The sequence below is a fragment of the Dermochelys coriacea genome, chromosome 1, assembly GCF_009764565.3.
Source record: "Dermochelys coriacea isolate rDerCor1 chromosome 1, rDerCor1.pri.v4, whole genome shotgun sequence".
In the NCBI taxonomy this organism is placed as follows: Eukaryota; Metazoa; Chordata; order Testudines; family Dermochelyidae; genus Dermochelys; species Dermochelys coriacea.
Genome location: NC_050068.2, coordinates 199,606,413 through 199,670,721, shown reverse-complemented (window position 1 = coordinate 199,670,721; position 64,309 = coordinate 199,606,413). Strand labels below are relative to the sequence as shown.

General features: G+C 44.6%; 1 long non-coding RNA gene across 1 annotated transcript; it reads right to left on the bottom strand.

Moving 5' to 3' along the window:
• Positions 1-18,075: 18,075 nt before the first annotated feature.
• Positions 18,076-48,392, bottom strand: LOC119848099. The gene is made up of 2 exons (XR_005290185.1): positions 48,324-48,392; positions 18,076-18,916 (listed from the first exon to the last, which is right to left on the bottom strand). It is a non-coding gene; the product is annotated as an uncharacterized LOC119848099 (long non-coding RNA).
• Between the last annotated feature and the right edge of the window lie 15,917 nt (positions 48,393-64,309).

Here is a 64,309-nt window from a genome sequence, read left to right as displayed (position 1 = left end):
GGATGCTTAGACCATGCCTCATGAAAATGGTTTTGACACGCTTTACCGATTGCCAGCCTTTTATGGAAAGAAAAACTGGAATAAGGAAAAAAAAATCTGTCCAGTGACGTCCTCTGGTTCGTGGTAGTAGATGAAAGGCGGGGGGGGGGCGGGTCAGGGAGAGATTGGTCAGTTTTGTATAATTCCAGAGCTGCATTATGTTCTCTGCATGCAGCTGTGCTGTTTGCAATGCTCACGTCTGTTTGTGTTTCTCCTGAGGTGACAGAAGCATGAATGATGGTAGCAAGGTCCACAGCCAAAAGGAAAGGATGCCAAGCACAGATGGTAAACCACAGTCTTGGCAACTGCTAGTACCGGGATATCTAGGAGCAGTGAGGGATCTAATAAGACTCCTTGGTGGCAAGCCTCAGTAAGAAACTGCAGGCACCCTCCCTCAGTCAAGGGGGCTAATATAATTTCTGCCAATTCTTCTGGACTTATCCAGATTCTCAATGGAAAGAGAAGAGCTAGAATGTGAAATGCACTCATGGGCAGTCTGCAGTGAATACTCTGCTTTAATCTGTTTAAGAAAAGCTATTATTCTCTCTTGAACATGTTGGTTATGAGGCTTATATTTTTTGTACTCTTATCTTTCTCACATTTGTTTTGCTGTACATCTCACTGGACTGCCTGACAAGAATTTTCAAGTAGATTCCTGATGGGGTTCTTTCTAGAACATGCCAGATCTGCAATAACAGATCAGACCATTGGCCAACCAAGTCTGGTATCTTGTCCCTGGAATAGGGCAATGCATAATCCTTCAGAGGAAGAATACCCATAGTGCACATGGACAACGCAATGCTGGACATCAAGTAGAAAATTCCTCCCTCGCCCTTATGTTTATCAGCTGACATCCCCTGTACCTGTCTCTCCTTATGGTTTTCAGGCTTTGCTCATACACCTTATCAATTCTATGGAGTGTTTGGTGACCCCTATAAGGTATCACCTTTGGGTTTGGGGAGTGCCCCAGGCCAGTACTTTGTCCACCACCTCCCCACCCATTTCTGTCACTCAGTAGAGAACAGAAGTTGATTTTCATTGTCTCGGAGAATGTGCTGTAGTGAATTGTTCATTCAAAGAGGCCAAGACCCAAACATGTCATTAATCAAATGAAATTCAGATAAAAAATATCAAGAACTCAAAAATAAAAAAAAGACAAATGATACCAGAAAATACACCTATGTTTAAGACTCCCTAAGCTCATCCAGCCAGGCCCACGCCCTTGAAGGTAGAGAAACAAAATCAGAAAATAGGATGGCTTTATTTCTCGAGTTCTGGGTCTCTCTTGGAGTGTCAGAAATTTGCAGCAACCAGCTGAAGGTTTAATGAGTTGCCAGAAGCCACTCCAGGTGCAGTGCAGGTTTGTCAACTATACTCTGCATGCCACTTTGACGTAGTCAGATGTGACCTTGCTCAGTACTATACCAGGGATTCCTTATTGTAATATTTGGACAATAACGTTTGCTCTTATCACATACAGCATCTTTGCTCTGGTCCAATATATAGTGTATGTTTCATTTTCATCCAAGACTCCATTTTTTTTCCTGGGTAAAGAATTTTAGTTCCTGTCCCCATAGGCTGACACAGGTTCTCCCCCTCTTTTTCTTTTTGGTTGTTGCCAATTCCTATCATATAGTCTTTCTTTACATAAACTTTACATACACTCAGAATGAGGGACTAACATTTTGTTCCATGTTTGTACAGTATCCAGTACAATGGAGACCTCCTCCATGACTGGGGCTTCTTTGTGCTATGGTAAGGCAAGTAATAAATAATAATATAATTTATATATCTCTTCTCATCCCCAAGTAAAAGTAACATCTTTGCACCCCAAGAACGGCTGTCTTCCCATGCCCGTAGGATTCTTTTAAATGGTATTTGAACTTGCACTCACCAGTCTCTGTGTCAACAAGGCAATTTGTCAGTATCTCTCTTCTGATCATAATTTAAAAAAATAATAGTTTCAATACATGTAGAATTCCCTGTAACACCTAGGATTCAAACACAAATAGGATTTCTAAAAAGGATTTCTTCCTTTTTAATGTTTTTAATAAAGTAAATACTAATGGAAACTGCGTGATCATGGGAGACTTTAACTTCCCAGATATAGACTGGAGGACCAGTGCTAGTAATAATAATAGGGCTCAGATTTTCCTAGATGCGATAGCTGATGGATTCCTTCATCAAGTAGTTGCTGAACCGACTAGAGGGGATGCCATTTTAGATTTAATTTTGGTGAGTAGCGAGGACCTCATAGAAGAAATGGTTGTAGGGGACAATCTTGGCTCAAGTGATCATGAGCTAATTCAGTTCAAATTAAATGGAAGGATTAACAAAAATAAATTGGCAACTAGAGTTTTTGATTTCAAAAGGGCTTATTTTCAAAAATTAAGGAAATTAGTTAGGGAAGTGGATTGGACTGAAGAAATTAAGGATCTAAAGGTAGAGGAGGCCTGGGATTACTTTATATCAAAGCTGCAGAAGCTATCAGAAGCCTGTATCCCAAGAAAGGGGAAAAAATTCATAGGAAGGAGTTGTAGACCAAGCTGGATGAGCAAGCATCTTAGAGAGGTGATTAAGAAGAAGCAGAAAGCATACAGGGAGTGGAAGATGGGAGGGATCAGCAAGGAAAACTACCTAATTGAGGTCAGAACATGTAGGGATAAAGTGAGACAGGCTAAAAGTCAAGTAGAGTTGGACCTTGCAAAGGGAATTAAAACCAATAGTAAAAGGTTCTATAGCCATATAAATAAGAAGAAAACTAAGAAAGAAGAAGTGGGGCCGCTAAACACTGAGGATGGAGTGGAGGTTAAAGATAATCTAGGCATGGCCCAATATCTAAACAAATACTTTGCCTCAGTCTTTAATAAGGCTAAAGAGGATCTTAGGGATAATGGTAGCATGACAAATGGGAATGAGGATATGGAGGTAGATATTACCATATCTGAGGTAGAAGCGAAACTCAAACAGCTTAATGGGACTAAATCGGGGGGCCCAGATAATCTTCATCCAAGAATATTAAAGGAATTGGCACATGAAATTGCAAGCCCATTAGCAAGAATTTTTAATGAATCTGTAAACTCAGGAGTAGTACCGAATGATTGGAGAATTGCTAATATAGTTCCTATTTTTAAGAAAGGAAAAAAAAATGCTCCGGGTAAATACAGGCCAGTTAGTTTGACATCTGTAGTATGCAAGGTCCTGGAAAAAATTTTGAAGGAGAAATTAGTTAAGGACATGGAAGTCAATGGTAAATGGGACAAAATACAACATGGTTTTACAAAAGGTAGATCGTGCCAAACCAACCTAATCTCCTTTTTTGAAAAAGTAACAGATTTTTTAGATAAAGGAAATGCAGTGGATCTAATTTACCTAGATTTCAGTAAGGCATTTGATACCGTGCCACATGGGGAATTATTAGTTAAATTGGAGAAGATGGGGATCAATATGAACATCAAAAGGTGGATAAGGAATTGGTTAAAGGGGAAACTGCAACGCGTCCTACTGAAAGGCGAACTGTCAGGTTGGAGGGAGGTTACCAGTGGAGTTCCTCAGGGATCGGTTTTGGGACCAATCTTATTTAATCTTTTTATTACTGACCTTGGTACAAAAAGTGGGAGTGTGCTAATAAAGTTTGCAGATGATACAAAGCTGGGAGGTATTGCCAATTCAGAGAAGGATCGGGATATTATAAAGGAGGATCTGGATGACCTTGTAAACTGGAGTAATAGTAATAGGATGAAATTTAATAGTGAGAAGTGTAAGGTTATGCATTTAGGGATTAATAACAAGAATTTTAGTTATAAGTTGGGGACGCATCAATTAGAAGTAACGGAAGAGGAGAAGGGCCTTGGAGTATTGGTTGATCATAGGATGACTATGAGCTGCCAATGTGATATGGCTGTGAAAAAAGCTAATGCGGTTTTGGGATGCATCAGGAGAGGCATTTCCAGTAGGGATAAGGAGGTTTTAGTACCGTTATACAAGGCACTGGTGAGACCTCACCTAGAATACTGTGTGCAGTTCTGGTCTCCCATGTTTAAAAAGGATGAATTCAAACTGGAGCAGATACAGAGAAGGGCTACTAGGATGATCCGAGGAATGGAAAACTTGTCTTATAAAGGAGACTCAAGGAGCTTGGCTTGTTTAGCCTAACTAAAAGAAGGTTGAGGGGAGATATGATTGCTCTCTATAAATATATCAGAGGGATAAATACAGGAGAGGGAGAGGAAGAGGAATTATTTAAGCTCAGCACCAATGTGGACACAAGAACAAATGGGTATAAACTGGCCACCAGGAAGTTTAGACTTGAAATCAGACGAAGGTTTTTAACCATCAGAGGAGTAAAGTTTTGGAATATCCTTCCAAGGGAAGCAGTGGGGGCAAAAGATCTATCTGGTTTTAAGATTCTACTTGATAAGTTTATGGAGGAGATGGTATGATGGGATAATGGGATTTTGGTAAGTAATTGATCTTTAAATATTCAGGGTAAATAGGCCTAATCCCCTGAGATGGGATATTAGATGGATGGGATCTGAGTTACCCAGGAAAGAATTTTCTGTAGTATCTGGCTGGTGAATCTTGCCCATATGCTTAGGGTTTAGCTGATCACCATATTTGGGGTCGGGAAGGAATTTTCCTCCAGGGCAGATTGGAGAGGCCCTGGAGGTTTTTCGCCTTCCTCTGTAGCATGGGGCATGGTTGACTTGAGGGAGGCTTCTCTGCTCCTTGAAGTCTTTAAACCATGATTTAAGGACTTCAATAGCTCAGACATAGGTGAGGTTTTTTGTAGGAGTGGGTGGGTGAGATTCTGTGGCCTGCACTGTGCAGGAGGTCGGACTAGATGATCAGAATGGTCCCTTCTGACCTTAGTATCTATGAATCTATGAAACATAGAGTAATATCTGGTCTGCTACAAGGTATAATGCTCAGAATTTCTTGGCAATAACATGTGGCTATATATAGTACATGAAGTAATAAACAGCTGCCATTTCATTCAAGTAAACAACAAGGTGAGGCATGGCTTGTTTTGATCAGAGTATTGTGACTGGATACATGGTCTCTGTCAGATCTCTGCTGAGATTTGTGATAGGGATAATCAGTTTTTTCTCATTGCAACTTACAGATAGGATCTTTTTAGTATATAAAAAATCTACATGAGTGAAATTCACTATTGTACAGAGGCCTATGCTACCCTTAAACCCAATTTCAACTTTCAAAATAGGGTTTAAGTGCTGCACAGGCTTTGTAAAGGGATGAATTTCATCTTTGATAAGAATGAGCAAATCAGATTTACGAATAATATGAAGATATGAAGGAACACAAACAATTTGGTGCCCTTAGAATGTTGCAATAAGTGAAAGCGCTATTAAACAGATTGCACTTGATTTTCAGAGGGGCTGAGTCCCCCAGAGTGCTATTGAAATCAACGAGAGCTCCTCTGGAAGTCAGGCCCTTAGCAGTTTATTTTCCTCTGGATTAGCCACACCACAGGCTCATTGGGTTGGGGTGGGAATGGAAGGAATAATATAAGAACCTACAGCACAGATGGGCATAGGAATCACAGAACAATGAATATAATTGAAATAAATGAATGAACACTAGATAGGGCACTGGGTGCAATCATGTTTCATTTACTTTCTCATTCACAAAGTGGGTGTAGATTCTCTGCTGTGGATCATTGCTGAAGGTTATCACTAATAAACAGCTTACAGGCTTCTTCCCCTCTTTTGAAATGTGGTGTAATGTAGCAGCTGGTATGATGAACATGACTGCCCTCTACTGAAGAGAATCAAAGCAGTTGAAGACTCAAGAGTTTGTGATGGTACCAGGGACTGCAAAAGGATCTAAGTACATTTAAGGCAATTCAGCTTTAGCTCAAATGACTGAGCTCTGTCCTTTGGAAAGAGAAGGTCCTTGTGCCCATGCGTGAGTGGTGTCTGCAGATGCATGACTATGGATTTCCTACAAAAGTACCAGGCTGCCCAGCTGTCCCCTCTTGTGTTTAAAACAGGAGGTCTTGGGTTGATTGTGGCTAAAAAATGGAACATGAAAAAAAGAAGATGGGGAACTTCAGTCCAAGGAATGTGCAAAATGATGTTGTGAGTGGACACTACCTGTTTCTGGAACAGGGTAACTCTAAACATCATCAGATGTGGTATTGCATCTAACAGGAGTGTTTTGGTTAGTTTCTGGGTGCAACAGTAAACGAAAGAATTGGGCCAGTTCCTCAGCTGGTATAAATCAGTGTAGCTCAACTAAAGTCGGGAGAGTTAAATTGATTTCCCCCAACTGAGGATCTAGTCCTACACCTCTTTTCTCTCACACGGCGCTGATTAAATATAGCAGCGATTCTCAATCTTTTCCATATCTTGACCTCATAGAATCATAGAAATGTAGGACTGGAAGGGACCTTAATAGATCATCTAGTCCAGTCCTCTGCACTGAGGCAAGACTAAGTATCATCTAGACCAGTAGTGGGCAACCTGTGGCCCATCAGGGTAATCGACTGGCGGGCCACCAGACAGTTTGTTTACATTTGCACGGCTGCCCGCAGCTCCTAGTGGCTGCGGTTCACCGCTCCCAGCCAATGGGAGCTGCGGGGAGTGGTGGCCAGCATGTCCCTGTGGCCCGTGCTGTTTCCTGCAGCTCCCATTGGCTGGGAACGGCGAACCGTGGTCACTGGGAGCTGCAGGCGGCCGTGCAAATGTAAACAAACTGTCTGGCAGCCCACCAGTGGATTACCCTGTTGGGTAGCATGCGGCCTCCAATGATGGAGATTTCACAACTTCCCCAGGTAATTTGTAAAGTGCTTAATTATCCTTATAATTAGGAAGTTTTTCCTAATAGCTAACCTAAATTTCTCTTGCTGCAAATTAAGCTCATTACTTCTTGTCTTGTCCTCAGCGTATTAGGAGAACAATTTATCACCCTCATTTTTATAACAACCTTTTACGTACAGTACTTGAAAACTGTTATCATGTCCCTACGCTATCAATCTTCTCTTCTCCAGACTAAACAAACCAATTTTTTTCAATCTTTCCCCATAAGTCATGTTTTCTTGACCTTTAATAATTTTTGTTCAGTTTGTTCACATCTTTCCCAAAGTATGCTGCCCAGAACTGCACACAGTATTCCTGTTGAGGCCTTATCAGTACTAAGTAGAGTGGAACAATTACTTCTCATGTCTTGTTTATAATATTCCTGCTAATATATCCCAGAATTATGTTTGCTTTTTTTGCACCAATATTACATTGTTGACTCATATTTAGTTTGTGATCCACTGTAACCCCCATGTCCTTTTCTGCAGTACTCCTTCCTAGGCAGTCATTTCCCATTTCATATTTGTGCAATTAATTATTCCTTCCTAAGTGTACTATTTTGCATTTTTCCTTATTGAATTTCATCCTATGTGTTTCATACCATTTCTCCAGTGTGTCAAGATAACTTTGAATTCTAATTCTTTCCTCTAGAATGTTTGCAACCCCTTCCAGCTTGGTATCATCCATAGACTTTATAAGTGTACTCTCAACACCATTATCCAAATCATTTAGGAAGATATTGAATAGAACCGGACCCAAGACAGATCCCTGTGGGACCCCACTCCATATGCCCTTCCAGCATGACGGTAAACATTGATAATTACTCTCTAAGTATGTTTTTCCAATCAATTGTGTACCCTCCTTATAATAGGTTCATCTCTAGGATACATTTCCCTAGTTTGCTTATGAGAAGGTCATGTAAGACAATACCAAAAGCCTTACTAAATTTGAAATATATCATATCTACTGTTTCCCCCCATCCACAAGGCTTGTTACTCTGTCAAAAAAGGACATTAGCTGGTTTGACATGAATTGTTCTTGACAAATCCTTGTTGGACAATTACTTATCACCTTATTATCTTCTAGGTCGGGGTGGCCAACCTGTGGTTCCGGAGCCACATGTGGCTCTTCAGAAGTTAATATGCGGCTCCTTGTATAAGCACCGACTCTGGGTCTGGAGCTACAGGTGCTAGCTTTCCAATGTGCCGGGGGGTGGTCAGTGCTCAACCCCTGGCTCTGCCACAGGCCCTGCCCCCACCCCCTCCCCTGAGCTTGCCAGGCCCTTGCTCCTCCCCCCCAGAGCCTCCAGCACGCCAAGAAGCAGCTGATCGGGAGGTGCGGGGAGGGAGGGGGAGGCGCTGATCAGCAGAGCTGCTGGTGGGTGGGAGGCGCTGGGAATGGGGTGGGAGAGCTGATGTGGGGCTGCTGACATGTTACTGTGGCTCTTTGGCAATGTACTTTGGTAAATTCTGGCTCCTTCTCAGGCTCAGGTTGGCCACCCCTGTAAGGTGCTTACAAATGGATTTTGATTATTTGCTCCACTATCTTTCCAGATACCAAAGTTAAGCTCACTGGTCTATAATTCCATGGGTTTCCTTACTCCTGTTTTTATAGTCATGAACTATATTTGCCTTTTTCCAGTCCTCTGGGATCTTTGCCATCGTCCACAAGTTCTCAAAGATAATTGCTAATGACACAGAGATCATTTTCAACCAGTTTCTTTAGTATTCTGGGATGTATGTCATCAACTCCTGATGATTCTAAGACATCTAAAACTTGTTTAAGTAATTCTAAACTTGTTCTATCCTTATTTTAGCCTCAGATCCTACCCTATTTACCTTGATTTTCACTATGTTAGTCATCCAATCACTGCTAACCTTTTTGATGAAAACTGATACAAAAAGGCATTTAACATTTCAGCCATTGCTGCATTTTCTGTTATTGTCTCTCCCTCCTCATTGAGTAATGGGACTACTCCATCCTTGGTCTTTCTCTTGTTTTTAATGTATTTGTAAAATTTTTTCTTTAACCCTTTATGTCCCTAGCTAGTTTAATCTTAATTTTGTGCCTTGGCCTTTTAACGTTGTCGCTACATGGTTGTCTTGTTTTTCTGTATTCATCTTTCATAATTTGACCTAGTTTCCACTTTTTGCGTGACTCTTTTTTGAGTTTCAGATTGTTGAAGATCTCCTGGTTAAGCCAGGGTGATCTCTTACCATACTTCCTATCTTTCCTCTGTGTTGGGATAGTTGTTCCTGTGAGTTTAATAAAGTTTCTTTAAAAAACTGCCAACTCTCCTGAAACCCCTTCCCCATGCTACAAGAGTAAAAGGTTTGGGGATCCCTTTTCTGTAATGAAAGAGAGGGTAGTCCCAACCCTTCAAACCTGGTTGTGGCCTCCAGGTTGAGAGCCCGTAGACTACAGAATATCTTGTCCAATACCAGAATGATGGGGAGAGGGTGTTAAATAAACTCAATGTAGTTTTGATTCCAGGACTTAAAAGGCACTGAAAGAAATGAAAATAGAGCAGCCTATTCATTAGACACACAATTCCTCCAATCAGATGGAGTGGAATTAAATTATCTGTCACTGGACAGAGAAGATTTAATTATGGGGGTACCACCTGGACATCTGACCTATTTACTTCCTTCTGCATAGCTGGTATGCTCCAGCTAGATGGTACTTATGGTTAGAAAGGGGAATCTGAAGCAGCCTCGTTGGGATGAAGGCATTCTGAGGATTTGCCTGATGTTGAAGTGAGGAACTGTGAAGAAATGCCACATTTCTGAAGTTCAGAAGAGTGGGTTGGCTCAAGAGAATGGCAATGGGCTATGAAGCCTCTCTTTCATCTGTGGGAAGCTTATCTAGCAACAGAGGAATTGCCATACTAGAACAAACCTGAGTTCCATCTAGTCCAGTATCCTGTCTCCAACAGTGGCCAATACCAGATGCTTCAGAGGAAGGTGCAAGATGCCCCACAGTATGCAGATGTGGGATAATCTGCCCTCATGATGTTCTTATCCTGACCCCTAATAGTTAGAGATTGCCTTAAAACCTGGAGCATGGGGCTTTTTACTTGTTTGCATTAACAATTAAAACTCTGGATAATCTTGTTATCCATATAAATTTCCAATTCCTCTTTGAATCTTGCTAAATCCATGGCCTCAAAAAATCCCGCGGCAGTGAGTTCTACAGTCTAATTGAGCACCAAGTGAAAAAGGATTTCCTCTTATCAGTTTTGAATTTCCTGTCTTTCAGTTTTGTTGAATGTTCCTTTGTTGTGAAACAGGGAGAACAGAAACTCCCAGGCAACCTTATCTAGACTTTTCATTATTTTATTTGCTCTTATCATGTCCCCTGTTATTTCCTTTCTAAAATAAAGTCCAAATCTTTTCAATCTCTCTTCATGAAAGCTTTTCCATCATCCTAATCTACTTGTTACCCTTCTCTAAATCCCTTCTATTTCTGCAATATCCTTTTTGAGATGCACACAGTATATATGGTGAGGCTACACCACTGATTTACATAATGGTATTATAAGAATTTCTGCATTATTCTCCACCTGCTTCCTTATGCATTCTAAATGGAACCCTTAATTGCGCTGTCCACAGTGATAGCCAGGTCCCTTTCCTCAGCTGCTAGAGCTAATTTAGACCCATATAAGGTGAATGAATAGTTCAAATGTTCCTCTTCAATGTCCATTACTGTGCATTGTAAGACCCTTGTGGCAGGGGCTCTCTCTTTGTTCTGTGTTTCTACAGTACCTGGTCTATCACTTGGGCTCCTGGATGCTACGATAATGCAAATAATAAATAATGATAATTTATTGAAATTCCTCTGCCATCATGTTGCCCATTCCTCTAGCTTGGTTAAGTCCTTCTGAAGTTCCTTGCAGTCTTCTCTGGATTTGACTAACATTAATAACTTTGAGTTATCTACACATTTTGCCACTGATTCCTGGATCTTGGCCTTAGCTTGTGTTTGTCTTCTGACCTTGGCTCTGACTCGTGGCACCTGATTCCTGGTTCCAGCTCAGTCTCACTCAATGGACTTGGAAACTTGGCTCCTGGTTTGGGCTCTGACCACTAGGCCTGCTCACCTCTGTTCCAACCATTAGGCCAGCCTTCTTGACCATGAGGCAAGACTGCCCACAGCCTGGTCATGAACACTAAGTTCACTAGAATTGCCTCTCCAGCCCAACAGAGTGATCAGGCTGCACCATGAATCACAAGTCAGTAGAGCAACCTCATGCCATTCATGGGCACGAACATCTCCCTCAGCAACTCTGATTGTACCAAGTAAGTATTGGTGGTGTTGTTTCAGTTTTACAGATGAGGAAACTAAGGTGCAGAGAGGTAAAGTGACTTGCCTAATGCCACACAAGTCAGTGGCAGATTTGAGGACGGAATCCAGGCTTTTTAATGATCCCCCGCTTTAACCACTACATAGCCCAGCCTCTTCTGTATCACTGCCCACATTATCTGGGACACCGCCAAGTAAGTGCAGTAAATTCCCAGTAATTAGAGCCTCTACTCTTTGACGTAGGTTCCTCTCCTTGAGCTGCAAGGAGCTGAGAGTGTAACGTAAACCTGCAGTGCGAAGTTACTTAAAGGTCAATGTTTACCATTGTGCTAGGCAAGCCAGAAACTTGATTAGCAGTTGCCTGATCAAGGGAGTGCTCTGTGTGGGTGAAAAGTTGAAGGGCAAACACACCAGAGCATTTTCAGAAAAGTAAGCTCCTGAAAACCTTTGCGTGTTCTAGTCAAACACTGGCAGTGCAGCCTGGAGACAATCTTCCATTAAGACAGTACTACCAAGCTTAATTAACTTACTTCGTTCATTTTACTGGAAGAAAAGTGTCAGTGAATGAAGTGATACCATGTATATCTTTTCTCAGAGTTCTTGCACTTTCCTCACCAATGAGGGACCCTTCAAAGACAGGCTTAGTCTGATTTTGCTGCTTCTGCCCTGGTGAAAAGGAAGGCAGCCTGTCAGCATGCAGCATTTATTAAGTGAATACTTTTCAGAGTAGCAGCCGTGTTAGTCTGTATTCGCAAAAAGAAAAGGAGTACCCGTGGCACCTTAGAGACTAACAAATTTATTAGAGCATAAGCTTTCGTGAGCTACAGCTCACTTCATCGGATGCATCCGATGAAGTGAGCTGTAGCTCACGAAAGCTTATGCTCTAATAAATTTGTTAGTCTCTAAGGTGCCACGGGTACTCCTTTTCTTTAAGTGAATACTGTGTGTGTAGGTTTTTACACTGTATAATACAGTGACTGTAAGTACACCCTAATTACATTGCAGTTGCATTCTAATTACGCTGTGATGACACTGTTCCATATCCCAAATATCCCCTAATTCATGTACTTGGAATTGAAACTATATGACTGAGACCTGGTCTACACTTGAAAATTAGGTCAGTTTAACTATGTTGCTCAGGGGTGTGAAAAATCCACACCCCCTGAGTGGTGTTGTTATGCTGACCTACGTCCCCAGTGTAGACAGTGCTAGGTCAAAGGAGGAATTCTTCTGTTGACCTAGCTACCTCCTCTTGGGGAGGTGGGTTACCTAAGCTGACAGGAGAACCCTCTCTCCACATTGGTGTAGGTAGTATCTACACTGAAGCGTGACAGCAACACAGCTGTGCCACTGTTGAGTTTTAAATGGAGACAAGACCTGAAATACTTAAATCACTGTATTGTAACTACCCTCATGTTAAACTTCCTGAAAAGTTTTATGATTAAAAATCAAACTACTTGCACCTAATCCAAGAGTTTGGTAATTAATATATGTATTTTTGGAATCCAGGTACATTCAAATACACTGCAGTTTACACTAATTATTTTGTAGCTTTATTTTCGGATACATGCAACCTCCACAAAAAGTGCATGATAACTTTGTTGTAATCACAGCGTAATTAAATTATCTGTTTTCTGAAAAGATGTATTAAGTACAAACCTAAGGAATAATAAAGTAATTCAGTCATGTGGTGGCATGAATTAGTGGTCGGTGGGATCATGCTATAATTACAGTATACCTACAAAGTGAAAACAGCCATCACACAGAGCATAACAGATCTTTATAAATTTGCTTTTCTCAGTCCTTTTTTCTTTCTTTCTGCTTTCCTCTTTAGTATCTCAGGAAAACCTTAGTTATTGGCGAAATTTTTCATGAAAAGTGAGTATTACAACCTTCTGGGTACAGTCCAATAAGCAGAGAAACTGTTCCTTAACTCCAATCCCTTTGTGTCCTTCCATCACAGGCCCAAAGTAATTCTGTAGTGGTCAGCTCCTGCATGTTTGTGCAATGTAGTGCCACACAGCTGCAACTTCATCATGTACTGATGCTACATCACAAAGCAATGGATGGGACAAAGAATGGAGAATTGAGTCAACCTTTGGGAGGCAGTTGAGAACTTTAAGAAGAGCCAGAAAACTGTCTCATGTTGTTCATATAAAAATTGACCTCAAATTCACCAGTATGTCCTCACAACCCTCTGGCAATTGGGAATCTATTGACTTCCAGACTTCCAAACTTATTTCAAGAGCTGATGCTGAAAAAAGTGTTCAAATATTGGAAAATTATGTGGGGAGGGAGAATTTACACTACTGCACAGCCTCCAGATTGTTGACTGAGTCTCCCAAAATAAACTACAGGACCTATTTATTAGTTCTACTTCCTTTAGTGACCCAGTTACCATATAAAATGCTTTGTGGGAAGCAAGCAAAGATAAACAAAAACAGAAAAGTGATGGGAAGATTTCATAAGTGGACCAAGTTTAGCTTCACCCTACAGGTTATCACCATAAGCATTCCTGAAGGAACTGTGTCTTATGAACTTTCTGCTTAGGGTTTATTAAGCATGTAACTTAATTGAAAGTTAAGCCATGAGAGATTGCAGATGCAATACCTTTCTAGCTGTAAGGAAACGAGCCCAAGTCAGTATGTGAATGGAAACAAATTAGGGTAACAGCAGTTTGTTAGGCACATCCATCTAGCTGCTTGTATGACCCCTAACAGCTTAATATTTGAGCATCTAACAGTCATTTATGTATTTATGCTCATCAGACCCCTGTGAGGTGGAATAGTGCTGTTCCCACATTGCAGAGGGAAACTGAAGTACCTAGAGATCATGTAACTTACCCAAGGTTACATAGAAAGCCTCTGGTAGACCTAGGAACTGAAGCTGGATCCCTGAGTCCCAGGCTAGTACCTTAAGCACAAGATCTTTCTTCCCCTTTCATATTTCACTTAAGTTCCTAAGCACAAATTTGAGCATACAGATATGGATCTGAGTGCACTAATTTATATGCCTGGATTTGAGAACACAGTACAGCTATTGTTGTGTTCAGCCAAGTTTCTTAAGTGTAAAACCCCTGGTCTAAATGAGCGGAGGCAGTTGGCAGAGTGATCGCAAAGAAAGGTCTTTGATTCTGGACCTCACTTCCCCCTTGGTCTGCAGGATCCTGGGTTTGATGACCATCAGGATGTGCAGCAAGGCTAACCTGATTTCTCAGGGGCAGGAGTGTTAAACAGGCCTGGAGGAGAAGGAGACTGAGTCATTGGAGGTGGTGTGTATAATTATGGCTTTGTGTACAGATTGTTGGATAGGTGCTTTTATCACAATGAGTAAATTCTTTAGCTAGCAATTTATCTTGATGACATGTGCTTCTTATTTTGTGGACTTCCACATTGCTAGTGTGAGCAAGACAGATAGGTTCCATGATCACGAATACTTAGCATTTTTCACCTATAGGTCTGCAATTACTATACATAGCAGGTATCATTAAACCCCTTTTATATAAAGAGAAACTGAGGCACTGACCGATGATAACAGCCAAACACAAAAGAGTCAGAACTAGAACCTAGGTTTACAGATTCCTTCTCCACTGCCCAGTCCACTGAATCATGCCACCTTTATTATATAGCACAAATACAATAGGACATAGTCATCTGTTTCCAGAACTGCAACGTATATTACTAAATAAAATTTGTTGATATTACATAGGGTGGAAGAGGGATTTCAGATAAATCTGGTTGTATTATTAAAAGTTGACTGCAACTCTGGTAAAGTAATCTGAGTTTAGGGAAGACTAGATAGGCTGGGTTTTTAATGAATTTATGTAATTGTAGGTTTAATGAAAGGTAAAAATACAGAGACTGATGGCTGAAACTCTCCATTTATCCACTACCCAGGCAAAGGGGATTGGAAATCAGCCAGGTAAAGTTCCCTTTCATAATACCAGCAAACACAGGGTGCACTGGGTAACCTATGAGCTACAGGGTCTTCTACATTCCAGCCATTAATATAGCAGGATTCAACTCCTATGATTTTCTTCCTCTTCCACTTTGTATCCCCCTCCCCCTTTGAGTCTACACAGTTGAGGCCACCAACTACACAGGATTTCCCCTCTGTACCTTTCAGTGTGGCTCATTAATTGGCTAGAAGGGAGTGCTATTTAGCAAGATGAGATACAGTCTTTTCCCTTTCCCACCCTACAGAAGCTGGAGTACAACTGCTCCTTGCTGGTGCCGCTGACAAGGAGACTTTCAATGGACTGAGGCAAGTGGAAGCCATTTCAAGGTAATTGAGCAAAGGGGAACTAAGGTGGGTTACAAACTCTACACTAGCAAGATAACAGGTTCTCCCTTACAGAGCTATGTTAAAAAACAAACAAAAAATCCCCCAGGTGTTTCAACCCCTAGAGATTCATGAGAATCCAGGCTGAACTCAAGTTTGCCTGAAATGCCAGAATACCTGAGTAAAAATGTTGACAGACTTGACCCAGTTTTTAGCTAGGCAAGTTCAGTGGGGTGACTTTCAACCAAATGAGCTCCCTCCCCCACATGGGCATGGTGTAGCAGCTGTATGTCTAGGTGTCTTTTTTTTTTTGCAGCTGGCTTGTATAAACCATATATCTAGTGTAAGTAGTTCAGAGGCCTGGCCTACACAGTTTTTGTACTAGTATGACTATTTCACTTCAGAGGGAATGTGTGTGTGCGTCTTGTTTACACTCATTGGAAGAGCTATACCGGTATAAGGCACCTTCATATTCCTATTGCTGCATCCAGGTTAGGGAGGTTGTACGGCTTTAACTATACCGGTACAGCTAAAGCTGTACAACTTTTGTTTATGGATAAATCCTAAGTATCTACCACCTTGAACTCTACTTAGCACAGTTGTGGGAACTTGACATGTTAAAGTATTGGAGAGTCTCTCAAAACTCACCCACCTGAAACATAAGCATAATATGCAGGGCTGTGTTTTTGTCCCAGCTCATAAAGCAGGCAGAGTCCAACCCAGCAGCTGCCAGACCGCAAAGTCTATTGTCTTTTGCTTCCCTGTCATAGAATTGACCTTGAAAATGTACTTACTGCAATTGCTCTGTGTCTTCACTTTTTCTTGTCAGTGACTATTGAAAAGCTCACTCTGTTCTGCCTGTGTTACTGATGTTCCTGAGCTGTTGTCTATATCACACTAACTACCTCTGACTGTCTGGCAAAAATGTAATACAACATCTCAAAAACAAGAATAAAAAGACTAATTCTAAAGAGCACCCTCTAATGCAAAGGATCCCAAACTTTGTCCTATCTTGACCCCCTTTCTGATTGCCCAAATCACACTTATCTATAATGGGCAATAGTAATATGCTGGGCCAAATTCAAAGGAGCTGACTGTACATGGAGTATATTTTGCTTTTTTTCAGAGCAGAGGGAGAATACTCTGCTCAGACTCCCATTGACTTAAATGAGAGCTATTTTGTATCCTGAGGTTGGAGAATCAGGCCCCAGTAGCTCAAATGCCTCTGGACCGGTGAATATATTGTAGCCCTCAAGAAAATTGGGTCCGTTATGTCCTACCTGAAAACTGGTCTTATAAGAATGAATGTACTCACTAGTTTGCAGGCATTGTCTCTTATGTATGTATTTATTGTGTTTGAAAGCGGTGTCCTGGGGATTGATGTCCATGGGTTTATATGGTAACCCCCACACGCTGTAAACTCCCTGCCCATTTTGACATGAAAAGGTCCTATCAGTGTAGAGGGAATAATGAGAAAGGATTGAGCTACAAAAAATCAGCTCCAGATTTTGAATGTACCAGAATTCAATTATGCTTGGAGCTGGGGAATTTGGTTTTGCCCATTTTGAAGGGAGTAAATTTTTCAAAAGCACCTACATGACTTAGGAGCCTACCTCCCATTGAAAGTAAAAGGGATGTAGGATCCCAAGTTATTTACTTGCTTTAGATAATTTTGACCCTTGGGCCATCTGTGATAGTAAGATCCAGATTCCAATTTCAAACACCCCAAAGCCTGGGGCTGTTCATATCATGGGTCTTCGACTTCTAATTTGGTTTGGCTTCAACCCTAGAAATAATGTAGTTCGAGTCAAAGGCCAGAAGGAACCACTAGATCATCTCATCTGACTTCCTGTATATCACAGATCACTAAACACCACCCAGCCACCTCCACACCAAGTCCAACCACCAGAATTAGACAAAAGGATCACAGCCCTCAGGAGAGTAAATCATTGTGTGCCACAAGGAAAGGATAGGAAGGACCAAGGTGCATCAAATTTGGGAACTGTAGCTCCCTGCTCTATATTATATGTCAAGAGTCTGATTATGATCTCAGACTGGTTTTATGCCTGTATAAATCCATTGGTTTCTATTAAGTTATTCCTGATTTACCCCCCATGAGAGGATTATCAGACTCCCAGAGTGTTACTTTATCTGTGAGATCAGTGCATGAAAACTTGGCAGTACTGACAATATATCACGCATGATGACACTAGGTCTCATGCCCCAGCCTGTGCCTCCTACGCATGAGAGACAAGTCTTGAAAGGAAAGACTCAAAGAAACTCCAGCTTCAGCCTACATTACATATCAACTTGAAACCTCTGGTGTTTTGTTCAGGTTGCCAAATAAACAGAACTGCTGATCAAAAATCCTCTTGTCAGTGTCTAATAACAGGCTTCAGAGGCCTATATTTTCCGTAGCTGTTGCTCTTCAAAAAATTTAATGCTTTATTTTGACTTAACTAAAGGTTTGGGTGGGTGGGTAGGTGGACTGAAAATCCATATGGGCCACTTTAATTACTTAATTAATTACACTACTGCTTCAAGTTACCACAGCATCCTCTGGTTATCTCCCTTCCCTCTCCGCCCCCAGTAATGACAGAACATTAAAAATGAATTAGTTCTTTCAGTTGAATTAGTTATAAACCATTTTTATTCCATGTCTCTTTCCAGCAATCCACAGTTCATGGGTCTTTGCTGCCTGGTGATTGAATTGTTTGACTAAGTTAATAATGAAGTTGTTAGAAACGAATAGGGCTAGATTTTCAAAAGAGCTCAGCATGTGATGGCTAGTCATAGTTTGACTGACTTTAAATATGTTTTCCACTCCAATGCCTGCATGGAGTCACGCAACTTTGCTCTGTGATCTTGTTTGATCTCACCTGCTAAGCAGATTTACTCTTGATCAGCCCTTGGATTGGACTCAAGGAAAAGCCACTCCTGGATGTGGTGTAGGTGTTGGAGTACTGAGGCAGGGCTGAACCAGTGTCCCTAGGATGGTGCTGGGGTGGTGCTGTGCATAGGTGCTGGAACAAGGAGTGCTGGGAGTGCGGCCGCACCCTCTGGCTCGAAGTAGTTTCCATTATACACAGGGTTCACAGTTTGGTTCAATTGCTCTTAGCACCTCCACTATACAAATTGTTCCAGCAGCCTTCGAGCTGTGTTCTTGAAGTTCCCCTCTGTGCGATTATTAAAAATCCCAAGGCATTTTTTTTCACAAGGGTGTTACCCATATGTCCTGGCTAAAATACATATGGCTAATTACATCTTACCTATATAAATCTCTCTTAGCAGCTTCTGTCTGATATAGAAGTCTTCATTTCTTATCTGGAACTATTTCATAGCGGTGTTGTGCACTGTTAAGCAGCTGCTGCTTTCCAACCTCGAAGTAGCTACATTTCAGCATTGGGGGAAAGTTAGTTTTTTACAGTCCAGGAATCTCCAAATTCCTCCAGTCCTGCAGAGTGTTTCCTGCCCTGCAAGAAAAATCCCATTTAATAATATTGAGTTCCTGTAAAAAAAAAAAAAAAAAAAAAAAAACACTCCCCCCTCCCCCAAACCCAATAAAAAAACCTAACAAAACCCTTTGCTTTCCTGCAGGGCAGGTGGAACTTTTAAGACTCAGGAATTCTACATACAATATTTGGGAATCCTGTGGGACAAAAGATGCTGTGTTTATTTATTTATATATATAATCACACACACAAATCTATTGCTAACAAGGCTCTCAGACATTTAGATACAATCTACTTAGGAATAACTAAAACCAAAACAGAGTCCAGTTTGTCTTTCTCACATGTAACATGCTATCAATGCCCCACTCCTATGTTCCAGCAGCTCTAGCCAGTTATTCATTGCTGTCCATTTCTTTATACAGGCAGACCGTTTGCTACCTTGTCTCTTTCCTGGGCCTTCTCTCTCCTCCCACAGCATTGCTGTTACTGCCTGCCTATCCCTGCCTCACTAAACTACTTCCTCCATCTTTGAGTCAGGCCTGATGACTATGCGGCTCCCTGATCATTCGGATGCTGAGTCATCTTCTTGGTTTCCTAGTTCACTCTTGCCTCATTGGTGCAGTTTCCTGTTCTCCACTGGTGATTCTTTCACCGAGGCTGGGGACAATATGAAGGAAATGGTCACTAGCTATATTATTATGCTTCCTTCTATACAAGCCTGTTCTGGAGCGTAATGAAGTTCACAGTCCATGATTGTCTAGTCCAGAGCAGTACTTGGGGAGATCCACAGTTTATGCTAGCTAGTCTGGGAGGGAGTTAGAGAGCAATGGGAGAGCTGCTCAGATCTCAGTCAGTACTAAGCAGGTTCAAAACAGTTACCTTAGGATTCAGCACAGTGGAGTCCTGTCATTTCTGTCCACTGCCAGTGAGAACATCACACCAAAGAAACCATCAATCAACCAGCTCATGAAGCAAATAGGCAAATAGATACACTGAGTTACAAGCAGCATAGGGAGGGGGAGGAGAACCTGTAGCTGCCTGTTTCTGAGGGAGATGTTTCACCCCTTGGGCTGAGGGAGAAGGACAGCTGTATGTGCCGGTGTGGCTTTGAGCATGTGGCTATATATGAGTGTGTGTGCAGATGCCTGTTTGTTCAAGTGGATAAATGTGTTTGTGGTACATGGGAGTGCCTGTATGCATAAGCACGTTTGCACATGACCCATGTCTATGTGAATGTTTGCGTGTGGGTGTGTTTCTGTGGGCAAGTACCTCTGACTTCTATTTCAGTTCTGTTTCAGTGAATAAATCTTCCCTCTGCGGGCTAACGTGTTAGGGCTGCTTTTTTGAGCTGACCAGGCCTGAGGCCTATGTTTTTGGTGCTAACGAATTCCAATTCCCCATGCTGACTGGCAACCGTTATCCGATGGCCATGGCTTCTCTAAGTAGGAAGCCATGAAGTATTACAAACTGGTGCCCAACCTGTGCAACAGAACACCAAATGAGACAAAAAGACCTTGCAAAGGGAATTAAAACCAATAGTAAAAGGTTCTATAGCCATATAAATAAGAAGAAAACTAAGAAGGAAGAAGTGGGGCCGCTTAACACTGAGGATGGAGCGGAGGTTAAAGATAATCTAGGCATGGCCCAATATCTAAACAAATACTTTGCCTCAGTCTTTAATAAGGCTAAAGAGGATCTTGGGGATAATGGTAGCATGACAAATGGGAAGGAGGATATAGAGGTAGATATTACCATATCAGAGGTAGAAGCGAAACTGAAACAGCTTAATGGGACTAAATCGGGGGGCCCAGATAATCTTCATCCAAGAATATTAAAGGAATTGGCACCTGAAATTGCAAGCCCATTAGCAATAATTTTTAATGAATCTGTAAACTCAGGAATAGTACCGATGATTGGAGAATTGCTAATATAGTTCCTATTTTTAAGAAAGGAAAAAAAAAGTGATCCGGGTAACTACAGGCCAGTTAGTTTGACATCTGTAGTATGCAAGGTCCTGGAAAAAATTTTGAAGGAGAAATTAGTTAAGGACATTGAAGTCAATGGTAAATGGGACAAAATACAACATGGTTTTACAAAAGGTAGATCGTGCCAAACCAATCTAATCTCCTTTTTTGAAAAAGTAACAGATTTTTTAGATAAAGGAAATGCAGTGGATCTAATTTACCTAGATTTCAGTAAGGCATTTGATACCGTGCCACATGGGGAATTATTAGTTAAATTGGAGAAGATGGAGATCAATATGAACATCAGAAGGTGGATAAGGAATTGGTTAAAGGGGAGACTGCAACGGGTCCTACTGAAAGGCGAACTGTCAGGCTGGAGGGAGGTTACTAGTGAAGTTCCTCAGGGATCAGTTTTGGGACCAATCTTATTTAATCTTTTTATTACTGACCTCAGCACAAAAAGTGGGAGTGTGCTAATAAAGTTTGCAGATGATACAAAGCTGGGAGGTATTGCCAATTCAGAGAAGGATCGGGATATTATAAAGGAGGATCTGGATGACCTTGTAAACTGGAGTAATAGTAATAGGATGAAATTTAATAGTGAGAAGTGTAAGGTTATGCATTTAGGGATTAATAACAAGAATTTTAGTTATATGTTGGGGACGCATCAATTAGAAGTAACGGAAGAGGAGAAGGACCTTGGAGTATTGGTTGATCATAGGATGACTATGAGCTGCCAATGTGATATGGCTGTGAAAAAAGCTAATGCGGTTTTGGGATGCATCAGGAGAGGCATTTCCAGTAGGGATAAGGAGGTTTTAGTACCGTTATACAAGGCACTGGTGAGACCTCACCTAGAATACTGTGTGCAGTTCTGGTCTCCCATGTTTAAAAAGGATGAATTCAAACTGGAGCAGGTACAGAGAAGGGCTACTAGGATGATCCGAGGAATGGAAAACTTGTCTTATGAAAGGAGACTTAAGGAGCTGGGCTTGTTTAGCCTAACTAAAAGAAGGTTGAGGGGAGATATGATTGCTCTCTATAAATATATCAGAGGGATAAATATAGGAGAGGGAGAAGAATTATTTAAGCTCAGCACCAATGTGGACACAAGAACAAATGGGTATAAACTGGCCACCAGGAAGTTTAGACTAGAAATCAGACGAAGGTTTTTAACCATCAGAGGAGTGAAGTTTTGGAATAACCTTCCAAGGGAAGCAGTGGGGGCAAAAGATCTATCTGGTTTTAAGATTCTACTCGATAAGTTTATGGAGGAGATGGTATGATGGGATAATGGGATTTTGGTAAATAATTGATCTTAAATATTCAGGGTAAATAGGCCAAATCCCCTGAGATGGGATATTAGATGGATGGGATCTGATTTACTATAGAAAACTCTTTCCTGGGTATCTGGCTGGTGAATCTTGCCCATGTGCTCAGGGTTTGGCTGATTGCCATGTTTGGGGTCGGGAGGGAGTTTTCCTCCAGGGCAGATTGGAGAGGCCCTGGAGGTTTTTTTGCCTTCCTTTGTAGCATGGGGCATGGTTGACTGGAGGGAGGCTTCTCTGCTCCCTCGAAGTTTTGAACCATGATTTGAGGACTTCAATAGCTCAGACATGGGTGAGGTTTTTCATAGGAGTGGGTGGGTGACATTCTGTGGCCTGCGCTGTGCAGGAGGTCAGACTAGATGATCAGAGTGGTCCCTTCTGACCTTAGTATCTATGAATCTATGAATCTATAAAAGTGGCTGCTTCCTTAACTGCGTGTTGCGAGGAAGAAGGTGAGGGGGAAGGGAGTTGTGTGCAGGGCCATCCTTAGGCATACACAGCATACATGGCTGCGTAGAGCACCCGAAAATGTGGGGCATCATTCCCCTCACTGGCCGTGGCTGGAATCCTCTCTTCTCCGGCCCCCTCCCCTGTGCTGGGCCGGTGGGCTTCTCCTCACCCCGAACCCCACCACTTCCCTCACTTGCTCCTCAGCTAGCCAGCGGAGGGCTCCAGCCTCCGGCTCTGCTGCCCCAGCCCCAGGAAGCCCAGAGTGGCAAGACTGGTCACTGGCAGCCTAGCGGCCCAGCCCACTGCTGCCTGGAGCAGAGTCCCTGCCTGCCTGCGCCGCTTGCTCTCTGGTGGGGGCAGGGCTGGGGCCAGGACAGGAGAAGCAAAACTTCCATGAGTCAGCGTGTGTGTGTGTGTGTGTGGGGGGGGGAGTAGCTGGGTCGAGGGGACTTAATGACAGTGCGTTCACACTTCTCTTGCACACACACGCGCGCGCGCTCTCACACCTACATAATCTGCCTCTCATGAGTCAGTTCCCCAATACAGATTGTCACACAGTCCCCCAACACACAGTCATATACACATACACACACACTGGCTCTCTCTCTGGCTCTCTCACACGCACTGGCGCTCTCTCATACACACGCGCACACACATTATAGTTGTTGTTATTGCTGCTTGGTTCTTCCTGTCAAAATGCTCATGGTGAGCCAGGAGTGGCAAGGGGCTGCAGGGTCTGGCAAGATGCAGCCCCCACGTAACAGCACAAAGCCTGCCTTGAGCCACTGCCACAGCATCTGCTGCGTACAAAGCACGGTGTGTGTCAACAATGGGGAGGGGTTCTCCGTGCAGGGCTGGTGGCTGTGCCTCCTCAACAGACTGGGGTCAGTAGCACTGGCTGGGGACCGCCTTCAATGGAGCATAGGGGCAGTAGCTTAATAATACTGCGTAGGGCCCCATAAATCCTAAGGATGGCCCTGGTTGTGTGGGTCATCATATTTTTCTGTTCTTCTGTGTAATTTTCTAATGCTTACATAAATCATAAACGTCACGCAGACCCCAAAGTAAAAGCACCAAGATTCACCTGCCCGCAGGAGGCAGAGTCTGTTATTTCAAGGCCTGAAAGTTGCTTTACTTTCCCCACAGGAGGCAGAGAGAGGGAGGGAAATGGCCTTCTAGTTGTTAAATCTCAGTGAAGTATTTTTTTTTCCCCCCTTCGTAAACCTCCTAGTGACCAAGTCACTGAGAATCTTGCTGCCATGTCATCGTGGGCTGCATGCTGACTAGATCTCATAGGTGAAGTAGGGTTGGCTTGTTAGTACATGGAGAGAAACCTCCAAGAAAAACCAGGGTGCTGCAGGAAGTAATGCTGGTGACACTCCTGCATCTGAGTCAGTAGTGAAGAAATGCATTAGCACAGTGCTGGAGGGGAGCTGTGCTTTATTGAAGATACTATCTTTTGAATGAGATAAAACCATGGTACTGATTATAATTATATAGTCATAAAACGTAAGGCCAGAAGGGACTGCCAGATCATCTAGTCTGTCCAGCTGTTTAACACAGGCCATCAACACCACTCAGGACCCCCAAGCTAAACCCAACAACTGACATTAGACTAAGATATTACAGCTCTCAGAAGACTAAACCATGATCTGCTGCAGGCAGAGAAGAGGGACCAACATGATTTTTTTAAAATATGGTAAACGAAAGAGACAAAGCTAGAACTCAAGCTGTGTGGAAACTTTTTTTTCTTTTGGTCTGTAGTTTTATTTTTCTTTAACAATACCTCCTGTTTAAGACAGACTGTGCTTCCACATATCACACTGATCACTAGCAGTTAGTAAACTTCTACCTTTACAAAAAATTTCATGAGATTTCTTATTCCTGCTGTTGTGATTAAATTCCAAGTCAAATAGTTCCTCCTATAGCATCAGGTGGATACAATGTCTTACTTCATTCCCTGTCCTAAACTATTGGTCAGTAAACTACTAAACAGTTTCCTCGTTCCACCCTACTAATGGCTGTACTTAGTGTTTTATATATGTATAATATAGTCTGTAACACTTATTTGGATGCTTGGCTCCAAAGAATCATTACTAGATATTATGTCAAAGGTATAAATTGAAGCTATTTTATTCAAGGAAATAATCCATTTTAGGATAAGGTTCTCTGACCACCACAGCCAAGGATTTAGTTAAGGATACTTATGTCAGTTTGACTACTGTCTTTTTTCTGGATGGAGAATTTGACTGCACTGGGACCAAACTATGGGCAGCAGAGAGAACAAGAGGCCACAAGGTGCGTAGAGGTGTTGGTTTGGGTTAGGGGGGCTAAAGTAGAGTGACAAGAGTGGTGGAGGTAGGTCCCAGGTTGGACACTAGGACAGTACACAGCAGCGTTTTAGGGCTTAGCTGGATTAGGGAAATTTGCTTGTGCAAACCCCATTGTTGAGACATTGCTCCAATGTGACTCACCCCAGTAACCAGGGCCAGCTCCAGGCACCAGTGAAGGAAGCAGGTGCCTGGGGCAGCCCATAGAAAGGGGTGACACTCCGTCAGTTATTGGGGCAGCACATCCGGGTCTTCAGCGGCAAGTCCTTCATTTCCTCCCCACACTTTAGCGGCAGCTCAATCAGTGTTTTTTCTCCCTGCTGCTTGGGGATGCAAAAAAGCTGGAGCCAGCCCTGCCAGTAACTTACTGTAGTTTCACGTGTGCAAATTCTCCCAATAAAAGTGAACCCTCATCTTCAGTTCTACTACTAGAATTAGCTGTGTGAAGCTTTTCACTTGTATTTGCCCTCTCACTTCAGTGTGAATGGAATTTGGGAATAAAACAGACTGGGAGGAAATAGCCTGAGACTGCCATTTCTTTTTGGAAAAAATATTGCCAACCCCAAATATTCAGAAATCATGACTCGGACCTCAAATAGTCATGAAACTTGCTTAAAAACTTGAGTTTTAAAAAAATATAGTTTGCCTCCTGATTTTTGAACCATTTAGGGTGCACGTTTTCACATTTTTCTCTGCAACCATGGGGGCTAGAAACTTGTTAAACATTGAAAGCGGAGAGTTGCACATGACTCCAAGAGGTGGGACTTGGAGAAAAAACACCAAATATGGCAATTTGCAATACTGTAAATAGCCTTTCACTGATGCCCCAAGCAATCTGGGCATCAACCCTCTCCCCCCACTAGCATAGGACCAGGTGGCACACAAGCAACAATTGAGACTGAAACAGGGATATAAAAACCAGGAAGCAGTGTTTTAGATTAAGGAACAACAACAGGAAGATTGTGTAAAGATATTTCCTTATGAAACAGGACCCTTCTTTTGAGCCTCCAGGGCATCTCTGTAAAACCATCTAGTTCCCTAGATCTTTCCTTGCTAAAGGATATGCCTGAAAACATACAGCTTGCTAGCATTCTTTAAAGCAGAGGGGGACTTTTAGGAATTCCAGACATTGAAAAAGTGTCATTATTTGTAAGTTTATTTGCAAAACATCTTTGTTTTAGCTTATCCTGCAGCTCTGGAATCCTTATGCAGGTCAAGAGAGAGATCTGGTGCGTTCTTAGAAGTAAGAATGATCTTCCCTGTCCAGAGGGAACAGAGAAGTATTTATATTGTAGTAGGGACCAGGGCCTCCAGTGAGGACCGAGAGAGACCCCATTGTTCTAGGTGCTGTCCAGACAGATAGGAAGTCACAGTCCTGATCTAAAGCACTTATTAAACCAAGTGCTTTCACCAAGGAGCTTGCCCTGTCTCCACCCTTCTCTACTTTCACTCTGTTTCCTGTCACCTCTGCCCTCCTCTTACAACTTCTCTTATCCTCACATAGTCAACCCCCTTATTCAGTCCTTTGCCTGGCGCTATGCAAACACTCCTCTTACCTTTCTTGCCACTTTCAGCCCCTTTCTTCTTCATAGACTTATCTTTTCCTTCTTGTCCTCACTCATCCTCTGACCCCAACTTCTCCCTCTCTCAAGCCCCTTTTTTGGCCCATCCCAGCTCCCTCTCTCCCATAGCTTCCCTATATATATTTTCAAGGGTTTCCTTGATGTTTTGACTTATATTGAAACAGAATCTGATAGGACCCTCTCCTCTTGTCCAGTGTACCTGGAGCCCATCATTTCAAGGACTCCATGGGAGGCTAGGTAGAGATGTCAGTGTAAGGTCTCCTGAACAGAATAATGCTGCTTTCTTCTCTTTATTCAGGAGAGCATAGCCCAGGGACACAGCCAGTTGAACAGGTGAGATATATGGGGGAAGTACAGTATATCAAGGATGCTCTTTTCCCCTAGAAGATGTTGCTAACATTTACGTCTCCCCCTACAGTAGCTACTGCTACTTTGCAGTTCATTTCAGATGCAGTTGTCTCCTCTGCAGATGTCATGTCACGCAGGTAGGTACAACCCTCAGAGGAGAGGACACTTATGCCCTCATCCTTCAAATTATCATGCAAAATATAAGCCTTTGCCATGAATGCTACACAGCCTGATTTAGCTACTCTCTTCAAGTAGATGTCAGCAGAGCTGATAGCAGATCTTGACATCCTGGATGAGGCAGCCAAAGTGGATTAACTAGCTGCCTTCACTTACAATGCAGCATTTGATAGTGACTTCTTATCAGCCTGTACATATCCACTTGGAGTTGTAGCTCGGATCAATGGGCTAAGGAGACTGCTGTGACCTTTACAGAGTCAAAATGGCCTGGAGACTACAAGGCCCCCAAGGAGTTAACAGAATCAAAGCATTGCCCTTTACCCCAATTATTGCCCATTTGTTTTTTCCTAGTGCCTAGAGGCTCCATCCAAGATGGGGGCGCTGTCGAACTAGGCACTGCAGAAATGCATGAAAGAAAAGTTCCTGTCCCAGAGAATTTTACTACTGAAATAGGTAAGATGGGGAAAAGGTGGAAGAAAGGTAGGATTTTCCTCCCCTATTGAAAGATGGGGAACTGAAACCCTGGGTGACTGTGACTTGCACAAGATCATACAGGAAGCTGGCAGCAGAGATGGGAACTGAATCTATATTTTCTGAGTCACAGGCCACTGCCTCAATCACAAGACCATCCTTCATCTCTAGAGCTTTTAATCTCATGGAAGGATTTTGAAATTTCCATTTGCTCATCTAGCAGGTCTCCTATCCAAGGACTGGCCACATGCATGCACATACAAAGCATGCTGGGAACAAATAAGAGCACAGCCTGAAGTTATATGGAAACAAGACTTTCTTCCACAAGTAAGAAAACATGATAAAGCTGATGCTTATTTGAGAGGCTTCTTGGTTACTACAGAGCCCTTGGAGTTTGTGTCTTATGTCGTCAGCGGACAGAAGTAGAATTCTCAGGCAGATCCTCCGTCAGGTTAGGTTTCTAAACATTTATTGGATGGCATGTGAGAATTTGAAGGAGAGCTCACCAGCACAGATAGCTTCCTGGCAAAGGCTGGCCTTCTAAAGCTCTGAGGTGGACCAAAATAACAGTCATGGCTTGAGAATGAGCACTGTGTGCTGACGTTGCTAAATCATGACTTCTAGGGCAATCGTCAGGATGTCTTGTGTAATGCTAACTGCTGTACTGTGGTCCCTTCAGATCTTCCAGAAGCCAAGGAGCGAAAAACAAAGTGAAGGAGACCTCCAAAAGCAAAGCTGAGCTGCTAGTAGTAGTGTTGGTGATTCAGCAGGTGGCACTTTTCTTTCTGAGGCAGCTTATTAGAGGCTACTGTTCTGGTGGATTACTATTGTTCTTTCAGTGGCGGAACCTTTCCAGACTTGAAGTGCATAGAATCTAATTTTCAGATGTGATGCAACCAAGGGGGTAGCCAATCAGTGAAGTGGAGAGGTTGAGGAAGAAGGCCAGTGATCCCCATAATAAGATTCCCCAGTTATGCAGCCAAGGCCTGTGCACAGCATGGTTGACAAATAATGTTTTACAAAAACCTCAATGATCTTGATTGATTTTTTGTGGGCACCTTGGTCGATGTGAATGTGAAGAGGGTAATGACCAGGCAAACAGTTTGGGGAGAGTATACCAGCATAAGGAACATTGCGGAGAGGGCATGAAGATGGTGCTAAGGGAAGCAGACACTGAGGGTGAAATTCTGGCCCTATTCAAGTCAAATGCTAAACCTGACCAGTGACATTTGGGTGATACATGAAAAATAAATCCACTTCCTCTCTACCTCTGGGTATTAAAGATCTAATGCCACTGAGGGTTTCTAAATGAGGACTTCAGCAGCTCCTTTTAACTTCAAGCCTGTGTTACAGCACATATTATGTATGCTCATGTATTACAATGCCTATAGCACTGAGTGATGGTAACTCTTACTCAGGAAAATAGTTACTTACTAATGCTGTGCAAAGTCTTAGCTCCATAATCCCAAACCACATGATCTGGAGAGTTTTGGTTTCAGTTTTGAAACTAAACTAGCAAAATTTCATCTGAACTTTGTTCCAGTCCTGGGCCAGTTCTATCAGATCTTGACACAAAGCTATTTGCTGTTTGTGGACAGGCACAGATCTTTCAATACCAAGTTGTCTGACTTGCTGTCAGTTTCATAATGAAGCTTTTTATGTCCCATGTACAGTAGCCCTTCTGGGTCCCACAAAACCACATGAACTAACAAGCAACACATGGAGCTGAATGGAACTCCCTGGTTTCATTGGGCTTTGCTGTGTGGGTTCAAATGAAATCTACACTCAATGAATACTAGTCCATGAGAACCACCACTGGAGAGTTTTAAACAGCCTTATGCAGTGAAATCCTACCCTTAGTAGGGTGAGGGGAAATAACTAGCATCAGGTGTGCATCCGGAAGCCCACCACTGGCGGGTGGCAGGATGATCCAGATGGGAGGGATGCACAGCACAAGCAGCATTCACCCTTGCATAGTATAGACTGCAAATGACAGCATGCACATTAGCCACCTGTGGCCTTGGACACACTTAGCTGACAGAACATGCTTCCTTGGAGCCTGACTAGATAAGAAACCAGTCCCTTTCCCTAGAACTCTTAAAAACTAGGTTAAAATCCTACTCTGATTCCTGGGGCTGTGGGTCCCCATTAGAGCCGTTTAGAATTCCGCCCCCCTCACCCGAAAACTTCAACTCTAGAGTGAAAAATCAAGATGCCAACATTTTTGGCCAAAAGTTGAAAAATTGCCACCAAAAATTTAATGTTTTTGGCTGAAAACTATTTCAGTTTGGAAATGTGTCTGATGTCTCCATTTTCCGCTGTTGACTAGGTTACTTGAATACAGATCCTATGATTCATCATGGTCTCCCCTTTTGCTTAGGCTCTGTAGTGCATCATGAGAGTTCCTGGCCGCAATGCATCATAGGAGATGTAGCTGGGGAAAGAGGGAACACCCATCTCAAAGAAGAATGGGGATTTGAAGCAACTGAACTGCAACTCCCATAAGGCGCAGCATGGCATTTCCAAATTGAATTTGTGTGTTTGGGGCTGAGATTTTGGGGGTTTTGGCTATAACTTTGATTTTGGAGTGTGTGTGGGGGAAGTCCCCCCCACTTTTCATGGAAAATGGAAACACTTTTTTGTTGTCAAAAACAAAACCATCTTCCAGAAAAGTTTTGACTGGCCCCACTCCCTCTACCCGCTTTTTTCACTGGTGCATCCATGCATCAGATCAGGGCTTAGTCCTCATTACATGTGTGAGCAGATATCCATTATTTCATGCTCAGTTTTACAAACTGTTTAATAGAGACTTAAATTTGGTTTATGACTCATTTCTCATTGGAGCCTCTGATAAAAGGTTTTGTAGCTAGTCTCAGATGCAGCAGGGTGAAGGTGCTCTGTGGAGGCCTTTTAACTAAGAACTCCTTTGCGTTTGTAATTGCTCAATGTTTAGCTTAAGATTTTTGTGCAGTGGTGCACTGCATCTTATCACGGTTACGCATTTTCTTGCATCTATAGTTTGTGTAAGACCCACTCCAGCAGAAGTGCGTAAAGCATGTACAGGAGTGGAATGGCTGTACTTGCATCAGGTAGCTTGTCGACAACACTATAAAATACCTGGTAACATTTTATCTAAGGTGAGTTGAATGTGTGTGAATGTTATATAAATTATGGGCAGCATGTGCAGTGAGTCTTCAGTGAAGGATACATTAGTCATTAGTCATTACATACAGAGTCATTTTCTGTTGCTTACAACTTTTCAGTCTTACATATATTTTCACCAGAGTGAAAAATAGCAGCTATACTTGAAATACCATAAGACTCTATAGTACTGCTACATTCCTGGCTAGAGATTTAAAGTCATGTTCTCCTTGTAGTGCCAATCTAGTTCCGATTGCCAAACACCCTTCAAGAAAGCAGAAATATGTCCCCTTTACTAGAATGTGAAATAAATCTTCCCCACTGGCCAAAGACTAAATCTGAGAGCCCTTGTTCCATTAGTTGTGACCTTAATCTCAGTGTTAATTCAAATGGTTGCATCTAATTTTAATAGAGATCTTGGTGTTGGGCATTTACTTCTTTCCACTCTGGATATGACATGACTTATCACTAATGTTGTTAGTTCTTGGTTCACAGCCCCCTGGAGGGGATATAACCTAGGACAGGTTATATGAAGGATCAGGTGGGCTCCAGGGTACTGCCTGCTTTGGCCAGAGTTGCTCCAGGACACCAGAGCTGTGCTAGAGTACTTGGGACTACTGTTACCGTCTCTAACAAGACAGGCCACCTGGAGGAAAAAAAACAAGACCATCCTCTAAGATCACACCAGATGGGAGGTCACTGTCCAAACCCACTGCTCTCAGCCCTGCCCCTCCTTCCCAGCTAAGTAATACCTGAACCTGTACTTGTAGGTGCAGGAAATCCCCTCAGGGGAGTAGCAGTGTTTATTCTGGCAGGATCCAGCTCCTGTGTTCTACATCCCAGAGTCCTGACATCAGATTTTCTTTAACTGACGCTGAAGGGCGAGGCCTGGCTTGGACACAATACACTGGAGAGTTGAGGTCATCACCATTGTACCACATACTGAGAATCCCACCTGCTCTGGTCTACTGCTGACCCATGTGTTCTCTACATTTCAGTTGATCTCACAATTTGGGTTTAAGGAAAGGGGAAGGAGGAGGGAATGGACCAACTCCCTTCTCCTCCTCTCCCAGGGCTAGGAGGCTCAGCTCCTCCCCATCACTGCCTGGTGAAGCGAGGACTCACCAGGCAGGGAAATCGGAGGAGGGAGCAGCAGGAGGAGCTGGAGTCCAGCTGGGGAGATCCTGGGGCTCCCAGCATTTTCTGCCCATGGGTAGAACAGGAACAGTGGCAGATGGGGTAGAAGAGATGCCCAGCTGGGCGTCCCCTGTTCACCTCCTCTCCTCACTCAGCTGGATCCGCTAGTTGGGAGGTGTTAGGGGGCTTATTCCTTCACCCACTCACTTCCCTGGTCCTTCTTGCATGACCAGAGAGCAACAATACCTGAAGTCCAAAGATGCAAACAATTTGATGTTTATTGGGGTGAACTTACAGCAAGCAATGATTCCAGTTTCCTTCCTTCGTGTCCCCCTTCCCAGCTCTGACACCAGAGCCTTACCTGTGTCCCTGTTCCCATTCTGCCCCCCCATAGCAACACGATTCCAATTTCCCCACCCCCATTCCCTGTTCCATTCCCCCCTCCCACTTCCTGATTGACTGCAGACTATATAGTAAAACTTGAGTTCTGCTTAGCTATACCTTAACCAATCATTTTCCTGAAATTTAACTAACCAATACTAACATAACATAACATGATTTAACTAATTAGTTTACACCCAGCAAAATTAATTACACAGCAGACAAACAATCACAGAACCAGACAAAGTCTATGCAAACAAATAGCAAAGTAGGAACTATAATGACAAAACACAGAAGTGAGGATTTCACAACTACATCTATAAAGACATAAGGGTTTCCCAGCTGTACCTATTGATAAGCGAGTTCTTACTGAACAGAAAGAAAAGGAGTACTGGTGGCACCTTAGAGACTAACAAATTTAAATTTGTTAGTCTCTAAGGTGCCACCAGTACTCCTTTTCTTTTTGCGAATACAGACTAACACGGCTGCTACTCTGAAACTTACTGAACAGAAAACTATCAAACTAAACTTCCTTTTATATCCTTTAGGCTCTTCCCTTTCTCTGGAGGTGATGGATCAGATCACCTTTCTAACAGCTCCGGATTGCCTTATTTCAATGTGACTAGTTTCGAATGCGAGGATGTGACTGGTGGCTTCCCAGTTTATGGCTGCCTCTGCTGCTTAGCCAAAGATTTTAGCCTAAGAACAGGGCCTCAGACTGTCAGTGAGAAAAGGCCTTATACAGTCAGACAGTGATTTTGATTTTTTTATACCTCTAGAACTAGCTAAGTGATAAGAATACACCTAAATTCTTAGAGTATAGGCCTTTACAGACAGGACTGAATATCTATATCCTAACAGGAGAGGAAGAGGGAAAGACCCCTGACTGCCTTCCCTGACTGGCAGGGGAAAGGGGATTAAGAGGATGCATCCCTTCCCCCCCCCCCCAATATCTCCTTCTTGCTCTGAGCAGGCCGATAATCCCTAACAGACTGTGGTGAGCTTTCTGAATTTAAAGTACAAGCAAAGTATATATGGTGTGTGTGTAATCCCCAGGGCCCCCCATTGGTACTGGCTTTTACATCAGTGCAGATTCTCCATCCCAGTAGAAAGTCGGAAACTAACACCAGGGAGGTGCCTTTCAGGGCTACACACACACACACACACACACACACACACACAGTTGCTGGGCCTACCTGGGGACATAACCCCCACTTCTTGTTCCCATTCTCCTTTTCTTATTGCATCCCATCAATGCAAGATGACAGTGCCACATCATCACCTCACTTGCCAAAGCCTGCGATGACAGCCTCCAAATCTGCTGAGCTTCCCCACCTATCATAACCTACTTTAATCATTGTTTGGGGGGGGGGGGGGAAGGAAGGGATGAAATGAACCAGGCACCTGTGTGTCCCAAACAGAGACAGGAACCTGGCAACAAGACAACGTGTCTGGGGGAAATGAAGACCAGATGGAAGGGAACACATGCAGAGGAGCAAGGGGGAGAGAGGAACAGAAGAGGAAAAAAGTGAAAAGGGAGAGAATCAGACAGATTCTTGACCCCAACTCTGCATGGTGACTCAACACCATAAAGCAGGGAGGAAGCCACCTTAAGGGGGCAGCCAAGGATTCCCAATGGGGAATTCTTGGGTGGTGTAGAACTCTATGCCACTTGCTCCTCCTGCTGACTAGGGCCAAGAACTGAGGGCTTCCCAGGGTGCAGAGGGCACAGCAGAGAATGCTAGGAGTGTGTCTGCACTTCAGGGTGGAGCTGTCCTTCCCATCTTGGAGACGTACTCACACTAGCTCTGATCAAGTTAGCATGCCAGAAACGGAGAGTAGCTGAAGTGGCTGGAGGGGCTAGCCGTTTTGAGTACATACCTGTCCCAGATGGTAGGTACATACTTGGGGAGCCCAGCCACTCCCACCATTCATGCTGCCACCGCTACATTGCTATTTTTGGCACACTAGCTTGATCAGTGCTTATGTGGGTATGTCTCCTTGAGCTGGAATTTACACCTCTATCAAAGCTGGCCTCCAGCCAGTGCAGCTGTCTATGCTGGATGCAGCAGTCTCACAGTTTAGAGCAGCTCCTCTTTAAATTATACTATGGTTGATTTTTCGCTCTCTGTCAGGCTCAGTTTTGGAAGAATGGAAAGGTGGCTTAGAGCCACCTTCCCCCACCCTGCCCTTCCCCACTGAACTTGACAGCTGAAAATCTGCACCAGGAGGATGAATATTTTCCAAAGGGACAAAAGCACTTGGGGAATAAACCACACTTACAACTGTAACAGATGTTTACAGGGAAAACTATTAGGGAACCACTCAATTTGTAACAGGGATATTGCATGACCACAAATGAGAAAATGATTGGGCCATTGTGAAAGGAGGGGTCTCTGTGACAATCTTTGTTAGATTTGGGCCATACCATGAATGGTTTTGAGACTCTGCTCAAGAATACAGGTGTGATGAGATCAGCCTCTATCAATAATTCTGGCTGAAAAATTAATGAGTTGTAATGGTGCCCATTTTAGGGAGGATATATGCATGTCCATGATCAAACCATCAGCACTTCATAAACCTGCGCTGAGTGTCACTTTATAATGGAATTGTTCATGCAAAACCCTGCTAGACTTTGCATTGGAAACATGTTCCTATGGATAGAATAATTACAATTCAGCTTGCAAATGCATGTATCTGGATGATCTTGCAGAAGAGAGCACACTTGGCTCAGTATACTTGGAGGGGGATACGTGCGAGTTTATCTGTTTTAGATGTCCATAAAACTGTCCTCAATGAAAGTCCTTTTGATGTTTCAATGACCTCTTGTGATAATTACAACCTTACAGTTGACCAGTAAGTAAAGCCAGTAGCCCAAGAGCTCTCCCAGAACTCTGGGCAGCCTCGCCTCCAATTTCTGGTCCCACAGCTCAAGTCTCAATAATTAACTTCCTTCAAGTACTGTACAACCAACAGTTGGCCTCAAATACTGCATGTAAATGTTCCAACTAAACCATAAAGCTCCACAGGTGGTGATAGCATGGGCTGTGTAAGAATTAGCAAGGGGGCAAACAGAGGAACAAAGAAATCAGATGGTGTGTGCAGAGGAGCAAGGAACCAGGCAGCTGGGTAATGTGAGCAGGGGAAAAGGGAACCATGTGCAGGGGAGCAGAGGGACAGAGTCAGACTAAATGAGAGGGAAGGTGAAACCAAGAGGAAATGGTGTCATTGGGAGAGGATGGTCATGTGGTTAAGGCTTTGGCTAGGGCCTCAGGAGCAAGGGCCTCATTTGCTATGTGACAAGGAAGGCAGTTATCCCCCTCAGACCTTTGTCCCTCCCCTGACTTTTCCAGAGGGCTGTATGACTTTACAGGATCCATTATAATCACAATGTTCTGTAGGGTGACACATCTTTGCCCACCCTTGCACCGAATTTTTCTGAAATGACACCCTGGCTTGGGATACAGGTATTCTCTTCTACTACAAAGATCTTGGGTGACCTTGGGCAAATCACTCAACCTCTTTAAGGCTATAAAATGGGGATAATGTTTCACTGAAGGGGTGTTGTGAGGACACATTCAGGAATATTCATGAGGTGCTTAGATACAAGTGTGACAAGGGCCATCTAAGGGCCTAGAGAGTTTAACAATAAGAACTAGGGCCATAGATTAATTTCAGTTAATGCTTGCGATTAACTCAAAAAAATTAATTGCGATTAATTGCAGTTTTAGTTGCACTGTTAAACAATAGAATACCAATAGAAATGTATTAAATATTTTGGATGTTTTTCTACATTTTCATATACATTTTATTCTGTGTTGTAATTGAAATCAAAGTGTATATTTTGATTACAAATATTTGCACTGCAAAAATGAAACAAAAAGATAGTATTTTTCAATTCACCTCATACAAGTAGTGGAGTGCACTCAGTCATGAAAGTGCAACTTACAAATGTAGATTTTGTTTCATAACTGCACTCAAAAACAAAATCTAAAATTTTAGAGCCTGCAAGTCCACTCAGTTCTACTTCTTGTTCAGTCAGTTGCTCAGACAAACAAGTTTGTTTATGTTTGCAGGAGTTAATGCTGCCTGCTTCTTGTTTACAAGATCACCTGAAAGTGAGAACAAACATTCTCATGGCATTGCAAGGTATTTACATGCCAGATATGCTAAACATTCATATGCTCCTTCATGCTTCAGCCACCATTCCAGAGGACATGCTTCCATGCTGATGCTTGTTAAAAAAAATAATGCATTAATTAAATTTGTGCCTGAACTCCTTGGGGGAGAACTGTATGTTCCCTGCTGTTTTACCTGCATTCTGCCATATATTTCATGTTATAGCAGTCTTGGATGATAACCCAGCACATGGTCTTCATTTTAAGAAGACTTTCACTGCAGATTTGACAAAACGCAAAGAAGGTACCAATGTGAGATTTCTAAAGATAGCTACAGCACTCAACCCAAGGTTTAAGAATGTGAAGTGCAGTCCAAAATCTGAGAAGGATGATGTGTGGAGCATGCTTCCAGAAGTCTTAAAAGAGCAACATTCTGACGCAGAAACTACAGAACCTGAACCACCAAAAAAGAAAAGTCAGCCTTCTGCTGGCATCTGATTCAGATAATGAAAATGAACATGCATCAGTCCACACTGCTTTGGATTGTTATTGAGCAGAACCCATCATCAACATGGATGCATGTCCCCTGGAATGGTGGTTGAAGCATGAAGGGCCATACGAATATTTAACTCATCTGGCACGTAAATATCTTGCGACGCTGGCTACAACAGTGCCATGAGAATGCCTGTTCTCACTTTCAGGTGACGTTGTAAACAAGAAGCAGGCAGCATTAACTCCTGCAAACATAAACAAACTTGTTTGTCTGAGCAACTGACTGAACAAGAAGTAGAACTGAGTGGACTTGCAGGCTCTAAAATTTTAGATTGTTTTATTTTTGAATGCAGGTTTTTTGTGCATAATTCTATATTTGTAAGTTCAACTTTCATGATAAAGAGATTGCACTATAGTATTTGTATTGGGTGAATTGAAAAATATTTGTTTATACAGTGCAAATGTGTAATCAAAAATATAAAGTGAGCACTGTACACTTTGTATTCTGTGTTGTAATTGAAATCAATATATTTGAAAATGTAGAAAATATCCAAAATATTTAAATAAATGGTATTATTGTTTAACAGTGCAATTAATTGCACAATTAATCACCATTAATTTTTTTAATTGCTTGACAGCCCTAATAAGAACCAGACTCAACTTACGTCCTGGGTAGACAGACACTAATGTATATAGGACTTAACTCCGTTCTAACTCACTCACCTGTAAAGGGTGTGTAAGCCTGTCACCCTCTAGTGGCTGGCCCATATAAAGTATATGCAGTGGCTGCTACATTAGAGGGCTCTCAAATGGTAGAGGCTAGTGCTGAAGGTCTCAGATTCTACCCCACAGCTCTTCAGTGGGATGAGTTTGATGCTTTTCCTCTCACCAGCAGCAATAAATGCAGCTTATGAGAGCTATTGAAATGAGACCAATTCATCCCTTCCCCAACACCTGGTCATTCTGTGAATCATTCCCCAAGGCTTGTTCTACACACAAGAGTTGCACTGGCTAAGCTAAGGGGGTGAATTTAAACTAGTGCAACTTTGGGTATGGACACTCAAACTGATTTAAACCTGGCTTATATTGCTGTAAGTTTACAGGTGCAAGCTAAATGGATAGGACCTGTTTTGAACCAAAATAGGAGTGCCCATGCAGGGATTTGTACCTGTTTAACTTAAATCAGGATTTAAGCTGATTTAAATTAAACTAGTGTAGACATTCAGTGTGTAGACGTGCTCTAAATCCTCTACTGAGATCTACATTAATGTGCTTTGAGCCAGCGACCAGGTAACTGCTCTGGGTTAAGGATGGGGAAGCATTTTCTCCCGCAGCCAATTTTACATGCGCCTTTATTTTATAGATTGTCTCTTGTATTTTTAGAAGTGGATGTTGCCAAGGCAACTGAGCTAGCTGAACATTTTGTTTCCCTGAGAACAATACGTGTTTAAATATTCAGGCAATTTTCCATTGTTCAGAGGAACAGCAAGATCAGGCAGATTATGCAGACCAGATGAGGGAAGTTTAGGTTGGCTCTTTTAGTGTATTTTAAAAAATACTCTGTGTGCTGACAGCTGTTCAACAGCTCTCTCCAATGAGGAGAAATATATAGCAGAGGTGTAGCAATTCCTTTAGAAGAGGAATTAGAATGTTTGGTTTTGCTCCCCGCTGTCGCATGTTTCTGCAATAAATAGCTCATTTCAAAGCTAGCTAGTGTGGACCTTTTATTTACAAGTGGCTGGGCCTTATTCACCCTTATGCAGTTCACTCCTGGGCAAAGGGTTCGCAAAAGGCTGCTTAAGCACTATAGGTGCAAAGTTAAATAATCCTCTCATACAGGTTAGCAATGGAGAATAAAAGACTACTTGATCTATTAAGTCCATACCTCTGCAAACTTGAGAGAGTGGATGCTTTGGGTGAGATCAGTGGATAGGGAGCCAAAACATCTTGAGTTCCAAGCCTGGTTTTGATATTAGCATATCAAAGAGGCACTGAGCTTCTTTGCCTCGGTTTCCCCATTTGTAACTTGGGGGTAGATAATATGTCATAAGGCTGCTATGACACTTAGCTAGTTAATGTCTGCAAAGCAATTTGAAGAGCTGTGCCAAGTCTCAAGAAAGAACAAATGGAGAAATGAATTAAGGCGATAAAAGGGAAAAAATATCTTCAGCACATGAGATTGGAAAAGTTGTAGAGTGCGAATGAAGTGGAGACAGAGGAAGGGTGATGGTCAGAGATACAGACAAAAAAGGGCTCACACAAACAGGGGCCAGATTGTGAACCAGCAGGGAGGAGACAAGGTTGGTGATAGATCAGTGGAGGGTGCAGTGATGGAAGTGGCGAGAGTAGGACAGTGGATATGAATATGCAACTGTCTATCGTCCAATAGTGCTCTCTGGATAGGAAAATACACGATTTGTTAGCGTTCAATGGTGATTTTTAAACTAACCAAATTGGAAACAGAACTTTAATTTCCTCTGTTTTAATTTCTTTGATTGTCTGTCCTGTTTACATGTGTGTTCTTCTCTCACTCTCCTTGAGATTTGAGGCACTTTAGATTGAGTTGGTATATTTCACTCTAACATCTAATTAATGCAAAAATGCCCGTGCTGCACAAATAGCAAAAACAAGGCCACCTAATTTATCTAGGCCAGGGCCATGCATACCAGACAGCCACAAATGTAGTAGGTAAGCCAAAAATAGTGGCTTGAAAAGTCAGTGAATTAACCCTTTGAAAACTGGTCAGTCCCCAGTAGAGATGGGGGCACAGGGCAAAGCCCTGGTTTTGAGAGCCCCTGAATTCTGAAGTGGGCAAAATCTGAATCAATTTCTATGCCTTGGTCCCATCTCTATTTCCCAGGGCACAAGTTATCCATGGGGTCATAATTTTGGGGGTCTGGGGGCGTTTCCTGTAGCTGCAAAAGAGGGAAATTCCTGTTTGGAGTGATTTCCAAATTGCTGCACCTTGCCAGTACTGGAAAGCCTCACTAGTCCCCTGGAATGCACTTCCCACAGGACTGCCCCAACTCCTCACTACAGATGCCCGACCTTGCTTTAGGACTGGGATGGTGGAACAACAGGGATCACATGTGTGTAGGGCTTGGTGAGAGAATAGGTTGGAGGCTGGAGCAGGAGGATTGTGGGGAAACTGAGGAAACTAGCAGAGGGAATGGTAGTTTTGAGTGGGGGTCCTGGGAGATGAATGGAGGAAAGCAGCACTTGAACTACAACTCCCATGAGGCACCATGGTGGTATGTCCACATGGACATTTTTGGTTTTTTGTGGAGAGGGCAGAAAAGGATAGGGTCAGTGATTGGGGAAGGGGCCAGAGGGCTGACATGGGGGTTTTGGGGTGGGAAGGGGGAATAGAGAGATGAACTGATAAAACTTATCCTCAGTGCTACTTATTCTGTGTGTTATGAGATAAGAAGGTGCCTGTGTCATCAGCATGGAATCTCTTCAAATATCAGTGTCTCTGCTCCTGCCAGGTGGCATCTATGAATTATTCAGCCATTCAACTCAACAAAGTGTGTCTAAACAGAGAGGGTTGTGCCAAATGCCAACAATGCCTAGAGGGGATTATTTTAATTTAAAAAAAGATGATGTCTTGTGACAAGAATCAACTCCCCCCACCAGACTCCCTTTGGAAGAAAAAAGGAGAAGGTCCCACAATGAGAAATGTTAGATCAAAGGGCAATTTCCTTATAGCACCAGCTGATCAAACTACCTTAAACTGATCGAACTGTAATAATAGTGGGGAGTTCACTGAGGCAGTGGTATGGTCTAGTGATTCATATACACAACTGGGCCTCCATTGGGTTCTAGTCCTGGCTCTGCTGTGGTATTTGGGCAACTCTTCCATGCTCTGTACCTCAGTTTCCTCATCTGTAAAATGAGGATGGTTGATACTTCTTAACTTCGTACAGTGCTTTGAGAAAGTCTCAGGTTGTAAATGTTTTTTCAGGGGACCTCTTAGTTTGTACAGTACTGAACACAAAAGGGTCCTAATCTTGGGGATGGTGGGGGTGCTAAATTAAACTGCAATATAAAGTTAAACAGAGTGGATGAAAAACCCTACGCACATATTATGAATCTATTGCCAATATTGTTTGTTAGTGCCTTTGTGTGTTTAAGGTTTGAGTAATTTAGAGATTAAAATTTTATTCATGTTAATTCCTTTATATTAATCTTGGGTGGGTTATCTAATGACCTAGGAAGATTCCCTCCCCACACCTGAGATCTCTGACCAGGACTTTCAAACTGAAAAAGGGGCCTCCATTACAGAATCCATGCCAGGTTTTTCCCTGGGCCTAGTGCCAGCTGGGATGAGATTTTTGAGGGCTTAGTCATCTGTGCGGATGGGTTGGACATATCCAGTAAAACTCACCATTTCTTTGATTCTGAGTTTTAATGCCTTGGTGCCTGTAACTAGGCTTGGCAGCATTAGATTTTTATCAATAAATGTCAATAAACCTCAATTTCACTGTACAAACAAACTAATGAAAAAATATTTTCATCAGTAATTGAAATTTTCAGATAAGCAAAGAAAGAAAAATGCTACTTGAGAACTTAGTTTAAGGATATTTACTTTGTCTATTGTTATGCAATGCTGACAATTAATGGTTAAAGTTTTAACTTTTTGAATCTCAGTGTCTACTGTCATTAAATTATTGTCTGAACTCTCCCCCCACCCCCCACAATTTGTTGCAAGTATAAAAATGTAAGTCAATAATTGGAAAAAACATGTGAACCCACATGTTTGCTAGGCAGAACCCTAATGAGTTCAATAATTACTATGTGCTGGATTGCTCTGCTCTGGTGCTTTACCAGCTCCAAGCAATGAAAGCCATTATACCAGTATAATTGTGTCCACACTCGGGGTTGTACCGCTTTAGTTATACTGCTTTTAAACCAGTATAGTTAAAGTGAAAGAAAAGCTGTATGTATACTAGTCCTTAGGTGCTTTTAAAAATTTTACCCTGTGACATTTCCAGTCAGAACTACATCTGACTTTTGACTGTGGTGACTAATGCCAACATTTTCAAACTTGGCTGCTTGAAGTGCACTTCGATCCATATTTAGACATGCAAATAAATGGCCTGATTTTCAGAGGGGCTGAACACCTGCTTTCACCCATGAAGTCAAAGACTCCCCATAACTACTGAAGTTTAATTATATTGAAACAGGTGAATCATTATTGAAGTCAATAGAATCTACAGCTGTTCAGCACCTCTAAAAACCAGACCACTTATTGAACTGACATGAATTGGGGCCTATGTGTTGGCTTTTTTCTTTAACTTTCAGTGGTACAAAAAAAAAAAAAAAAAAAGAATGTGGTATCAGTATTTTATTGTTGAATGCTGTCTTCTGTGTGACTGGTGAATTGCAGATCAATACTCCTGTGTTATCTGCAGAGTGATTACCACCTTATTTGGGAAAACTACTGATCATATATTTATTTATACAATAATGCAGTGTAAAATATACATCCAATATCTGATCTATATTCTAGAGTTGCATTTAGCAAACTGTCTCTGCATCCTCAACTACCTACAGTGGATTTAATAATAATAATTAATAAATACTTAGCTCTTATCTAGTGCTTTTTATTTAAAGTCTCAAAGCACTTTATAACAGAGGGCAGTGTCATTATCCCCATTTTACAGATGGGGAAATGGAGGCACTGGGCATTGAAGTGACTGCCCAAGGTAGGCTAAGGGCAGAGCCCAGGGCACCTCGGTCCCAGGTCCAATGTGCTATCCACTAGGCTGCACTAATGGAGATAAAAAGCCTTACTATACACTTAACATCTGGAAAAGTGATTATAAAACTGGACCTGACCGTTGCTAACATGCATTTTTAATCACAAGTCTAGCATTATTTGGTGTTTTACTTAAAGTCACAGTTCCTGGACTCAGGTGCTTATCTGAGAACTGCAGCTTTCACTAAAAAAAAAAAAACAAACAAACCAAGAAGTGTCTATCCCTTATGGTTGCAGAGGAACTCTTAAAAACATGATCCGAGTGTAACTGGAAAGGCTCAGAATTTAGTTGGCAAATACAAAGACCCCAACATTCAACATATATATATATATATATATATTTAAAGCTCATGTTTTTTAAGCCAGTCTCTTGAGTATTTTGGAGCCTGACTAATAATCTTTGAATGTTTCAGGTTGGCAACACTGCAGCCCTTGACACTCAATCTGTTCCCTGTATCCATTCCAATTGGAATTGGGGCTTCAGTGATTTAGGACTGTTTGCAATAGAAAGTTTCTGCTGCTTTAAGGTTATTAGTATAATGTACTGTGGAGGCAGTTCTATCAGTATAACCTATTCTAGTTCAGGAGACAAAACAAGCCATACCAGTCTGAGTCACCTATATACCAATATAACAGTGTACACAAACACTTTTACCAATATAACTATGTTGACAAAAAAATATGCATCCTACCAACATAGGTGTGATCAGAGATGTGACTGCAGCACAGGTAGATGTAACTGAGCAAGCACTGATGTAGTGAGAATAGCAGCAGCAATGAAGCTACGGTAGCACAGGCTGTACAAGCCTGCACAGGACTATATATGTGAGAGTGACTGGCCCATGCTGTGACAGCTTCATTGCTATGGTTATTTGAATTAGTTAGATCAAAGCTAGCTGGGGTAAGTCTCCACTTTCTGCAGTCACACCTCTGATTGTAGTGTAGATAGATCCTCTTATGCCAGTAAAACATCTCATATGCAGACTGCATATATGTCACATCCAACTCCATCTGCAATCAATCTTAAAACTTCCATTGACTACAGTGGTTCTGGATCTGACTTCAATGGGATTACAGAAGTGCTTAAAGCTAAGCACATGCTAAAGTACTTTGCTAAATTGGGAGCTAAAATAGGTATTTATTTCTCTTTACAAAAAAGACAGCCCTGCAGAACCAAGAGAGCTCTTGGAGAAGCAGGTGGAGACTTTTCTTGCTCATGCATCACCAACAGACTATCGTATGTTCTGTATTGTTGATGATGGCTAGAGCAAGTCAAACATATATTTTTCCATTGAAGGTTTGGTTTGGTTTTTTTTGGTACTGAAAATGTCTCAATGAAAATTTTTATGAAAAGTGTTCATGTCAATCAACATTTTTTGTTTCAGTGGGGGAAAACCCCCCTGTTCTCTCCCCATTTTCACTTTTCCTCTCCTTTTTCTTATGGAAAAGAGGCGTTTTTTTTTTAAAAAGTGCAAGTGTTTTTATTTCTGCTAAAATGAAATTTAAAGTTCAAATTTCAAAAAATTCCCTTTTGATTTTTATGTCACTGAAAATTTCAAACAAAATAAAATATATTTAGAAATTTTTCATGAAAGATTCTACTTCTCTTTTTTCTGTCAGCTCTGATGTTGACTTTTGATCAGGAAAGAACGCAGAATTGATTTTGCAGGGCTGTCAGCAGGGAAAAAAAAATCATTTCAGTTTACAAGTAAAAACACACATTGATTTGAATTCAGGAGAAGACAATCAATACAGAATTTCCTCTTGTGGCTTTTTTTTTTTTTTTTTTTTTTTTTTTTTTTACAGGCACTTTTCAGAATCCAGCAACCCTCTTAAAATAGCTGCTTGCCAGGAGTTACCCTTCGGACAGTGGGATTGGATTCTGAACCCCTTTGATTCAGTCCTGTTCTATTTTACACCCTTGCCTTCCAATGCCTGTCCTCAAGAAGGGCTTGGAGAGAAAATGAAAAGGCCAGGTTGAAAATGGATACTTTTGCCAAGCTTGTGGAACAGCTAATTAGATTTTAATTTAATATACTGTTTTGTTTGACTTCTGAAATGTGAAGGTGACAAGCTAAAAATAAAATAAGAACCTAAACTATTGCTGCTAAGGGGACACACTATCAGTGAGTTAAAGCTACAAATGGAGGATATGTTAAAATAAAAGCAAGTATGAATGGAAATTTTTCATGATTTAAACAAAATGCAGGGCTCGATTCTGCTGTCACTAACACCGTTGTACACATTATTGACTTCTGAATGTAGTGTAACTACTTGTATGAGTAAGGGTGTGCAGGATCCAGTCTTTGTATTGATTCATGTGCAGATTGTGTAAAATACCATAGGTGAGAAGGAAAATTATTTTTGTGGTTAAGATACTATGAAAATGTGTTCAGTTCTTGGCTCTGTCACAGATTTACTCTGTGAAATCAAGCAATTCACTTAATCACTATGTATCATTTGTATTGTGGTACCTAGCAGGAGCCCGAGTCATAGACAAGGACCCTTTTTGTGCCTCAGTTCCACATCTGTAACATGAGGAGAAACGTGACAGATGTTGGTCATGTTACTTAATGCAGATATTACTGGCGATAAGTGCAGTATAAGAACGTCTATAGAATAGAACAGGATAATACAACTTCCTTTCTTCCACCTTTTCCTGTCCTGTCAGTAAGTAGGACTGGTCAAAAATTAGCAGTCCAAACTGGTTTTCACCAGAAAACTAGTTTGTCTAAATTAAATTTTTGATGAAAAGTGTTTGCTTTCTGCAGAAAATTTTGATATTTTGTGGAAAAAACTAATTTCTGGCTAAAATACTTTGCTGAAAAATTGATGAAAATGAAGGAGAAAATTTTGTTCAATTTTTCTGCAGGAAAAGCTCCTATATTCTGTCAAGCTCTAATTGTAAGCTCTTCAGGGCAGGGATTGTCTCTTACTCTATGTCCGTGTGACACTTAGCACAGCAAGGCTCTGATCTCAGTTGGGACCTCTAGTTGCTACTGGGATGAAAATAGATGATTTCTAAATACCATGTTAGTCTCTGCACTTCCTTTTAAAGTCTTGGGCTAAATTGAACCCCGAGTTGATTGCAGCACATTTGCCTTTATATTGGCTAACCAGGCTGCAACATCTGTACGATACATACAGGGCTAATGGGGCGGAGCTGGGGGAGGATGCCTTTTCACTAAGGGGCCCCAGACTGGCTTGTGAGAACAGCACTTGCTCTGATTTTCAAAGCAGTAATAATTTTCTCTGCTGGCCCTTGTCAAAATGATAGTTTGGAGCTCAGTTTCCTGTTGTCAGAATCAAATTACTAGAAAGGTCAGAGTCATTAACATGCAGTTTAAAATGAGTGAAAATACCAGTGAGAAACCTGCAAGCTTTCACTGCCACAAAATGCAAACTGGACTGGCAGAATCCATCCTCTGCTTTGTCATGTTTTCAATGCAAGAAGGGTGTCTTCTTACTCAGGGAGAGAAGAACACTGAATGCATGGAGCTCACACACACATGCATAAGGCATGAGGAGACATACTATTCTTATTACATAAGTGCCTACTATGGTGCTGCCCTAATTTGCACCCCATCTGTAAAGGCCTACAGGGTGTTGCAGTACCTGGGACCACCACAAGTGTGGGAATACCTTGGCCAAAACACTCCCCTGCCCCGAACTTGCATGAGGGGCTCCAAGCCTCCAGCCTGGGGTGCATAGAACTGGCTATGCTAGCTCTGCATCCAGTGCAAAAGCCCATTGTGCCAGGATTTTTCTTCATGTCATGATACATGGAATCACAGTCCTCCTTCAAGAAAAAGGAGGACTTGTGGCACCTTAGAGACTAACAAATTTATTCAAGCATAAGCTTTCATGAGCTACAGCTCACTTCATCGGATGCAACACGGCTGCTACTCTGAAACAAGTCCTCCTTCAGTGAGAGATGTAATGAAAGAAAACAACAAACAGGCTTTTACATTGCTTGCATTGCAGCTTTTCCTCCCTTGTTTACCAAGGGTCATTGCTTGCTTGGAACTCTGTACAACACACAGAGCATCTACTGGCTGAATAGTATACGAGTAGTAAATATATCATTACTAGATCTGGTCAGAAAATACTCCCCCTGGAAAATTTGGACTTTTTTTTGTTGTGAAAAATCACCCCCCCCTTCCCCTGCAATTTGGGCTAAAACCCCAAAAGTTCTATTTGGAAGTGCTGCTGTGGTACCTCATGCCCCCATTCTCCTCTATGTGCTGGGCTCCCTGGCTTCACCAGCACAAACTAGCCACAGTGCAACCATGTGTTGCCTCATAATGTTCCTAGCCTTGTATATGACAAGCTCACTGCTTAAACAAGGCAGACATAAAATAATAAGCTCCTCGCTCAAAGCCACAGTAGATTTACTCTGAAATGTGACTCTGCTCAATATTCCCATGTTCAGTTTGTGGCAGAAGGTCCCTAGAAGTGGGGATGCCACTGGATCCTGAACCATGGCCCAGCCCTCGTACGCCTCTTCCCCAGACCCTGCCCCCATGCCGCCCTTCCCCTGAGCCCCTGTCCCCGCACTGGCCCTTCTCCCCAAGCCCTATCCTTGCATTGCCCCTTCTCCCCCATCACGTGCCCTTATGGCTGATAAAAAGTGGGAGGGCTTGGCCCTCTGGCCCCCCATTCCAGCACCCCTGCCTGTGTTTGGTAATGAACCCTAAAAACACTCAGATATTTTATATACAAGCCCTACTCCCATGCGCCACCTCAGAATTTACACCAATAGCTACTATACTCATGAATCCTTGGTTTTTGCAACACAGATCATTTTTGCTTTGCGAGTTCTAGAAAATACGTTCTCTCTAGATCTATTAGGATAGAGGTCAACAAGATGAAACTCAATTAAGATAAGTATTAAGTATACATTTAGGAAGGAAATATCAAATACACAACTACAAAATGGGGAATAACTAGCTAGGTAGTAGTACTGCTGAAAAAGATCTAGAGGTTATAGTGGATCACAAATTGAATATGAGACAACAATTTCATGCCATTGCAAAAAAAAAAAATATATATATATCATTCTGAAGTGTATTTAATACATGTCATATGTCAGACATGGGAGGTAATTGTCCCATTCTACTCAGCACTGGGAAGACTTCAGCTGTAGTACAGGGTTCAATTTTGGGTGCTACAAATTAGGAAAAGTTTAGACAAATTGGGGAGAGTCAAGAGGAGAGCAACAAAAATGATAAAAGGTTTAGAAAACCTGATCACTGAGAAAAGATTAAACAAACTGGGCATATTTAGTCTTGAGAAAAGAAGACTGAGGGGAGACCTGATAAGTCTTCAAATTGGGGCAGAGCTCCAACCTTGTCCCCGTAGGTCCCACGCTTCTAGGCAGTTTATACTAGCCTCAGTGGCTCACTACGACCCTTCACATAGCCCTTCTCTCTCTAGGGCCAGGATTACGGTCTACTGAGCCCTTTTCATCATAAGCTAGCAAGGAGATAGTTGAGAGAACTCCTACAGTCTGTTATCCCTGGGGACTTATTTCAGAACAGTTTAGCCTCCTGTCCTGACAGGGGCCTGTCTTCCCCTCCCAGGAGATGTTTCAGTGGTAACAGGTTTGGGGGGAACTCAAGCTACCCTCTACCCCAGGGACCCTAATGGCAGGAACTGTTGGCAGCTGACCTTTCACTGCCAGAGTTGCTACATTTCCCTGGGCTACTTCCCCACAGCTCTCCCACTTCTCTCTTCTTCACCCTTACCTTAGGGCTTCCTTACTGATGGCTTGAGGGTATCTTCATTAACTAGCCCTTCAGCCATACTTACTCTCCTCAGCCTGACTGGAGTGAGCCCTTTTATAATATCAGAAGGGCCTTAATTAGACTCAGATATTCACATTAACTTAATGGCCTCACCTGACTCTTTGCAGGTTAATTGGAATTAGGTGTTCTCAATAGCCCAGAGCAGCCCCTGCCCTGGTCAGTCAGGGAACAGAAAACTGCTAATCCAGCGACCAGTAGCTCTGTCTCTAACTCTTCTCTTATAGTCCTCTGGCTTGGAGGAAGATGGGCAGTTGCTGGGGGCTGCTGTTTGGCCTTTGCTCCTGCTCCTGCTAGTGCCCTGGGCTAGATCCTCCCTTCTCTCCTACCTAGTTGCTGGACCCAACCCTCCCCTCTGGTTGCTGCTGCAGCCTGGGGGAGCTGCTATCCCACTCCCCAGAGGAGGGGAGTAAGGGGCCGCAGTCCCAGCTGTTACTGCTGTGAACATCATCAGCAGAGAGGGGTCCTTCCTACCTGGCCACCAGACTGCCTGCTGTTGCTGCCTGCTGGAGCCTCAAGGAGGATGAAGAAGAGGATTGTCTGCTGCTAGGGGAGCCTGCAGAGGCTCTGAAGACCACTGTGGAGGGGGCCTCCAAAACTGAGTAACTTTTGAACTGTGCTTTTGTGGTGGGGGTCTTGACTGTGTTTGTGGGGAGACAGGGGGTGTGACATAGAGCCTGGTCCATCTGTGTCTCATCTTCCCCCTCCACAACCCCCACTGACCACTTACCATCTGCCTCATTTCCTGCCTCAAGGACTCAGCTGCTCGCCTGGCTAGCCATGCCCATTTGCCACCAGTTGGGCCTGAAGCTAAAAGTCAGTTTATGCTCGCTGCTGCAAGTGTATGTGCCCCCCTCCTTGGACTGTTTCCTCCCTCTTCCCCCCCACCACGCTGCAGCAGTCTCCCCCTCTCCCCTTGGAGCCCTTTGCTTTCCCCTCCTTCTTTTTTTTTTTTTTTTTTTTTTTTTTTGCCCCAGCCCCTCAGCAGCTTCATTTTGTTTGCCTGCCCCATCCTTTTCCCTCTGCAGTTTTTGTTTACCCCAGCCTCTGTAGCTAGCCCCTTGGTTTCCCTGCCCTACCTCCAGCCCGGTTGTTCCCCTCCCCCTGCGCTCCCCCCTGCCCTGAGTAGTCCCTTGCCCCATGCGCCTATGCCCCTCCTGTTTTAGTCGACTCTTGTATCACTGCATCCCCCCATGCTACTGTAAACCACCCCCCCCCCCCACCCAGTGCAACTAGAGGAGCCGGAATCCTATACTGATTTAGTGACTGACCCCCCCCCCCAAGTCCTTGATAGCCCACCCTGTCCAGCCCTCCCCTTCCAGCACCCTCCTCCTCTGCCTGCAGCCTAGCAGGGAGGAGTGGTTGCCCCCCTCTTTCTTCTCCCCCCCCCGGGTGTTTTCCCTCCCTCCCCTCTCCTTATGGCAAGGGATAAGGCAGGTGAGACCCCTCGGGCAGAAACTGCTGCCCCCTCTCTGTCTGCCCCCCATCACCCCTCCTGGCCCCCACCTCAACTGCTGCTGCCAAACCATCTGCTACGGCCCCCGCTGGGGCAGTGGCAGGCAATGGGGTGGATTCCAATGCTGCCACATCCCTCACCCCCTCCAATTCTGGGGGAACCCCCTCAGCTGGCAGGAAAGGCCAAGGTAAAAAGAAGATGCCCCCACTGCCGTGGCAGCCCTCCCTGCTGCTCCCTCCACCAACTCTACGAGTGCCCGGCCCCCAGGGCATATGCTCAGGCTCCCCTGCCTGCTGCTACGTTATCTCTCCCGATCACCGCCTCGCTTACCATCTCTGGCGGCCGGGACCTCTTCCCCACCTTGACCAGGAAGCATGGCGTCCGTTGCCTCCTGGTGTTCTCCTCACCCCACGTGGAGACCTACGTGCAGGCGTTGGTGAGGGTGGTGGGGCCCACGGCCATCGTGGCAGCCTCTAAAATGTATGGGAAGGTTGTAATCTTCCTAGCATCGGAGGCCGCTGCCCAGGAGGTGGTGGAAAAGGGCCTGGCGGTGGGGGGCATGTTTGTCCCCCTGGAGCCGCTGGGCATCTGCCTCGTCCTGACCTCTGTCCCTCCCTCCCTTCCTTCCCAATGCTGCCCTGCTACATGCCCTCCCTATCCTGGGGAAACCCCTCTCCGTTGTGAGCCCTCTCCCACTGGGCTGCAAAGACCCCACCCTCCGTCACATCCTCTCGTTCCACCAGCAGGTGCAGCTTCAACTGCTGCCGGTGGCGCGTGACGGAGAGGCGCTCGAGGGGTCCTTTCTGGCCCCCTATCAGGGGGCCTGCTACCGGGTGCATTACTCCACAGGGGAGGCCCAGTGCTACCTCTGCCAGGCAATGGGGCACGTCCAGAGGGACTGCCCCTTGGCTCAGCAAGGAGGAGCATCCGGGAGCCCCAGCAGGGCGCCGGCCCTGGTATCACCGGTGCCCCTGGCTGCCCGGTGCCACCCCTCCTCCTTCCCAGCCCGCTTGGGCCCTAGGGGTAGCTTCCCCCAGCGCACCCAGATGAACGGGAGAGCCCTGCCTCTGCTGCATGCAGTCTGCCGGGGCCTGTCGAGGAGGGTGTGGTGTGGGTACTGCTGTGCGTGGTAGAAGGCCCGCCCCAGGGGAAATCTTCCTTCCCTCGTGCTGCCCCACCGCTACCTCCCCGAGTCCCTGTGCCATTACCCTTGCCCCCTGACCCAATCCCTGCTGGCCAGCCCACGGATGATGCCATGGAGGGCTGGGCCCTAGTACAGGGGAAGTGGGGCAAGTGGAAGGCTTGAGCTCCGCTTCATCCATCTGTTGTGGAGGCCCCCGGAAGACCAGGAAGGAGCCTTCTGCCTTGCCCCCGGGTGAATTCCATCCACCAGTGCCAGCTGGGGAAGATGTGGCAGCACTGGAGGGTAGCACTGCCCCTCCTCTGGAGTCCCTCCTAGAGAGTTACTACAGAGAATTCTTTCCTGGGTGTCTGGCTGGTGAGTCTTCCCCACATGCTCATGGTTTAGCTGATCGCCATATTTGGGGTTGGGAAGGAATTTTCCTCCAGGGCAGATTGGCAGAGGTCCTGGGGTTTTTCGCCTTCCTCTGCAGCGTGGGGCACGGGACACTTATTGGAGGATTCTCTGCACCTTGAAAGCTTTCAACTACGAGTTGAGGACTTCAATAGCTCAGATATAGGTCAGGGGTTTGTTACAGGAGTGGGTGCCTGAGATTCTGTGGCCTGCGTTGTGCAGGAGGTCAGACTAGATGATCATAATGGTCCCTTCTGACCTTAAAGTCTATGAGTCTATGAGAAGGCCCCAAATGGAGCCCCTCCTGCCCCTTTGCCACCTAAAGCCCCTGCGAGCCCCGAGGCAAACCTTACTTTGGGCGCTGGTGGGGGAGGACCCCAGGGTGGTGGGTGGCGATTTCCCCTCCATTTTTGAGGAGATCGAGGCCCTGGATCTGACCCCAGTCACGCAGGGGGAGGACTACCCTCTGCCAGCGGGCCTCGCCCCGACCCCCCCTTTCTCCATGCTCCCTCCACCTAACTGCTGCTTCTGTTCCTGCCCTTGAGGAACCCCCAGACTCTTCCACCAGCCCGGCCACAGGTGGTACCCAGCTACTGGCCGCTAAGCCTATTGAGGCGACGGCCGGTGCCACACGGCCAGAAGCTGAGTCACTAGGGGCATCCCTCATTGCTACAGGGCAGCTGACCTCCTTCCTGGGTGGGAACCCCACTGCTGATTGTCCACCTATTGATGCCGTGGCCATAACACCTGCCTTGGAGCGCAAGCCCAGTATTGTTGAGGTCTCACTTCCCAGACCCCTGAGCCTGGCCAAGAGGTGCCACCCTCTGGTAGCTCAACTGCTGGGGCTCACAATCCCACTTCTGACCCTGTTCCTGATCCCTGCCCTGCCCCTGATGCCGACCTCACCCCTCTCCCCTCCACCTCCTATGATGCCTTTGCTGTCCCTGGGGCCATCTCCTTCCCCTTCCCAGAGAATGACCCCCAGCGGCCTTTGTGTTTCCCTGTCCCGACCCCCTGGGGCTGCTATTTCCCCCGCCACCGCCCCTCCACGGAGCTGGGGTCTGAAGTGGGCTGCGTGGCGCCAGCACATCGGGTGCCATGCCGGAGGTCCGCCGCCTGCCTGTCTGTCTCGATAGGCGACAAGGGCCCCACTGGAGGATAGTTGGGGGCTAGTGACCCTGCTCCCCCAAACACTGCGAGAAGAGCTGCAGGAGTTTCTCAGAGATGTCCGTGGCTCCTGCAACAAGGTGCACCTTGCTCTCCAGCGATGGGGGGATTTCCATCAAATCCTCCGGGCCGTAAGGGCCCTTTTTGGGGAGGGTAAAGAGACCAGGAGGCAGGCCGCTTTGGCCTACCAGTGGGCCTGCAGCTTCTATGACTCTTTGGTCACTTATGGGGTAGGTCACAGTTTGCTACAGGGGCCATGAGCATCCCTGCTGGCGAGGATCCACCCCAGACCTCCCCATGGCACCTATCATCTTTGCAGCATTAAACACCCGGGGCTGTAGGATGGGTCTCCACAGGTGCCAGGTGCTCCCCTTTCTTGGGGAGGGGAGTACACTGTGGTTTTACTGCAGGAGACCCATACGGATCTGGCTGCCAAAGCAAGTTGGCGGCTGGAGTTGGGGGGACAGGGTCTATTTTAGGCATCTCACAGCTCATGTGGCTGGAGTGTCTACCCTGTTCTCCCCCGACCTATGGCCTGAGGTGCTGGGGGTTGCCGAGGTTGGGCTGGGTCACCTGCTGCACCTCTGTGTCTGCATGGAGGGGCTACTGGTCAACCTTGTCAATGCTTATGCCCCAACATTGGGCCCGGAGAGGCTACGCTTTTATCAGCGGGCGTCCTCCTTCCTCAGCTCTTTGGATCCTCGTGAGTACCCTGTCCTGGGCAGGGACTTTAACACCACCCTTGATGAGTGGGACCGCTCGGGGACCGAGCAGTGCCCAGCTGCCACGGACGTCCTCCTGGAGCTAGTCGAACATCACTCCCTGGTGTACATCTGGCACGACCACCACCCAGATGATGTCTCGACGTTCACCTTTGTCTGGGTGGAGGCCCATCGGTCATGCCACTCCCAGTTGGACCACATATACCTATCATGCTGTCAACTTTCACGGGCCCACTCCTCCAGCATCCGGCTGGCCCCGTTCTCAGATCACCACCTAGTGACCATGAAGGATTCTCTCAGCGCGGAGAGGCTGTGGCTGGCCTTGTAGCATTTTAATAACAGCTTGTTGAAGATGTGGGCTTCATAGCATCCTTCCAGGAGTTCTGGCTGGCCTGGCTAGGGCAGAGGCGCGCCTGTCCCTCGACTTGGCAGTGGTAGGACGTAGGGAAGGTGTGCGCCTGGCTCTTCTGCCAAGACTACACCCGGGGCACCAGCCGATGGAGGGATGCGATGATAGAGCTGTTGGAATGGGAGGTCTTAGAGCTGGAGAGGCCTCTGGTTGCCAGTCCCAAGGATCCATCCCTCTGCAGAGCGTGCCGGGAGGAGCTCGGGGCCCTCGAGGACCATCGGGCCTGGGGTCCCTTTGTTCGATCCTGCATCCGCCTCCTTCGGGAGATGGATCGCGGCTCCCACTTCTACGCCCTGGAGAAAAGGAGGGGGGCCAAGAAGCATGTCACCTGCCTCCTGGCAGAGAACTGCACCCCCCTCACGGATCTGGCTGAGGTGTGCGGGAGGACCAGGGCCTTCTAGGCAGGCCTTTTCTCCCCGGATCCGACCAATCCTGACGCTTGCAGAGTGCTCTGGGACAGACTCCCGATGGACAGTGTGGGTGACCGAGACCGGCTAGAGCTGCCTCACTCTGGCTGAATTCTCGGAAGCCCTTCGCCGGGTATGGATGGGCTGATTGTGGAGTTCTACCACATGTTCTGGGACGTCCTCTGCCCGGACCTTGTCTCCGTCTGGGCCGAGTGTTTGGAGAGCGGGGTCCTCCACGACTGTGCAGGTGAGCTGTGCTCGCCTTGCTCCTGAAGAAGGGAAACCCCCGTGACCTTCGGAATTGGCGTCCTGTCTTGATCCTCAGCACAGACTACAAAGTCATAGCGAAGTCCATGTCGCTGCAGCTGGGGTCCATGCTGGCAGGCATGGTACACCCCTACCAGACCTAGATTTATAGATACTAAGGTCAGAAGGGACCATTCTGATCATCTAGTCTGACCTCCTTCACAGTGCAGGCCACAGAATCTCACCCACCCACTCCTATGAAAAACCTCACCCATGTCTGAGCTATTGAAGTCCCTAAATCATGGTTTAAAGAATTCAAGGAGCACAGAAGCCTCCCTCAAGTCAACCATGCCCCATGCTACAGAGGAAGGCGAAAAACCTCCAGGGCCTCTCCAATCTGCCCTGGAGGAAAATTCCTTCCCGACCCCAAATATGGCGATCAGCTAAACCCTGAGCATATGGGCAAGATTCACCAGCCAGATACTACAGAAAATTCTTTCCTGGGTAACTCAGATCCCATCCATCTAATATCCCATCTCAGGGGATTAGGCCTATTTACCCTGAATATTTAAAGATCAATTACTTACCAAAATCCCATTATCCCATCATACCATCTCCTCCATAAACTTATCAAGTAGAATCTTAAAACCAGATAGATCTTTTGCCCCCACTGCTTCCCTTGGAAGGATATTCCAAAACTTTACTCCTCTGATGGTTAAAAACCTTCATCTGATTTCAAGTCTAAACTTCCTGGTGGCCAGTTTATACCCATTTGTTCTTGTGTCCACATTGGTGCTGAGCTGAAATAATTCCTCTCCCTCTCCGGTATTTATCCCTCTGATATATTTATAGAGAGCAATCATATCTCCCCTCAACCTTCTTTTAGTTAGGCTAAACAAGCCAAGCTCCTTGAGTCTCCTTTCATAAGACAAGTTTTCCATTCCTCGGATCATCCTAGTAGCCCTTCTCTGTACCTGCTCCAGCTTGAATTCATCCTTTTTAAACATGGGAGACCAGAACTGCACACAGTATTCTAGGTGAGGTCTCACCAGTGCCTTGTATAATGGTACTAAAACCTCCTTATCCCTACTGGAAATGCCTCTCCTGATGCATCCCAAAACCGCATTAGCTTTTTTCACAGCCATATCACATTGGCAGTTCATAGTCATCCTATGATCAACCAATACTCCAAGGTCCTTCTCCTCTTCCGTTACTTCTAATTGATGCGTCCACAGCTTATAACTAAAATTCTTGTTATTAATCCCTAAATGCATAACCTTACACTTCTCACTATTAAATTTCATCCTATTACTATTACTCCAGTTTACAAGGTCATCCAGATCCTCCTGTATAATATCCCGATCCTTCTCTGAATTGGCAATACCTCCCAGCTTTGTATCATCTGCAAACTTTATTAGCACACTCCCACTTTTTGTGCTGAGGTCAGTAATAAAAAGATTAAATAAGATTGGTCCCAAAACCGATCCCTGAGGAACTCCACTGGTAACCTCCCTCCAACCTGACAGTTCGCATTTCAGTAGGACCCGTTGCAGTCCCCCCTTTAACCAATTCCTTATCCACCTTTTGATGTTCATATTGATCCCCATCTTCTCCAATTTAACTAATAATTCTCCATGTGGCACGGTATCAAATGCCTTACTGAAATCTAGGTAAATTAGATCCACTGCATTTCCTTTATCTAAAAAATCTGTTACTTTTTTCAAAAAAGGAGATTAGGTTGGCTTGGCACGATCTACCTTTTGTAAAACCATGTTGTATTTTGTCCCATTCACCATTGACTTCCATGTCCTTAACTAATTTCTCCTTCAAAATTTTTTCCAGGACCTTGCATACTACAGATGTCAAACTAACTGGCCTATAGTTACCCGGATCACTTTTTTTTTCCTTTCTTAAAAATAGGAACTATATTAGCAGTTTTCCAATCATTCGGTACTACTCCTGAGTTTACAGATTCATTAAAAATTTTTGCTAGTGGGCTTGCAATTTCAGTTGCCAATTCCTTTAATATTCTTGGATGAAGATTATCTGGGCCCCCCCGATTTAGTCCCATTAAGCTGTTTCAGTTTCGCTTCTACCTCAGATATGGTAATATCTACCTCTATATCCTCATTCCCATTTGTCATGCTACCATTATCCCTAAGATCCTCTTTAGCCTTATTAAAGACTGAGGCAAAGTATTTGTTTAGATATTGGGCCATGCCTAGATTATCCTTAACCTCCACTCCATTCTCAGTGTTTAGCGGCCCCACTTCTTTTTCTTAGTTTTCTTCTTATTTTATATAGCTATAGAACCTTTTACTATTGGTTTTAATTCCCTTTGCAAGGTCCAACTCTACTTGACTTTTAGCCCATCTCACTTTATCCCTACATGTTCTGACCTCAATTAGGTAGCTTTCCTTGCTGATCCCTCCCATCTTCCACTCCCTGTGTGCTTTCTGCTTCTTCTTAATCTCCTCTCTAAGATGCTTGGTCTACAACTCCTTCCTATGAATTTTTCCCCTTTCTTGGGATACAGGCTTCCGATAGCTTCTGCAGCTTTGATTTAAAGTAATCCCAGGCCTCCTCTGCCTTTAGATCCGTAAATTCTTCAGTCCAATCCACTTCCTTAACTAATTTCCTCAATTTTTGAAAGTCGGCCCTTTTGAAATCAAAAACTCTAGTTGCCGATTTATTTTTGTTAATCTTTCCATTTAGTTTGAACTGAATTAGCTCATGATCACTTGAGCCAAGATTGTCTCCTACAACCATTTCTTCTATGAGGTCCTCGCTACTCACCAAAATTAAATCTAAAATGGCATCCCCTCTAGTCGGTTCAGCAACTACTTGATGAAGGAATCCATCAGCTATCGCATCTAGGAAAATCTGAGCCCTATTATTATTACTAGACTGGTCCTCCAGTCTATATCTGGGAAGTTAAAGTCTCCCATGATCACGCAGTTTCCATTAGTATTTACTTTATTAAAAACATTAAAAAGGCTCTATCCATATCCAAATTAGACCCCGGAGGTCTATAGCACACCCCAAGCACTATCGTAGGAGAGGCTTTACTAGTTTTCTTCCCCAATGTAATTTTTGCCCAGACGGACTCTGTCTTATCCATTGCATCGCTTCTTATTTCTTTACATTCTACCTCCTCATTGATGTACAATGCTACTCCACCCCCTTCACCTTTATCTCTGTCTTTCCTAAACAGCACATACCCTTCAATATCTGTAGTCCAGTCATGACTACTATTCCACCATGTTTCTGTTATCCCTATAATATCTGGTTTCACTTCCAGCACCAGTAGCTCTAGTTCCTCCATTTTGTTACCTAGGCTCCTCGCATTGGTGTACAAACATCTTAATTTTTGCTGTTTGGCCTCGCTCACATTTTGTACCCTATTAGGCACAGTCATTCTACAGCCAGTATAACCTATTAGATTAGAATCCACACCGCCCTCACTCCTTACATACATTCTCCTACCCACAGCTGTATCCTTTCTTACTTCGTCTTCTTCCTTCTCAATGCTAAAATCTGGTGTGGAGATTTCCTGGACATCTCCCATCCATCTCCCCCTAATTCCTAGTTTAAAGCTCTCTTTATCAGTTGTGCCAGCCTCGATCCTAGAAGTCTATTTCCTTCCCTACTCAGATGAAGTCCATCCCAAGAGAACTGTCCTCTGTCCGTGAATGCCTCCCAGTGGCCATACATCCCAAAGCCCTCCTTATAGCACCACTCCATAAGCCATCTGTTGACAGTCATAATCTTGTCACACCTTTGTTGCCCTTCTCTAGGAACAGGAGGGATCCCGCTAAAGATCACCTGAGCCTCAATTTCCTTAAGCGTCTTCCCCAGCCTAGCATAGTCTCCCTCAATACTTTCCAGCGAGAATCTAGCCGTATCATTTGTTCCCACATGAAGGATAATTAGGGGATTCTTTCCCGCTCCCTTTAGGATCCTTTTCAACCTCAGGTCTAAATCCTGTCTCTTAGCACCCGGAAGACAGCACACCCTTCTATACTCTGGATCAGCTCTAGTTACAGGCCTGTCTATTCTTCTCAATAAAGAGTCCCCGATCACATAGACCTGCCTTTTCCTGGTGACTGTGCTATTCTCGAGTCTCCCCCCTGTTCCCTCTGGCTGCAAGTTCTTTCCATTCCTATTTTCCCTTATAATCTTCTTCAACCCATCCTGTATCCTCCTGGGGCTCATATTTGGTCTAGTCGCCCTTGACTCTTCCGCTTTTCCTATAGGACTAGCCTCTCTTCTCTTCTTCCTTACCCTTCCACCTTCAAGAAGTACCTGCTGAGCCCCTTCTTCATTTTCCAAATCTGCAAACCTGTTCCTAAGCTCTATTTCTCCTTCACTAGCCCGTCTTTTCCTCTGCCTGGTTCTTTGAGTCACATGTTTCCACTGACCACTTTCCTCACCCAGTCTCCCCTCAAAATTCCCCAGCCCTGCTTCCATCCGTGAGTCTGAGCTTTTCCCTTCAGATACCTCATATCTTTGCTCCATCATCTGCTCAAACCCCTTCCTAAACTCAACGAGACTTTCCACCTGCATCTCCAAACCTTGGATCTTTTCCTCCATCAGCTCTATCAGATGACATTTCATGCAGAAAAAACTCTTACTGGTTCCCCCCTCCAGGATCATGTACATACCACAGCTTCCACATCCAGTCATCCTCAATGTGTCTTCCACTACAGGAGTCACTCCCACAGCTGCCTCCATATCTGTCATCACCTTCCCACCTAAATCCTGTTAATCTGGGAAACACAAGGCACACCAAAAAGACCACCCCCCCCCCCCCAGAAAAAGCAAACCCCAAACAAGCACCACAATACAAACTCCCCTTTCAAACTCCCACTCAAACTCCCCTGTTTAGAGCTCTGTTTGCTAGCTCCTGTGCCGCTGCCTGACTGGCTGGCTACCTTTATAGGACCCCTAGTCAGACCTGCACTGTCCTGGGCCATACCATCTTTGACAACCTGTATTTGGTCCAGGATTTCTTGGTGCTCAGGTGTAGGGATGGTCTGTCGTTCACCCTTCTGTCCCTTGATCAGGAGAAGGCGTTCGACAGGGTAGACCACAGGTGTCTCCTGGGCACTCTGTGAGTGTTTGGCTTCGGATCCCAGTTTGTGGGCTTTCTCCAGGTGCTGTATGTCTCTGCAGAGTGTCTGGTCAGGCTCAATTGGACCCTGACCGAGCTGGTCAGCTTCAGATGGGGAGTACAGCAGGGGTGCCTCCTCTCGGGCCAGCTGTACGCTCTGGTGATCGAGGCCTTCCTCTGTCTCCTCCACCAGAGGCTGACGGGGTTGGTGCTGTGGGAGCCGGAACTGTGACTGGTCCTGTTGGTATATGCCAACGACATGCTCCTCGTGGTCCAGCACCTGGGTGACTTGGCAGACATCTACTCGGCAGCCTCCTCCACCTGAGTCAAGAGCTTTAACCTGGTGGTCAGGGATGGGTGGCAAGCGAGCACCCTCCCACCCGTGCTTCAGGCCATCTGGTGGAGCGCGAATCTGCTGCTCTATCTTGGCGTTTACCTTTCTGCCATGCATCCATCTCTGCCAGACAACTGGCAAGGTTTAGAGGGCAGAGTGGTAGAGTGGCTCCGGAAATGGACGGGACTACTCCGGTGCCTCTCCCTCTGAGGGAGGGCACTGGTGCTCAATCAGCTAGTCCTGTCCATGGTCTGGCACCAGCTCAACACCCTGGTCCCAGCCCTGGACCTCCTGGCCAACCTCCAGAAATTTAGTTCTGGAGTTCTTCTGGAGTTCTTCTGGCCAGGACTGCACTGGGTCTCTGCAGGGGTCCTCCACCTACCCCAGAGGAGGAAGGACAGGACCTGAAGTGCTTGTGCACTCAGGTCCATGTCTTCCACCTCCAAGCCCTGCAGAGACTCCTTTATGGCGCAGTAGTCCGGCGTGGCGCATACTAGCACACGCCTTCCTGCGTCGCTTCCAAGGGCTCAGATACGACCGGCAGCTTCTGTATCTCTATCTGAGAGAGATCTTCCGCAAGACCTCTCCTGGCTGCTGGTCTTCTACCAGGACCTCTTCTGGACCTGGAAACTGCTCTCGGCAACCAAGTCCATGACGGTCACCGAGGGGGTGGATCTCCTCACAGAGCCCCTGCTACACAACCCACCAGCTCCATGTGCAGGTGGTGGAGTCCCCCTCAGTGTGCCAGAGGTTGGTCCTGGCAAAAGTCACCAGAGTCGGAGACCTCCTGAACTGCGACCAGGGAGACTGGCTGGATCCCCTGACTCTCACTCAGTGTATGGGGTTCTCCAGGCCTCATACCCCCCCCGGCACATACTTCAGGAGGTGAGGGCCACTTTATTGCCCACTGCTTCAGTTTTCCTCGACCGGGTCCTGCAAGAAGGCACGCCCTGCCCGCCCTCGACTCCAGGCCCTCTGGACCTTTTCGTCAGGCCCCTCCCCTGTGGACCTTCCCAGCCATCCCGCCCCTTTACCGTGAGTCGTCTGCACAACTTGCAGCCGGTTCATTTCCAGACCATGCCAAGGAAGCATCTGTACACGCTCATGCTCCATACCCTTCATGTCCTGACCCTCAAGTCCCGCCCCGATACGAAGTGGCGGAACCTCCTGCCACCTCTGCAGGGTGAGGAGCCCTGGTGGGACAGCCTATATTCCACCCTGGTCCCGAGGCTCACCAGGGATGTCAGCTGGCGGCTCCTTCACAGAGCTGTGAGCATGGGCATGTACTAGGCACAGTTCATCCCCCCCCCCTTTTTTTGCGCAGCGTGAGGGAGACCCTGGCACACGTATACCTGGAGTGCGCCAGGTTGCAGTCCCTATTTCAGCTCCTCTTAGATATACTTTTGCATTTTTGGTTGCACTGGTTCATCTATGCACTCCCCATCCGTGGCCCCACAAAGTTGTGGGATCTCCTTGTCAACTTCCTCCTAGTCCTGGCCAAAATGGCTACAAACCAGGAGAGGAGGTTGGCCGACAGGGTTTCCAGAGACTGTGGGGCCTATTTCCGTTTCTCAGTACATTCACGTATCTGGGCAGAGTTCCTCTGGGCGGTGTCCACTGGTTCCCTTGACACCTTTGAGGAGCAGTGGGCGCTGCCCAGGGTTCTCTGCTCGGTGTCCCCGTCAGGTTCCCTTTGTTTAGCCCTGTGACCTCACTCCCGTTCCTGTTATCTCATTAGTTGTCCCCCAGAATTATTTGGTTTCCTGGACCTGTGGATCCTCCCCTTAGGCTGTGGGGAGGTCCTTTAGCAGTGGATGGGTTTTGCCCACCCACTTCCTGGATACCAACAGGACTACTTAGACCCAGGCCAGTTGGGTACAATCACAAAATATGTTAATGGTTGTTATAAAGAAGACTGTGATCAATTGTTCTCCATGTCCATGAAAGGTAGGCCAACAAGTAATGGGCTTAATCTCAACAAGGGAGATTTAAATTAGATATTAGGAAAACCTTTCCATCTATAAGTGTAGTGAAATATGCTTCCAAGTGAGGTTATGGAATCTCCATCATTGGAAGAGGAAGGTAGGTAGGTGTGTGTGTGTGTGTGTGTGTGTGTGTGTGTGTGTTTTAACAAAAAAAAAAACAGGCTGAACACCTGTCAGGAATGGTTTAGGTTTACTTGGTTCTGCCTCAGTGCAGGGGTTTGGACTTGATGACTTCTCAAGGTCTCTTCCAGCCCTACACTTCTATGGTGACTTTACACATTTTACAGACCAATCTGAATTATGATTTATTTCACTAGTCACCCATTGACCCAACCAGCAGGGTCTAGGACATGTTCAACACCATTCTCTTCCACAAAATTAAGGTGTTTGTTTTGTTTTAAACTTTGTGCCCTAATGTTGCTCTTGCATTGCTGTGAGTATGGGCTAGATATTAGATTCACTCTGATATGACAGAGACTACCCCTTTGCAATCTAGCCCACGAAATGCTTCACAATACTTGAATGCCATGTGACCTAGTCACAGCCTTCATGGTATGGATTCTCTTAAGCGTGTTCAGTATCACACATGTGGCAAGTCCTAGCACTAAGAACATTCTAGACCAGGCACTCATATGCTCCAAGCTTCTTCTTCAGAGTATCATGCCAGCATTGCTCTTCCATGAGGATTCACCTTTATGACTTCTAGCTGCTACGATTTGTTTTTCTTTTTTTCACTGGGAGGTCAGGCACAGTTCTTAGTCCATCCTTTCCAATAATCTTACATGCTGCTACTGTGTCTGTTTTGAATGGTACTGACTTGTCATTAAGGAAGAATATCTAAGTCCATGTTTTGGGAGTGTCTGTCTTGTCAGAGCACTAAGTGTGGGTTGATCTCTGATGACCTAGAATGATGCAGCACTGTCTTATTCTATTTCTCAGTTTCTTACATATGCATACGTTCCTGTCAGCACAGTACCACACTTTTTTTCCCACAGTTAAGGCTTGTCTTCCCTGCAGAGTTAACTTACTCAGGTGTTGTCTAATTTGTTCCCACACAAGAACCTCTCTCCTCTGTTTTGAAGGCCCTTTCAGCATGGGCTAGCTGGCCCATCTGGAGCTACAGGGCTCAGGTGCTGCTTATATTTGACCTGGTAATCTGCCCACACTGAAGCCTGGATGCTGACGAATCAGCTCAGGTGCTGCTAGTCCTCCAGTACCTTCCCACAATTCCCCTGAGCTGTATTTTCTTGCCATCTACCTGGCTCTACATTGTAAGTTACCTACTAGTTCATATACACGAGGTTGGTGTTTAAACCTCACCTTGCATGCAGTTTGCTGTACTGGCAACATTTCTACTACTTTTGCGCAGGTGCTCAGGAAGGACAGACAAGTTCTCACATAGTACACTGGGAAAGAATTCCTACAGTGGTGCAGCAATGGTGTAGCACTAAACTACAGGGTATGACTCTAGAAGTCCTACTTCTTCACATGAATGAGTTCAGAGCCAGTGTGGACCTAGTTGAGTGGACACACACTCAGTGGTGGTGGCCGCCACACCCGTGCTAGGCCAAGATGAGTGCTCCACCCTGGTGGCTGATCATCCAAGTTCACTCTGCAGTGAAGACACATGCTCAGCATCCTATGCTTTTGCAAATACTAAACTTTGTTGTATGCGTTTCATATTATTCACATTAGTCATTCTATTCTCCCACCCAGAACAGGTTACTGCAACATATACTGACTTTTGTGCTTAGCCTCATTTGGCTTTGATGGCTGCTTTGCAGTGGAGTGCACTCGTTACCACACTGTCACCCTGAGCAAGCACTTTGAGTTGTGCATCCATTGCCTCTTTGGTATAGAATTGTAACGTGGTATTATGTTGGTGTCCCTATCCTCTGTTTGCTGGAAGCTGGGAATGAGCGACGGAATGGATCACTTGATGATTACCTGTTTGTTCATTCCCTCTAGGGCACCTGGCATTGGCCACTGTTGGAAGACAGGATACTGGGCTAGATGGAACTTTGGTCTGACCCAGTGTGGCTGTTCTTACGTTTAATTGATAGCTAGATATAAAACACTCAAATACACATATACACGCAATGAAGAAATGAATGCTATTGTGGAGAAGATCACCAGCAATATAGGAGGAAAACTGACAATATTAGGGAGAGGAAGGATGGTCGAGTGGTTACAGCACATGCCTTGTATTTGGGAGTAGCTGGGTTCATGGCTCTTGTTCTGCCCAAGATTTCCTGTATGACTTCAAGCAAGTCGCTTATCCTCTCTGTGCCTTATCTGTAGAATGGGGATAAGAGCATGTGTCCAAGGTTCCTTCCCCACTCTGATCTCTAGGGTACAGATGTGGGGACCTGCATGAAAACCCCCTAAGCTTATTTTTACCAGCTTAGGTTAAAACTTCCCCAAGATACAAACTATATTTTACCTTTTTCCCTTGGACTTTATTGCTGCCACTACCAAGCATCTAACAAATGTATAACAAGGAAAGAGCCTGCTTGGAAATGTTTCCCCCCCCCCCCCGGCTTTCCTGGGGAAGAA